Source organism: Neltuma alba, unplaced genomic scaffold (genome assembly GCF_004799145.2).
Source record: "Neltuma alba isolate B1F8T4 unplaced genomic scaffold, ASM479914v2 tig00007303_pilon, whole genome shotgun sequence".
In the NCBI taxonomy this organism is placed as follows: Eukaryota; Viridiplantae; Streptophyta; class Magnoliopsida; order Fabales; family Fabaceae; genus Neltuma; species Neltuma alba.
Genome location: NW_021634743.1, coordinates 1 through 72,089, shown reverse-complemented (window position 1 = coordinate 72,089; position 72,089 = coordinate 1). Strand labels below are relative to the sequence as shown.

Below are 72,089 nucleotides of genomic sequence, written 5' to 3'. Positions count from 1 at the left end.
ATTTTAATCTTTCTACTGAATTGTCAAAATTTCAAATTGATGCCTTATGTCCATTTAGTCATTTCATATATTTGCATGCCTATTTTGTCATTTCAAATTTCAACAGTCATTTTTTTGTCATTTTTCCTTATTATTTCTTAAGAAATATGTGTTAATTTTTTAAAATACATCTTTAATTGATTATGTTAAAAACTACTCTTGATAAAACCCTCGAATAAATATAATTAATATTTAATTGAGATATTTTTAAGAATAAATTAGACATTTGTGAGATAAAATAGATTGCTGTGTTATATTTAGAATTAAAGTACCTCTTTCCTTATCTCCAACGTTTTATGTAGAAGAAAATAATATAATAGAAAGAAAAGAATTTTTTTAATATTAAATTTGTCATAAAATTGAAGCGATTCTCCATATTATCCTTATTAACTATACTAAACTTTAACATATTAATTTTTATTCTCATTTGCCATCATTTTGTATTCTCTCACTACCCTTATTAATTATGGGTATATATGACAAAAAAATATTTAATACTCCTTCAAAATAGGCAAATTTCTTATTAAAAAAATCAAGTATATTTATTAGTTGATGCCTTATAATAAGGATAAGAGGGAGTATTCTATTGGAAGCCTTTGTATCTTTTGTAGTGCTATTGCGTTTCAGGTCAACAACATAAATGCTTTAACACTACAAAAAATAGTAGAATTAGCAGCGGAACATTTCTAGCGGTTAAACAAAACCGCTACAAATTCAGAAATTTTTAGCTGTTTTCAAACAAACCGCAAGAAATTTGTAGCTTTGACCAGAAACAGTGTGGGCCCCATAATTTTCTAGCAGTTAGCAGTAAACCGCTAGAAAGTGATCGCCAGAATTGTTCGTGCGTTTTGGTGCGAAGTTGGCGCCAAACTTCTAGCGTTTATTTTCTAGCGGGTTCGATGATGGAACCGCTAGAGAATGCAAATCGTAGTTCTATTCTCTAGCAGTTACTAAACCGCTAGTAATGCAACCAACTTTCTAGCGGTTGTAAGAGAAACCGCTAGAAAGTTTTTATTTTTCTCAAGGATTTGTGACACGTGGCTGAATACAGAAGCTGGCATAGTGTAACAGCTAAAAATTTCTAGCGGTTTTACTTAAACCACTAAAAAATTCTAGTGGTTATTTTAAAACCGCTAGAAAATCAAGGCCTATATATACCCCCCACCGCGTCATTTTTACTGTTTTGTCAAATTTTGAAGTGGAGCTCTACCAAATTCTCTCCACGAAATATATCCAGATCCAAATCCAGATTCAGTTGCAGATCCATTTTTAGGTAAGAATAGTAATTTATTTATAAATAATTTTTGTTTTCATTTTTTATTTTATTTATTTTATTTTTTGTTTTTATTTTTATTTTATTTATTTTATTATATTTTTTATATTAAGTTTGATAGACTAGCTTAATTTAGTTAGAGTTAATAGAAATTTTTTTTTATAGTAGGCTAGTTTTTATAGAGTTAATAGAAGTAGTTATATTTTTTTTGATGAGTTAACGGTAAATTTAAATATAAGAATATCTGTTTTTCAATTAATATTATTTGATATTATTATTTAGAGTTAATAGAAATAATTATTATTTGATATAATTATTTATTTTTAATAATTGTTAGTTGTAAAATATATTTTTCATTACAATTACTATTTGCTATTATTAGGATGAGTCGTCGAGCAGGGAAGGAGCCGATTGATCCTAAGGGAGCAGGACCAGCGAGGATCGTGGTAGTGGGGTCATGATGCTGGTGAGCCATTCCTAAGCATTCATGACTACGATTCGAACGAGGAGGATATCCTGAGCTTTATGGAGCATGATGATATCCAGCGGACTGAGGAGGCTCATTTTTCGGAAGATGAAAAACCCCATAGTGATGTTGGTGAGGAGGAGGAGTAGGTTCAGTAGAATGAGAACCCCATACTGAGCAGCGTTCTGCTCCCAGACACTAGACCGGTTTTGAAGTAGAATTTGAGCGTAACTATTTATTTAACTTTTTTTAAATTTGACAAATATTTAATTTATATTGAAATTGTTTTAATTCATTAATATATAATTAATTTCTTAATTAGATTTTGCAGATTCTGAGTGGAATAGGTCCTATAGGAGGTTGACAGCTAGAGAGCTGTCTATGACGACAAGCGGACGGGTGGTTGTGCCGCTAAATGAATTGGGCCAACCGACCAAGAAAGGTAGCTAGCTGTATAATAGGTATGTGCGTCTTCTTGGTCAATAGTGGACCCTGTTCCCCATTTATATGAAGGATTGGGAGAAAATCACTCTGGAGAAGAAAGAATAAGGTTGGGAAATGATGAAGGTAATATAAAATTATTATTTATAATTTTTGAATTTAAGTAAATGAATATATTTTTGTTTTTAAATTATTTAATTGTTTGATTGTAATTTTTTATTTATTTAATTAATCTGTTATTTATAATATTTTGAAATTAGTTAAATAAATATATTTTTTATTTAAATTTCTTAATTGTTTGATTATAATTTATTATTGATGTAATTTATTTTTATTAATAATATTTTGAAATTAGTTAAATGAATATATATATTTTTATTTAAAGTACTTAATTGTTTGTATTTAAATTTTATTTATTTAATTAATTTATTGCTTATAATATTTTTAAATTAGTTGGATGAATATATATTTTTATTTAAATTACTTAATTGTTTGATTATAATTTGTTATTTATTTCATTAATTTATTACTTATAATAATTTTAAATTAGTTGAATGAAAATATTTTTATTTAAATTACTTAATTATTTGATTATGATTCGTTATTGCTGTAATTTATTTTTATTGATAATGTTTTGAAATTAGTTAAATGAATATATGTATTTTATTTAAATTACTTTATTGTTTGATAATAATTTGTTATTTATTTCATTAATTTATTACTTATAATAATTTTAAATTAGTTGAATAAAAATATATTTTTATTTAAATTACTTAATTGTTTGATTATGATTTGTTATTGATATAATTTATTTTTATTTTTTATTTATAATATTTTTAAATTAGTTAAATGAATATTTTTTTTTAAAATTGCTTAATTGTTTGTTTATAATTTATTATTTATTTAATTTATTTTTTATTTATATTAGCAAATGAATATAATTCTTTATTTTTTTTAATTACAGAGTAAATTTATACTAAGAGAGGAGTTGAGGGCGGATACGATTAAGAGACTTAGGGTCGCATGGAAGAACAGGATGACTGACCTGTAGCGGGAGAAGAAAGGTGATAGGATGAGACTCTTGCAGGAGATACTAGCAAATACACCTGGTGGAGTCCCGGAGCAAGACTGGTTGAGTTATGTTTATTTTAGGATGTCAGCTGACCAGATGGTATGATAATATTACATTAATTATAATTTTTTTTTTTTGTCCAATTTGACTAATTTAATTTAATTTTTTTACATTTTGTTTCAGGCTCTTTCCTAGAGAAATAATGGGAGCGTCAGGCAGCAGACAATACGTCATAGGGATGGATCCAAGAACTTTGCTATCACCTATGACGAGATTATAAGTATTTGAAAAGAATTTGTTAAATGTGTATATGATTTAATTTGTAATTAATAATTTCTTTCATTTTATTTATAGAGGGAAAAGAGGCGGCAGGAGCGGGGATACACACCCACCTATGGCGAGATGTGGCCGATTCTGTATAGACCTCGAGATGGGCCTACGTCGGATGAGGATGAGGAGATGGTGGTAAGTAATTAATTAAATATCACAGTATAAATATTATTTCATATTAATTAATATCTTTATATTAATTTTGATAGGTGCAGATAACTCAGGTCGATACTGAATTGCGTGAGTCTTAGGGGTTTGCCTTGGATCCCACCATCTTACTTTTAGCGGGTCGTGGCCAAGTGCAGCACCCTGGTCGAGTTAGCCGGCTCAGTCTTGGACCCACACCGACTAAGTTACCCCGCTTGGGTTGTGCTGGCCCTTCATACACTGTAGGGAGCTCTTAGGTGAGCATAGGAGTGAAGCGGCCGGGTTCCTCATCCTCAGACAAGTTGCGACAGGAGATCAGGCGAGAGATGGAGGCCAGGATGGAGAAGCGTGATGATCAGTTCTAGTTACAGCTTGACCACTTGAAGGCAGCTGCTATGGCCATGCGTGATTTGGTGATCACTATTGCTCCAAACATCCCGATTCCCGAGATCCCTGATATACGCTTACCACTTGTCCCACCCCCACATGACCAGTAGCCAGTCCAGCCCCAGCACGATTAGTAGCCTGCCTACACCTAGCAGAACCAGCAAGAGGATCCAGTGCCCGATAATCACGATGATGCTGCTTTTACCCCTCACTCCTAATTTCTCCTATTTTACTTGTGTGGGATTTTATTTGGATTTGAATTTTAATATCTTATGTTTTATGTGGATATTTATTTAAATTTTATGTTTATTTGTTTACTTTAATTATTTATTTCTATAATTTTATTTATATCAAGTATTAATTAATATATTGTTACACTATATAAAACATGCTAAACATATATTCTTTTAACATTAAAATTCATTCTTGGAATATGTATTTTTAATATTTAACATATCATGGAATTTTTTTAAAATTTTATGCATACATATATTATTGATACCTTTTAATACCTATTTATTATTTTAATATTTTTGTAAAATTTAATTTAATAAATATTAATTTATTCTAACAGACATTTTCTAGCAGTTATAAACCGCTACAAAACTGAAAAATGTTAACAATTTCCAGCACTTAATTAACCGCTAGAAAATTCACAAGAAATTCAAATTTCTCTCCTCCCTCGAACTTTCTAGCGGTTAACAACCTCTAGAAAATAAATAACCATTGACGAAAAATTTCTAGTGGTTATAAACCACTAGAAAATGCATAACCATTGTCATATTCAAATTTCCCTCCCGGCTCGAAACTTTTGGCAGTTTAAAATTGTGAGAAAATCCATAATCGCTAGAAAATGCTTCTAAATTCAAATTTCTAACTGTTAAAACTGCTAGAAATTTCTAGCGGTTTAGAACCGCTACAAAAATTTGACCGTTATATATCCGTTGGCAGCCTCCTTTATAAGCTGAAGAACTCTATCTAAAATTCATTTTAACTTCTCTTTGAGCTTCTATGTCATATATTCATGAAATTTGAGTAACATTAGTGATGGATAGGTCGTGGATCAACTTGCATCGATCGACTCCGCAATACTTGGCTGGTCTAAACTATTTTTTGGATTTTGCTTTCGCCCATGTTGCCGTAAATGGTAAGATTCAGTGTCTATGTCCGAAATGTAATTTCAAGAAGTGGCATCCCAGAGATATTGTTAGAGAACATTTGATCTTTAAGCCCCTCCCGCGAGAGTATGTATTTTGGCAATTACATGGGGAACGACTAGATATGGTTGCTGAGTTAGTTCTAGTAGTTTCAGGATGGGAGTTTGAGTGGATGAAGCCGATGCTGTGCGTGATGCTTTTGGCATTCACAAAAGTGAGGATCCCAACGAAGATGAAGTAGAGGGGCCTCAACCGAAGTTTCTTAGAAATGAAACTGCTCGGGAATTTCTTGACCTCATAAGCGAAGCTGACAAGCCTCTTTATTCTAGGTGCACAAAGTATTCTAAGTTGTCATTTGTAACATCTCAAATTTTGGCTCATAGATACAAATAATAGCACAAGGAAAGGATGATTACTAAGTCCAATGCAATGAAAGTCCCAGAGATCCCTCGGAAGAAAAAAGAGATTTTCTAAGGGCAAATGTGTAAAACAATAGTGTTCAGGGACTAAAGAATAATGAACTAGAAATAACTAAGGGCCAAAGGTTATGCCAAAAACTTGCAAGAGATGGTTCCGAAGGTTAGGCCTAAGAAGGGACTAAATTGCAAAGAAAAGATTCCTAGGCCATGAAGGGACCTAATTGTAAATAATAAAAGTTCTGATTGGCCAATGCTCAGAGTTAGCAAAAAGGGCCCAAATGACTTATAAAAATTCCAGAAAAATGGGAATAGGAACCTAGAGCTGATATGAGGCTAGAAATGACGGAAATGCCCTGAAGTCATTCCAGGGTTTTGAGCAATTTGAGATAGTAACTTAAATAGAATTATTTAAGCTATGAGATGGTCTCGAATAATCAGGAAAATCTGGGGAAAAGTAGCAGAGGAATTATCACAGATTGTAAAAGTAATTCCAGCCCCAGAAAGTGACGAGGCTAGCTTTAATTAAATTTAAAGCCTATTATGCCCTATCCGGGAAAAGTCAAATTTCCTGTCTATGGTTTGACTTTGGATCCGAGAAAAATTAGAGGAATACCCTGTGATGAAAGGGGAAGAATGAAACCCAGAGATAGATCAACGGAGTTACGAGCAGATAGAAAAAATTCGGAGAATGTAACCCCGATTGAATATTAATTATTAATATTTTGGGGAAATGAGAAAGAAGTATGATTCCCCTATGAATGTTATTAGAAGAGTATGTGAATGTATTTTGAAGATGAAAAATGTGCTAAACCATGTCCCAGAGGTATCGGGTAGGTCAGGACTCGAGAAAGTACCTATTATGATTTAAATCAGTAAGATAGGTGGAGGAATATTTTTGGATGAATTTATGCACGAATTTTGTATGATTTTCCTCCCTATCATATTGCCATAGGGGCATGAGGATATGTGTGGAATTATGCAAAAAGATTAAGGACATATTAGGATTAAAGAAAGGATTTTAAGTAAGGTGATTAAGAAGTTTAATCAAGGTAATTAAGAAAGTTAACCATGGTTAAGTTAATTAACCATGATGACATAAGCCTAAGATATTTAGCAAGATTCCTTGATGAAGAAGCCAAGATCAAGGACTAGGATTAATTTGAAAATCAAGGGCCAAGATCTAATCTTGCAAAATAAGATCAATGGCTAGGATTTGTCAAGACTTTTTATAAAAATCTTCTCTCCCTCCCTTATGATATTTTCGTCCACCATGAGAGAGAGGAGAGGGAAAACAAAATGGAGAGAGGAAGAAGGAGAAGAGGAAGAACTCATGATCCTAAGGCCATCCAAGCTTCAAATCAAGGTATGTTCATAGATTTTGATCTAGTTTCTACCTCCCTTGGTATTTTTGAGCTTAGATGTTGGTTTGGTTGGGTTTTTCATGGTTGAAACCTAGGGGGGAGGTGCTGCACGAAATTGTTCAGAATGGGAGAAGATGAAATTAAAGTCATAAACATGTTTAAAGGCTTGAAAACAACAAGAATCAATTGGTTTGATATTGATTCTTCAAGAAATCCAACTTCCCCTTTCATTTGTGTATGATTCTGCCATGGTTGGTTCTTTATATTGGGTCTGGAATTTGATGATTTTGATGCTTCCAATGAGTTTAAATGATGATTTTGTGTAGGGATATATGTAGAAAATATGTTTGGAAGCATTAGAATTGAAAATGAAAATTTTAGACCTAAGGCACCTATGTTTCGGCCAAACTAGAACAAGGGGGAAGGAGTTGGATTTTGATTGTTTTGAACTTGGAAATGGATTCTAAATGCAAAATTATGTGGGAATAGCATGTGGAATTAATTTTTGAACGATTGGAAATAAATCTCAAAAGTTAGAAACAAAGTGTGATCAAGTAAGAGCCAAATGTGGAATAGGTTGATAACTTGGTCCTAATTGATGTTTCGTGTAATGTGTTGATGTGTTTAGGACCTTGGAACATCCAAGGGGATGTCTTGTTTATGTCAACCGAAGGCTCAAACACTTGGAAGGTTAGGGGAAGCAAACGGAAAGCAAGAGGGAAGCTATGTTACAAGGTAGTGAACTTACCTATTTTGTGTGCTTGATATGTATGCTTGCATGATGTTATTATATTGCCATGATGTGACTAAGTTATGATGAAATGTTGCAAAGTTATGTTTGCAAGTTTATGTTATGTTTTGCCTTGGCAATATATTATGAAAGCATGAAATGCTTTAGCTTACTTTCCATGGCATTCCTATGATGATGTTATGATAACATGTCGTGCATTTGCACTATGTCTTGCATGCTTATGGGTAGTGTTTGCTACTGAGATTCTCCCGAATCTCACCCTCCCTTAACAACCCCTAATAGGTATAAAGGGCATGGAGGAAAAGTCAAGGATGAGGAATGCAGGATTGATGGAAGAAGTCAAGAACATGTTATGGTCTTATAATTGGCAAGGTTTGAGCCCTGAAAGTTATTTTTTGCTTGTATAAGATTGAAAGAGCTTTAAGTGAAAATTGGAATCGCTCCGTTCTGATTTTTGTAGAATTAGTTATGATTTTTCAAAGTTAAACCTGAAATCTGGAATTTAAACAGTGAATAAAAACCTGAGTAATTATGTTGACATTTTTAATTCACGGGCTTGTGTCGTGATCTACTTGAACCATAACACTTCCAAACGTGTACTCTGAGAGGCTAAAGGTAGGATGTTTCATCATTCTTGGTGAGCTTGTATCATATCAAATGCTTGTGTGGTATGACTGACAAGGCGATGTCCATGCTATTGGAATTACTGGGAGATGCTTTCCCTCAAGCTGAATTCCCTCCATCTTTTTATGAAACAAAGAAGATTATTAACAAGCTTGGCTTGAACTACAAGATAGATGCATGCCCAAACAACTGTATGTTGTACTGGGAAGATGATGCAAACAAGGAGATTTGTACGAGATGTAAGACATCTCGCTATAAGTCGGTACATAAGGGGAAAAAGCAGAAGAAACCAACCAAAATTCTCAGGTACAATTTATTATAATGTGTTACATGTTCAGTTTTTAAATATTTGATATTTGAAATTTTTAATACATTATTTCCTTAGATACTTTCCTTTGAAACCGTGGCTGCAAAGAATGTATATGTCATCAAAAATGGCTCAGCACATGAGGTGACATGTGACTGATAAAAATTGAGATGGCAGGTTAAGGCACCCACAAGATTCGAAGGAGTGGAAAATATTTGATGCAAAATTTCCAGACTTTGCCAGTGATCCTAGAAATGTACATCTTGCATTGGCAATCGATGGTTTCAATCCCTTCGGAAATATGAGCACAAGTTACAGTATCTGGCCGGTGGTGTTAATTCCATACAATCTACCACCTTGGATGTGCATGAAGCATAGCTCCTTTTTGCTTTTCATGATTATTCCTAGTAAGAAAGCACCAAGAAATGATATAGACATATACCTATAACTGTTGATACATGAATTGATCGACATGTGGACGAATGGTGTTGAGGCATTTGACTCATATGACAAGCGACTATTCAATCTTCGTGTAGCCTTGATGTGGACAATAAGTGATTTTCCCAGTTTGGGAACTTTGTCCAGCTGGAACGTACATACTGGGTTGGCCTATCCTAAGCACAATTTTGATTCCATGCCATGTCATCTTCCACACAGTCCTAAGTGGTGCTTCATAGGACATCGACGGTTCCTCGATTCCAAGCATAGATTTAGATTGCAACGGATTCGCTTTGATGGGAAACAGGAGAAGAGAGGTCCTCTTGTTACTTTGTTTGGTATGGATATTTTGTGGCAGCTAGAAGATGTTAATGTCGAGTTTGGTAAGAATGTGGATCCCAAACGACTGGGACGACAATCTCGTGGGACATCTGATGGGCAACCTATGTAATGGCGAAAGAGAAGCATATTTTTCACTCTTCCTTATTGGAGATCTAATTTGCTACGACACAGTTTAGATGTTCTGTACATTGAAAAAAAAAACGCGTGCGATAATGTACTATATACGTTGCTCAATAAAGTTGGAAAGTCCAAAGACCATTTTGCAGCTAAGAAAGATTTACGGGCCTGGGGAATTCATGAAGAGGCTTAGCCTGATGAAAATGACAAGTTTCAACTAGCTAAATTCACCTTGATAAAGCAGAACAAGGATATCTTCCTTTCGACGTTGAAGAACATAAAAGTACCTGATGAATATTCTAGCAACATCTTAAGGTCTATCGATTTGTAGGCTTGAAAGGTTACTGGGTTAAAAAGTCATGACTCCAATTATAGCTGGGAATACGGGCCAGCTCGCCGGTTGCGAGCCAACCCGTCATAACCCAGGGGTTATGCGGTGTGGGTTGGAGCAGCCCATATTTTTTTTAATTCTCAATTTTCAAATCTTATTTGTATTTAATTGTTTAAAATAATAAATGGTGATCTAAAAGTTTAAAAGAAATCACAACTATAAATGATCTTTAACCACATTTAAAATAGTCAATACAAATATAAAACAATACATTATAAATATTTTACATAATTAACATTCAACATCAACTCATCAAGTGATAAATTTTATAATTTTTTTCACACAAATGCCATGTTTGATATAGAACACTATCTCTTAATAAATTAGAAGTGCATTTATCTAATATTTTTTAAAGTTCATTTACCATGTTTTTCTAAAACACTTTTTTCATAATAAATATTGTCTTATATTTGATTGTAGCTATTAAAATTTTGCTATAAATATAGTATGCTTATTTTCAAAAAATATTTTTTGTTTACATATGTATTATGTAACATGAAACTGAAATGTAAATAAGAGAAGAAAATTTTCAAATATAATAACATATTATTTATATGAAAAAAAAATTTAAAAAGAAAAGTGGCTAGTTAGGCGGGCCAACCCGCCAACCTGCAAGCTAGCCCGCGGGTTATGCAGTGCGAGCTAGAGCAACCTGCACCTTGACAGGCTAGCAAAATGGCAACCCTAACCTACTCTTTTATGGCGGGTTGGCGGGCTGGCCCGTGAGCTCCAACCCATATTCTCAGCTCTAACTCTCATGTTCTTATGTAATAGTTACTTTCATTGGCCTTGAAAAACACACTTCTTTCTGATGTATTAGTGGTTTTGGTGGAATTGTGTTCATTTTTCAAGAAGTTGTGTGAAGGTCTTGATAGTGGAAGAGTTTGATCAGCTGCAAAATAAAATAATTCTTATACTTTGTCACTTGGAGATGATATTTCCTCCATCATTCTTCATTGTTATAGTTCACTTGACTGTCCACCTTGTTCAAAAAGCAAAGGTTGCTGGCCCAGTTCACTATCGATGGATTTACCCTATAGAGAGGTACTGGATTATCTTTTATCCCCGCCTTTTTAAATTTCACATTGTTATTTCATTTGCTTGCAATTATTAATGGAATATTAACTTGCAGGTACTTGGGAAAATTAAAATCATATGTTAGGAATAAGGCATGACCTTAGGGGTTAATAGCAGAAGGTTATTCCGGAGATGAGGTCCTAACTTTATGTTCAAGGTACTTTGATGACATGAAGACATCTTTTAACTGCCCGCGTCGCGTAAATGGTTCTCTTCCTGGTCCTTCAACGTCAACTTTATTTCCTCTTGTCAAGAAACCAGTTGGAGGATATGAATTCTTCAGGCTCACTCTCACAGAGAAACTCTAGGCACACAGACATGTTTTGATAAATTGCAGTCAAGGTGAACCCTTCATGCAGTAAGTATTATATAAGCTCACTAACTTTTACACTTTATATTTGTTTCTCACTGACTCTTCTAACAAATTACACTTCACTATAGTGAGTAAGTTACCTCAGGCGACAGCTACGGGGGCGTGTGTGTTCCACTGACATTGATAAAAGAGTCCACAAAGAGTTTCCCAGTTGGTTTACACGTCGAATACGTAATGACAACAGCCCAAACAAAGATGAATTCAAAGCTTTTTCCCTTGGTCCGTGAGACCATGCACGAGGGCTTACTGTGTATAATGTTAATGGCTTCAAATTCTATACAGTTGGACGTGATTAAGGATTGCTCACACAAAACTCTAGAGTTTGCGGGACATTCGAGATGAGATGTTATACTAGCAGTAGTGATGGTGATATGCGCCTTGGAGGCATCACTTACTATGGAAAGCTAATTGACATTATTGAGTTGAGTTACTAGCTTTTCATTGTAACTCTGTTCAAGTGCTCCTAGGCAAATATGACAGTTTCACGTGGACTCGCTACTGACCACTTGGGCATCACCTTCATTAATTTCTCGAGGCTTATTCATACAGGGGAATCTGAAGATGATGAGCCATATATTCTTGCTTCCGAGGCACACCAGGTTTACTATGTCGAGGACAAGAAACATAAAGACTAGAATATGGTCGTTCACCTTAAGCCACAGGATTTTTATGATATGGGTGATGGTGACATTATTTACGATAGCGAACCCTTCCAACCCCCGAATTTTGAAAAGTTCTTTCCTTAAGGAGATGATAATTTGGCAATTACCAGGTATATGTCTTTTCTTAAATTATTTAAATAATTAACTACTAATTACTAATTTTTTCTAAATGTATTATAATTCTAACATAATTTTTTTAAATATCTCCTTTCAGGCAGGATGATGATCAAGAATAGCAGTTTCAAAAAATTTTATCATTCAAAAAATTTGCCTTTCATAAATAAATATGTATAAATTAAAATTGGTTTAGTATTTTAAAAAGTAAAAAATTACAATTTGTAGCAGTTATATAACCGCTACAAATACTAGCGATTATATAACCGCTACAAATACTAGCGGTTATATTATACACTAGAAAATGCAAGGTCGCTACAAAATAAATTAAAACGCTGCAAAAACACTGCTACAAATGTCTCGCTGATCTTTATAAATACTACATCACCTCTTTATTCATTTACCCCATCTCTTTTCCTTCCTCTTCCCTTCTTCTTTATAATTCTCTCTTTTTTTCTTACTCTCTGATATTGTGGTTTTTCTCTCTTCATTATATGGTAAGGTGATTTTTATTTTTACAAGTCTTAATATCTTTTATTTGTCTTTATTTATAATTTACTAACATATTTATTTTTCTTTTTCTTTTAGATTTTTCTTCTTCACATTTGTCATACCCTCCTCAGCTGATTCAAACACTTCTCAACATAACAGTTTAGATTCAATATTACAAACTATCTCATCTTCAATTCAACTATCTTATTAAATTAAATTTACTTCATTTGACACAATCATAACTTAATTACTTATTATTTATTACAAAATTCAAATGTATGACATGTAATACATTAGTAATTATACATGTTAACAAAAATTCTCTAATATAATCTACTTGATGGTTTTTAAATGTATAATATTATATTTTTTAACAATCAAACATCTCAATTTATTTTTTTTCCTGGAATAAAATCACTAGCGGTTCCTAAACCTCTAAAAAATGAAAAAAAGAGGGACAAATTTTGTCAAATTTAAATTTGCCGTCGCATTTCTAGCTAAGAAATTTTTTGGCGCCAATTCTAAAATCTCGATTCCCAGTAAAATTTGATTTCCTCCGAACTTTCTATAGGTTATTAACTGCTAGAAATTTTTGGTGTCAAAATAAAAATTTTTGTTTCCTCGCAAAACGAAATTTCGCTCAGAACTTTCTTGCGGTTAATGAACCGCTAGAACTTTTTCTGAGATTTTTAGTAGTTTATAACCGCTAGAAATTTTGTCTCATTACCGTTCGACTACTTGTTTTTTCTAATGGTTATTATAACCGCTAGAAAGTTTTTGGCATTTTGATCATACTATGTAGTGGTTCCTATAACTGTTAGAAATCTGTTTCTTGCACTTGATTTTCTAGCGGTTTGTCTAACCGCTACAAATATTATTTGTTGCAGTTAAAACTGCTAGAAACGTCATATTTTAACCGCTACAAAATACATATTTTTTTGTAGTGTAAGTTCAACTTTATAAAACGTAGTGACAATTTTTCCCCAGGTGAGCCTTCAAGACCCAACTCACCTGAACTTTTTTGTATTAAAAAAAACTCTAATATCTATGATAAATTTTAAAGGTTTTAATTTGATTCTTTTCTATCATGGATAAGTTTTGAAAGATAAGTTTATCTCTTTTAACTATGATAGCTGTTTTTGAGAATTAATTTAACTATTTTCTATCACAGTTAACCTTTTTTGTGTTTTAAGCTTCTTATATAACCATGGTAGCATTTTCAAAGGTTATACGAAGTTTCTTTTCTACCATGGTTAGCATTATTAAATAGTGATTTAAAAATATTAGTAACCAATTTAGAAGAACCATTATCACACTGCCACAAGGGGTTTATTTCCAAGTATCCTATCGGTTTTAGTATTCTTAGGGTATGCTGTCATATCCTAAAAATTCGTCCTAGTATTGTGAGTTAAAAATCTTGTTATGGGCCAATATAGAAAGTAGATGGAAGGAAAAAACAATTTTGGATGTGAAACTTCTATAGGATCCGAACTGATATTTTTAGAATTATTGGTCTAGAAAAAGCAAATGGAAAATTTTGGAAAAAAAATTCCAGACAATTCCCAAAAAATGGAAAAAAGGTAAATTAGAGGTTCAAAACCTCAATGGAGGCCTTAAAGATGAAAATGATGTGAAAATAGATTATTACGGAATTTCCTGAAAACGGAGGTTTTTCGGGAAAAAATGTGAAAATTGGGTAAAAATAATTATTATAATTATTTGAAGGTCTCAATAATTCTTGTAAAAATATGAAATAATTATCTAAATATTTATTTGAATTTATAAAATTTATTTTAGACCCTGAAAGTACAGGAAATTAGTTTAGAAAATTTATTTCCAAAAGTCTTGCTGATAAGACCCTATTCGGGAAAAATTCAAAATAAATAGTGAGAGATGGAGAAAATTTCTAGAACTTTCCAGATCATATTCTTATATTAAAATAGGATTTTTCATGGAGAAAAGTGTGATGTTGGAGGCCTATAAAAATTATGTAAAGTTACAAGAGAATAGTAATTGATAAGTTTCAATATTGTTTGGAATTAATATTTTATTATTAGAATAAATTCTTGAGACTTTCCAAATCAAAAGTGAGCCCCACATTGGCCCAAGAAAGGCCCAAAATTCATGCTAAAGCCTGGTCCAATAATTAATTTGGATTTAAGCCCAATTTTCACATAAAAATCAAGGGAATATTCTAGGAATTTCACACATAGCATGATTTTAAACACATGATGGTAGCCAAGTGTCCCTCTTAGGTGATAGTTTTACATGCCTAAATGAGAGGGGGAGGGCAGATTTCTTGCTCTATAAATACCCCTTAAATACACTAAAATAGGCAAAAATTTAACAAAAGAGGGGAGGTGCTGTCTAAGTGTTTTCTTGAGCTTTGGAACTGATCTTAGTGAGTGCATTTGAAGGAGAAATCACCAAGCTTTAGTCAAAGATTCGTCAAGGTATATTTAATCTTTATTATGGTTAAGATTAAAGCTTGTTTTGGTTGAAAGTTGAGTTGTTTTCTAACAGGAAATTGTTTCCCATTTTCAGTCTATACGAGTTTGTGTTAGGGAAGGATAGAAGCCTTAAAAATGAGTTGGAATCATTATGTTTAAGTGGTGTTTGAATTGATTTTTGGAAGAAAACCAAGTTAGGGTTATTAAGGAGACATTTCGGCCAACATGTGTTCTTGGGATAGGAGTTTGTTTTGTTATGATTTGATGATTCCAATGAGTTTAAAATGTGTTTTTGTGTAGGGAAATACCAAGGGAACTATATAAAATCATCGAAATCAAAAATAAATTTTTTGGAAAACAATACCCCCTACTCAGCCAAGAGAGAATGAATGGGAAGAAGTGTGATTTTGATATATCTGAATTGATATTTGGATTTTACATGAAAAATTGTATACGGATAAGCCAAGAAATTGGTTGGAACAAAGAAGGATTGATTATGCAAAAAATTAAAGAAAAAGAGGTTTAATTGAGCTTATTGTCAAGCAATTGTGTTTATACTTGAACTGTTGGTAATTTAGAAAGTGTTTTATGCTTGGAATGATAGACATATTGCAAGAGATCAAAGAGGAACATCAATTCCCTAAAGAGGCTGAATTGAATTATCAATCAAGAGGTAGCATTAAACTCATAATTTGATTGCTTTCTTGCTTGTTTAAATGGGTATGTGTTATGTGATTTATGTTGCCATGACATGATTGAGCAATTTATGTGATTATGCATGGGATTATATGTTGAATGTGCCTTGGCAATATGTATGAGGAATGGCTTATGACTTGATTCATTGCTCTCTTTTCATGGCAAATGATATGCACATGAAATGATACATAATGACATTGATTTTATATATACATATCACATTTTTACATAGCATGGATTGCATGATGATTATGGTTCTTTGCTACTGAGATTTCTTTGAAATCTCACTCTTTTATGTTCAAAATTTACCACTTAGGAGTTGGACCAAGCAAGGACAAAGGGAAGGAAGTCATTTTTCGAGAAAACTGATTTATATTTCTCTTTGAACTATGCTTGTAATTATTGCGGATTATTGTGAATTATGTTGAATATTTGTATTAATGACTAAAGACAATATGTATGTGAATATTTGATCAAAGGTTTTGTTTTAGCATTGAATTATGAGTAGATTAATGGTGTGAATTGAAAGGGAAGGGAAAAATCAAGAATGGTGACTTAAGGGATAAAAGTTGACTTTTTAATGGTCAAGTTTGACTAACATGATTTTGAGCAATTAGATGAATCTAGACCTAAAATTTGACATGCTTATAGAACTCATTTTTATCTTTAAAATAAGAGGTAATTCACTAAATTTGGATTTTTGTATAGAAAGTTATGCCCTTCCAAAATTAGGTATAAATTGTGAAAAACTAAAACTTTATCAAATGAACAGTACCACTTTGAATGAAATCTGATACTAATGCATGAGTTCTGGATACCAATGCATATTTTTTCTTTGAAGAGCATGTCAGGGGCTTTCTATAGAACTTGGAACCATCTTATTTCAATTTTTCTAAAATTAATTATGAATTTTCAAAGTTTGACTGCTATAAGATTTATAAGGAATAGTAACCCGAATTTCAGGAAATTTAAAGTTTGAAGTTTTACAACCTAAGGCCATGATAAATGATTCCAAATGGTTTCAATTGACATAAAATTAGGTATAAAAGTAAGATGTGATATATGCTGCCCTATGATACTCCTAGAATGCCACAGATGAAGGTGTACTGCCCTCTCCAAAGGTACTAACCATAAATCATAATTACATTATAACATTTCTTAATCCTTATCTGCTTCCTAGGCACAAAAGGACATATACAAGGCTTACCACAATAATCAAAAGGACATATAATTGGCATGATTACCCATATTAGGCAAATATCACCCAACCAGATTATAGTATTTCCCATGTGTTCGATGTATAATATATCATTCCAAAATCTTATGCTAACATACAGAAATAGCCAATCAAACAACAATTTGGACTGTTCGGCACTGTGAAATAATGCCTTCTCATTGCGGCGAGTAAGGCGTCTTACCATGGTGAAAAAAAAAAAGTTCATCATGCTTTTATCCACTCCTAGGTTCCATACCTCAAATCCTTGTCACAAATCATCCTACTAGACAAGTTCTAAATGTTCAAAAGACATTTTTCTAGATTTCCTACTTAGCTTTTGTATTTTTGATTATTCATAATCTTTCGTAAAGGGTTTGCTTTATTTCAAATTTGCTCATAGAGGAACCTGTAGGAGAAGCAAGCAAGAAGTCATATTACTTAGTGCCTTTAAGCACTTACAAGTCACAAATCAAGGCTCTGAACTATCAAACTAAATTTCAAATCTACAAATAGAAAATATATGTTACTATAGTACCTCATGGGTAAGCTACGTACTAAATTCCAAACCATAACTCCCCCTCTAAGATTTCTGAATTGTTACTCAAAATTCTAGCTCATACATCTTTTTAAAAGTTTGGAGTAAGAACAAATATACCTAGACTTAGATTCAATTCCTAAGTCTATTTAGCTTAGATTATCTTTAAATTACTAGATTACATCATTAGAATAATAAATTATAATTGATTTATGACCTAGGTAAAAAACCCCCAATTTCCCCACTTAAGTCTTCGGGATTTCAAGAGGAAAGTATATTGGAGAGAGCAGAGAGAGATAATTAGGTGTTAATCTTACTTTTACCAAGAGGTTCAGAGGTGTTAGAACTTTATCTTAAGGCCTTAAGATCAAACCTTAGTAAAGCAAAACGAAGCAACCCACAAACTCTACCTTTTTTTAATGTGTTTTTAGGTTAAAATTCGCATTTTCTTTCTTAACTTCCATCTTGGCATTTTCAATCATTATCTTTAGTGTTTCTAAGCCACATTTAAATAGAATTATACTATTAAAGACTGCTCATGATCATTCAATTCGCAGCCATGCAGGTTAGGTCCTAATATTCTAAATCTGGGATATTATCTTAGATGTATGTGGATTGAAACTCGAGTACGAAGTCTGCTTGCAATAGATGTCTAGTTCCTTTTGTGAACATCATTGAAGTTAAAATGTTGCCATTTTAGGGTTAGGTTTTGGGTTTACTAATCTCATGCATTTATATCTTTACGGGGTTAAAATGGAATATGCCAATGTCCCAAAGCTATTGCTTGTGGTGAAAAATGAGAAGAATCTTGTTTAAAGAAACTTAGCATAAGATACTTAATTTTGTATTTGTAATCTACATTTCGTAAGATTGAGTATGATTGGGTATAAGGATTTTGATCATAAAGGAAACCAAAACCGAAGGTTTTGGTTTCCCTTAGTGAGCAAGACCCGCTCTACTTGGTCATATTCAATCATTTGGAATGTAGCTTGCCAAATTAGAATAAAGTTTTCTTTGCAATTGTTTAATCCTAATTAATGATCAAAACGCCTATTTTTATTGAATAATAGCACCCAGCCAAGAGTGGCGAGATTTCTTTACAAAAATTATTTGGCCTTTAGCTCAAAGAAGACATTGGGGTTAAGTTACATCCATAAAATCCAATACTCAAAAATCATTTAACCCCTTTTGAGGTGGTGAAATAGAACAACCAAGCAAAAAAAAAACATTAAAAAGACAAATATCATAAGAACAACTAACTAGTGCAAAAAAAAATTAATTAAAAAAGCTCCACTTCTTAGATCGGCTATAACAAATATAGCTAATCTAAGAACATGACTTTTTTTTTTTTATAAAAATTTTCAATAGTTACACCTCTAACATCCTAAATTTTGGATCTAAGAGTGCAAAAAATAGTTTGAAATGAGTAGAGTACCAAACTCTTTTGAGCAGGAATCCCAAAACTTTCCTAAAAGTATAGAAGGATTCCCAAAGTTCAAAGTAAAAATTTTCTAGAACCAAGGGACGAAGGAAGTTAGAGACTTTAATAAAGTCTCGAAAGGCTAATATGAGAAATGAGGATGATTATGAGCCAAAGGTTATGATAGAGACTTCAATAAGATAATTCTTGAGGTTAAACCAGAGCATGGGCAAAATCGTAATTTTAAAAGGTTTTAAAGTGAGAATGGTAATTATGAAAAATATGCCCAAAAAAACCTAAAAAATGGCAAGTGATGTTTTAAGGCCCATTTCAAGTTTGAAATGAGACGATGCCTCAAAGAGTGAATTTATGATATTTTTAAAAATTTGGTTAATCAAGTGATATTTAGCCTAATCTAATTATGTGAAATATGAGGAAGTCTCAAATAATTGGATAAGAATAAAAATTAATTATTTGAGGAATTATTTGTGTTTATGAAAATGATTTTATCCCCAAAATGTAAAGATATTGGCTTTAAAAGTATTTAAAACCTAATTATGCCAAGAGGAGGCAACTTTTGAGAAATTATAGGATAAATACTTCCAAGCCCATTGTTGGCTTGGGAAAAATTAAAGATTTTCCTATAATAAAAAATAAAACTAAAGCTAGCTTTCAAATCTTGTACTTTCACATGACTATAAGAATCCGCTAACTATATAAATGTACTAAAAAATTGAACTAAAGAATTAACTCAATTATTAAATGGTTTTTACCTCCCATTAGAAATCAAAGGTTAAAGACCAAGACTACTAAGCCTTCATATACGAGTGATTGAGTTATACATACTAAATTCTTCTTCTCTCACCTTGTCTCAAAGCATGATAATGAAGTTGCATAGTTGAAATTGCCCATGATAAATCATCTAAATACCCATATGTCAAAGTTATGCATTTATCTTTTCATGTTATCTCTCCCACCAGACAAACATTTACTTCCGATCCCTTAAACATATATTTGGATATTTATGGTTACATATAAGTAAAGAAAAGAAAGTTAGTATTTTTATATTTATATTTTTATATTTGATCTTTGAAAATGGCTATAATTTTTGAGTTTATCACCTATAATTGAATTTTTTTTCACACATGATATGAGCAAGGTATCACTAACTTGGGCTGGAAAACCTACCCTTGCCCAGTCTAAAATGTTTAAGGCTTCTACTAGCATTACAAAAAAATTAACTTTCAGCGACGACAAAAAGTCGCCGTTGAAAGTTTTCAATGGCAACTTGTTGTTGCTGAAAAGTCATTGCCGTAGTGACCGTGGTTGAAAACTTTCAACAGCAACAAAAAAGATCACCTCTAAAAGACACTTTCAGCAGCGACTTTTAGAAGTTTCAGCAGCAACATTTGTTGCCATTGTAAGTGACTTTCAGCGATGACTTTTTTGTCACTACTAAAAGAACTTTTAGCGGCGATAGTTTGTCGCCGCCAAAAGTGACTTTCAACGGTAACTTTTTTGTTGCCACAGAAAGTAATACCTAAGAAAAATTGGCTTTACTGACGCCATATCATCGCCACCAGTGCCACATCATCACTGACCAGACGCCACATCATCAATAGCCACCTCCACGTCATCGTCGGCCACCTCCACGTCATTGCCATATCACCACTCTCATGCCATGTCACCCTCTTGCCACCACGTCACTGCCTAAATATTTTCATCTTAAATATGTCTTTTATAAGGTTCAAACTCGTAACCACCTCCTTGCATGTCCAATCTTTTTATTATTATTATTGTAAAATAAAATATATATTATTAGATTATACTTTTGGTGGCGACATTAGAAAGTCACGGCTGAAAGTCAAACCTGCAGCGATGACATTAGAAAGTTGCCGCTTGAAGTCAGACCTTCAGCAGTGACACTAATAGTCGCCACTGAAAGTTTTCAGCAGCAACCCTAAAAATTCGCTGCTGAAAGTGAACCCTTTAGTGATAACATCACCACTGAAGGTCATATATTCAACGACGACAAAAAAAGTTGCCGCATTACACTCACACTAATTTAACTATAATCATCTCTCCCTCATAAACTTAACTATGCTATCCCTTTCATTTATAATGCATTCCTCACACACACACCATCTCACTTTCAATTATATTTTAATTACATATTACATCTCTCTCTCACACACTCTATCTCTAACTACCTTTCCATCTTTCCTTATCTCTCAAACATACATCTCTCTCTCTCGTGTATGCTTGCACCGCCTTCCTCACACACATTCTTAATTCTATCTTACGTATATAATTATAACATCTCTATTTCATACACACCCCAACCATTCTACCTCCTCCTTTCTCTCTCACTCACTATATTATCTCTTTCTAGCTCTCCCCCTACCACAATAATACATTAAAAAAAAAAGCTTTGGTTATTTAGAGTTAATTATATCAATAAAAACAATTACGATATAAATATAATAACCTTTAATAAAAATAATAAAAGAAATTTGAAAAACACTTTCAGCGGTGGCTAAAATGTCGCCGAAATTAGTTGCCACTGAAAGTATGTTTCAATGGTGACATTTTGTCACCGCTGAAGGTATTTTCTACGGCGACAAAATGTCACCGATGAAAGTACTTTTAGCAACAACAAAAAATGTCGCTGCTGAAAGTCAACTTTCAATGGCGACATTATTTGTCGCCACCGAATGTTGTATTTTTTAGCAGCGACCACATGTAGTCACTGCGGAAAGTCCTATATTCAGCAGTGACTTTGATGTTGCCACTAAAAAGTCTCACTTTCGGTAGTGACGATAAAAGTCGCCATTGAAAGTCATACTTTCAGTGGCGACTTTTTTGTCACTACGGAAAGTCATCATTGAAAGTAATTTTTTTTGTAGTGTGGGTAGGGCCCAGCAAGGGGTTATAAAACGCAACCTACTAATCTTTTGGGCTAGGCATTAGGAAGGGGGCTTGTCCTCTCCTACCCATGTACGGCCCCTATGTGAAACAATGACGTTAAGGTTGATAGTTTAAATAGAGTGGAAGTCACAATTTCGAGCTAGCACGTTGGAAGTTAGAGATGGGCAATTATGTGTAGTGGTGGGTAAACGAAAATTACTTGCCTACTTGGGTTATCATGCTGAATGACAGTTAAGAGCACGATAGTGGGAAGAGAGAGTTTGAAATAATATACTTGACGGTTGTTACTTTGTACTCGACATGTATCATAATATTTAATTATTTCTAAGTTTCACGATCAATATAAAATCTCATTTAATTGACGCTACACAGAGCCGTAAAGTATTTTTTAAATTTTTTTTGGAATAAAATATGACAACAATATTTAATGGTTGTTTTGTTTAACCATTAATTATTATTTAAACTTACTTGATTGTTTGTATTATAACCATCAAATATTAGTTCGTCCAACCTCCCCCTCGTTATATTTGACAATACTTCTCTTTAAATGTCAAGTGTTGAACGTCATTTGTTGCAAAATCTTATTTCCAGACCTAATTATAAGACTTCATTTGTAATTTATAAACGGGATAAAAACAAGATCTTATAATTAGGACTAGAAGTAGTATGTAGTCATGACCCTTCTACTAGCAGAATGTTTTATTTTCTAATTAAATATCAAAATTAGATTTTTGAATGAAACAAATAATTTCATTTTTCATCATTTATAAACAATATAGAATGTAATGGGTTAGGGTTCTCGAACAGCTTAAAATATTTTTCTAGAAGTGTCTAGTAGCCTAAAATTTTTTGTGGTGTAATTTTATGCTTAAAGTATTTTTTAAAAAATAATTCTAAGCTGATTATTAACTTCCCAAAAAACCCATTAAATGAAAGTTGAGCTTATCTTGAATATATTTAGTACTCATATTCCATGTTTTCAATATTGAATATGATTAAAGATTAGGGTTGAGCACATAGAAGATAAGTTAAAAAAAAATATTTAAGACAACTAAAAAGTTAAAAAACTAATTTTTGAAAATGTTAAAGATGCGTACGGAAAATACAAAAGATGAGCACTGAAAATATTGATAAAACTAACTCAAAATATATTTTAATAGTAAAATTGCACAAAAAAACTATTTAGTATTGAGTGTTATTGAAAAATACTTTAGATTGTTGGGTGCATTTTCACTTAAAAAAATTTTTTGAGTTAGAAACGAGGTTAAAATTATTTTTCAAAAAAAATATTTAAGAGAAAATTTATACCACAAAATACTTTAAAATACTAAAAATGTATGAAACAAATAGGAAAATTTTCATTCAACCCCCACTTTAGACAATTAATATTACTCATTAATATTAGTCAACCTCCCAAAAAAACTCTAATATTTCATTGCACCCTAAAAGACCAAAATTTTATGGGTGAAAAGACAAAAATACCCTTACTTTATTTTTTAAAAACTCCTTATGAATTGCTAAATTTGAGTTGTTAATTGCTGAATTTAAGTTTGCATATAATAGAGCTGTTTATTCTTCTACTTCCTTCTCTCCATTTGAGATTGTTTATGGCTTTAATCTTTTGTCTCCCGTGGATATCTTATCACTGTCTTCTAGTGAACAAGCTGACCTTGATGGAAGGAAAATGCCAAGTTTGTGCAGGAGTTATGTGCTAAAGTAAGGGCCTACATTGAGAGAAAGAATAAGCTATATGTGAGGCAACCTAACCAAGATTGTAAGACGATTGTCTTTGAGCTAGGAGATTGGGTTTGGGTAGACTTGCAAAAGGTAAGATTTCCAAAAACCTTAAAAATCTAAGTTGCAACCAGGAGGAGATGACCCTTTTCAAGTCTTAGAGTAGATCAATGATAATGCTTATAAAATAGATATGCCTACTTTCTATGTTAATGTTAGTGCTACATTTAATGTGGCTGATTTATCTCTCTTTGATGCTATAGATTTGAGGATGAATTAGGGAGGAAATAATGGAGGAGCATAGTGTGATCAAGATCAAGCTTCAGAGGAAGAGCAAGGAGTTCAAGCAAGAAGATAGAAGTCCAACATTCCAAAAAAACTCATTATAAGGCATTGGAGGCCCAATGACAATAATAAAGACCAAAGCTATGAAAGAGGCCCTCAATTGTTTAATAAGAGAGTTTAAAGAGTTGAACCCCATTTATTTGGAGGAAGCATATTTTAGTGAGCCTAACAAGAGTGCAAGAATGGTGATCACATTAGTAAAAGCCTAACAAGATGATATATAAGGATCATGTGGAGTCCATATTAAAGAATTTACTTAAAATATCATGTGACAAGCATCATTACAAAAAAACATGTATTTTGTAGCAGTTAAAATATGACATTTTTAGCGGTTTCAACCGCAACAAATAACATTTGTAGCAGTTAGACAAACCACTAGAAAATCAAGTGTAAGAAACAGATTTCTAGCGGTTATAAGAACTGCTACATAGTATGGTTAAAACACTAGAAACTTTCTAGGGGTTAAAATAACGGCTAGAAAAAACAAGGAGTCCCAGGGGAATGATATGACATTTGTAGTGGTTTAAAACTGCTAGAAATTATCAAAAAATTTGTAGCGGTTTATTAATAGCTAAAAAGTTCTGAACGAAATTTCATTTTACCGGGAAACAAAAATTTTCATTTTGGCACCAAAAATTTCTAGCGGTTTATAACCGCTAGAAAGCTTGGAGGAAATCAAATTTTGCTAGGAAACAAAATTTTGGAATTGGCACCAATATTTTCTAATGGTTAGGAGCCGCTAGAAATGTGGCGGCAAATTTAAATTTTACGAAAAATTTCCTCTTTTTTTCATTTTCTAACGGTTTGAGAACCGCTAGAAAGTTTATTCCAAGCTAAAAGAATAAATTGAGATGTTTGATTATTAAAAAATATAATATTATAAAGTAAAAAACCATTAAGTAGATTATATTAGAGAATTTTTGTTAATATGTATATTTACCAATGTATTACATATTATATATTTGAATTTTGTGATAAATAATAAGTAATTAAATCAGGATTATGTCAAATGAAGTGAATTTAATTTAATAAGATAGCTGAATTGGAGATGGGATTGTTTATAATATTGAACCTAAACTATTATGTTGAGAAGTGCTTGAATCAGTTGAGGAGGGTATGACAAATATGAAGAAGAAAAATCTAAAAGAAAAAGAGAAATAAATATGTTAGTAAATTATAAATAAAGATAAATAAAAGATATTAAGACTTATAAAATGAAAATCACCTTGCCATATAATGAAGAGAAAAAAACCACCATATTAGAGAGTAAGGAAAAAAGAGAGAATTATAAAGAAGAAGGGGAGAGAAAGAAAAAGAGATGGGGTATATAAATGAGGAGGTGATGTGGTATTTATAGTGATCAGCGAGATATTTGTAGTAGTTTTTTTGCAGTGTTTTAATTCATTTTGTAGCGGCCTTGCATTTTCTAACGTATAATATAACCACTAGTTTATATAGCAGTTTTATATTTTGTAGCCGTTATATAACCGCTACAAATTGTAATTTTTACTTTTTAAAAAACTAAACTAATTTTAATTTATACATATTTATTTATGAAAACAAATTTTTTGAATGATTAAAATTTTTGAAACTGCTATTCTTGATCATCATCCTGCCTGAAAGGAGATATTAAAAACAATTATGTTAGAATTATAGTATATTTAGAAAAAATTAGTAATTAGTAGTTAATTATTTAAATAATTTAAGAAAATATATATACCTGATAATTGCCAAATTATTGTCTCCTTGAGGAAAGAAGTTTTCAAAATTAGTGGGTTGGAAGGATTCACTGTCGTTAGGGGTGGAAACAGGCCAGACGGCCTGTCAGGGGCCTATGGCCTGGCCTGCATTTGGCCTGGCCTGTTTCCCAAAAAAGATAGGCTCAGGCCTGTTTGAAGGCCTGTTTAGTTAAACAGGCCAGGCTTAGGCTTTTTAAAAAGCCTGTTAAGCCTGTTAGGCCGGCCTGGGCCTGTCAGGAATTTATAATCATAATATATGAAAAAATTAATTAATGCTATTATTGTTAATGTATTCTTTTAATTTATTTTTTAATTTTAATATATAGTTAATAGTTTAATCTTTTCTTAGATTTTGAAGTTTAGATGACAAGTGAAGATAAAAATATAATTTAAAATAATAATATCAATAAATAATGTGATTTTTAAATCTTAAAAATATAAAGAAAATAGGAAAGAAAAATTTTGTTCCAAGAATGATAAATTAACTAACTTACGTATTATGTTAATTTAAGTATGATACCCTCTTTATTCATTATAAAATTAGTATTTTTTTCCTCTTTATTTATTTGTCTTAATTTTAATTTTTTGTGTGTACTTAAACGTAGTCTTATTCCAAATTTTAACATATAATTACAATTAGTTTTCAATAATATTCTTATAAATTATAATTAAGATTTAAAATAGTACTTATGATACTAAAATTTAAATAAAAGACAAGACTAAAAATTAAATTATTATGTACGTTTTTTTTATCTTAGCTTTTTTTAAAAAATTAATTATTATAATTTGAATTTTTTAAAAATACAGGCCTTTTAACAGGCTTCAGGCCTTTATACAGGCCAGGCTCAGGCTGAAAAGTAAGCCTGTAACAGGCCACAGGCCAGGCTCAGGCCAATAGGCTCCAAAACAGGCCTGGCCTGTTAAGAGCAAAGCCTGGCCTGGCCTGTTAAGAGCAAAGCCTGGCCTGGCCTGTTAAGAGCAAAGCCTGGCCTGGCCTGGCCTGTTTCCACCCCTAACTGTCGTAAGTAATGTCACCATCACCCATATCATAAAGATCCCGTGGCTTGAGGTGAACGATCATATTCCAGTCTTTATGTTTCTCGTCCTCAACATAGTAAACATGGTGTGCCTCAAAGGGAAGAATATATGGTTCATCATCTTCAGATTCTCCCATATGAATAAGTCTAGAGAAATTAATTGAGGTGATGCCCAAGTGGCCAGTAGGGAGTTCTCGTAAAGTTGTCGTATTTGCCCAAGAGCATTTGAATAGAGTTACGGTAAAAAGCTGGTAACTTAACTCAATGATATCAATTAGCTTTCCATAGTAAGTGACGCCTCCAAAGCACATATCGCCATCACTACTACTAGCATAACATCTTGTCCGGAATGTCCTGCAAACTCTTGAGTTTTGTGTGAGTAATCCCTGATCACGTCCAACTATACAGAACTTGAAGCCGTTGATATTATACGAGATAAACCTCCGTGCATGGTCTAACGGACTAAGGGAAAGAGCTTTGAATTCATATGTGTATGGGCTGTTGTCATTACATATTCGATGTGTAAACCAACCGGGAAACTCTTAGTGGACTTTTTTATCAATGTCAGCAAAACGTGCACGCCTCGTAGTTGCCGCCTGAGGTAACTTCTAAACTCACTCCAGTGAAGTGTAATTTGTTATAAGAGTTAGTGAGAAACAAATATAAAGTATAAAATTTAGTGAGCTTATATAATACTTACTGCATGAAGGGTTCAACTTAGTTGCAATTTATCAAAACATGTCTATGCACCTGGAGTTTCTCTATAGGAGTGAGTATGAAGAATTCATATCCTCTAATTGGTTTCCCGATAGGAGGAAATAAAGTTGACGTTGAAGGACCAGGAGGAGAATCATCTACATGACGCGGGCAGTTAAAAGATGTCTACATGTCATTAAAGTACCTTGAACAAAAAGTTAGGACCTCATCTCTGGAATAACCTTCAACTATTGACCCCTCAGGCCATGCCTTATTCCTAACATGATTTTAATTTTTTCAAGTACCTGTAGGTTAGTATTCCATTAATAATTATGAGGAAATGAAATAACAATGTGGAATTTAAAGGGGCAGGGATAAAAGATAATCTAGTACCTCTCTATAGGGTACATCCATCGATAGTGAACTGGGCCAACAACCTTTGCTTCTCAAACAAGGTGGACAGTCAAGTAAACCATAACAGTGAAGAATGATAGAGGAAATATCATCTCCAAGTGACAAAGTGTAAGAATTATTTTATTTTGCAGCTGATCAAGCTCTTCTACTATCAAGACCTTCACACACAACTTCTTAAAAAATGAACACAATTCCACCAAAACAACTGATACATCAGAAGGAAGTGTGTTTGTCAAAGCCAATAGAAGTAACTGTCGCATTAGAGCATGGGAGTCATGATTTTTTAACCCAGTAAGCTTTTGAGCCTACAAATCGATACACTTTGAGATGTTGCTAGAATATCCATCAAGTACTTTTATGTTCTTCAGTGTCGAAAGGAAGATATCCTTGTTATGCTTCATCAAGGTGAATTTAGCTAGTTGAAACTTGTCATTTTCATCAGGCCAAACCTCTTCACGAATTCACCAGGCCCGTAAATCTTTTCTAGTTGTGAGATGGTCTTTGGACTTTCCAGCTTCGTTGAGCAATGTATAACACATTATCGCACATATTTTTTCAATGTGTATAACATCCAAATTGTGTCGTAGCAAATTAGATTCCCAATAAGGAAGAGTGAAAAATATGCTTATGTTTTGCCATTACATAGGTTGCACATGAGATGTCCCACGAGACCATCGTCCCAGTTGTTTGGGATCCACATTCTTGCCAAACTTGACATCAACATCTTCTAACTGCCGCAAAATATCCACACCAGACAAAGTAACAGGAGGATCTCTCTTCTCCTGCTTTTTATCAAAGCGAATCTATTGCAATCTAAATCTGTGCTTGGAATCGAGGAGCCGTCAATGTCCTATGAAGCACTACTTGTGACTGTGTGGAAGGTGACACGATACGGCATCAAAATTTCACTCAGGACAGGCCAACCCAGTATACACATTCCAGCCGGACAAAGTTCCCAAACTGGAAAAATCACTTATTGTCCACATCAAGGCAGTACGAAGATTGAATAGCCACTTGTCATATGAGTCATATGTCTCAACACCATTCATCCACAGGTCAATCAATTCATGTATCGACGGTTGCAGGTGTACGTCTACATCATTTCCTAGTGCTTTCTTGCCAAGAATGACCATGGAAAGCAAAAAGGAGCTCTGCTTTATGCACATCCAAGGTGGTAGATTGTATAGAATTAACACCACCAGCTAGATACTATAACTTGTGCTCATATTTCCAAAGGAATTAAAACTATCGGTTGCCAACACAAGACGTACATTTCTAGGATCACTAGCAAAGTCTGGAAATTTCACATCAAATGTTTTCCACGCCTCCGAATCTCGTGGGTGCCTTAACCTGCCATCTGGATTTTTCTAAGTCACATGCCACCTCATGTGTTGAGCCATTTTCGATGAGTGATGACATATACCTTCTTTGCAACCGCGGTTTCAAAGAAAAGTATCTAAGGAAATAATGTATTAAAAATTTTAAATATCGAATATTTAAAGACTGAACAAGTAACATATTATAATCAATTGTATTGAGAATTTCAAATATCGAATATTTAGAGACGGAACAAGTAACACATTATAAGAAATTGTACCTGAGAATTTGGCTGGTTTCTTCTTCTTCTTTTTCTCCTTTCGTACCGACTTATAGTGAGATGTTTTACATCTCATACAAATCTCCTTGTTTGCATCATCTCCCTAGTACAACATATAGTTGTTTGGGCATGCATCTATCTTCTTGTAGTTTAAGCCAAGCTTGTTAATAATATTCTTTGCTTCATAAAAAGATGGAGGGAATTCAGCTTGAGGAAAAGCATCTCCCAATAATTCCAATAGCATGGATATCGCCTTGTCGGTCATACCACACAAGCATTTGATATGATACAATGTCACCAAGAATGACAACTTAGAATACTTTGTGCACCCAGAATAAAGAGGCTTATTAGCTTCCCTCATGAGGTCAAAAAATTCCTGAGCAGTTTCATTTCTAAGAAACTCCGGTTGAGGCCCCTCTACATCATCTTTGTTGGGATCCTTACTTTCACTAACGCCATAAGCATTGCACATAGCATCGTTCACGACATCAGCTTCTTCTACTCGAACTCCCATCCATGAAACTATTAGAACTGACTTAGCAACCATATCTGGTCATTCCCCATGTATTTACCAAACTATATATTCTCACGGGAAGGGCTTAAAGATCAAATGTTCTCTAACAATATCTCTAGGATGCCACTTCTTGCAATTATATTTAGGACATGGACACTGAATCTTACCGTTTACGGCGGCATCAACAAAAGCAAAATCCAAGAAATAGTTTAGACTAGCCAAGTATTACAGAGTTGACCGGTGCAAGTTGATCCATGAAAATCCAAGAAATAGTTTAGACTAGCCAAGTATTACAGAGTTGACCGGTGCAAGTTGATCCATGACCTATCCATCACTAATGTTGCTTAAATTTCATGAACATATGACATGGGAAGCTCAAAGAGAAATTAAAATGAATTTCAGGTAGAGTTCTGAAGCTTAGAAAGAAGGCTGCCAACGGATAGATAACGGTCAAATTTTTTACCGGTTTTAAACCGCTAGAAATTTCTAGCATTTAAAAACATTTTCCAGCAGTTTTAATCGATAGAAATTTCAATTCATAAGCATTTTCTAGAAGTTATTGCTTTTAAACCGCTAGAAATTTGAATTTGCCAACTGTTATTCATTTTCTAGGGTTTTTAACCGCTAGAAATGTTTTTGCCAACTGTTATTAATGTTCCAGTGGTTTATAACCACTAGAAATTTCGAGGGGAGGGAAATTTGAATTTCTCTGTAACAGTGTGACTTTTCTAGCGGTTATTAACCACTAGAAAGTGCCAATTACAATATAAAATTTCTTCCAATGAATGTCATTTACCTTTAAAAAAAAACTTACCAAAAATATTATTTTTAACTATAATTTATGTTAAAATAAAATTTAGTTACTATTATACTTCTCATTCTAAGAAATTCCTAAATTGTATTTTTACAGTTACATCAATTTTATTCATTTCAGCCTAATTATTTTGGCCCAAAAGACTTTAACCCAATTCAATTTTTAGTTTCATGCAATAAATTGATATTCATTAAATTAAATTTTACAAAAATAATAAAATAATAAATAGGTATTAAAAGGTATAAATAATATATGTATGCAAAAAATTAAAAAAACTCCATGATATGTTAAATATTAAAATACATATTACAAGACAGAATTTTAATGTTAAAAGGATATATGTTTAACATGTTTTATATAGTGCAACAATATATTAATTAATACTTGGTATAAATAAAATTATAGAAATAAATAATAAAAGTAAACAAATAAACATAAACTTTAAATAAATATATACATAAAACATAACATAATAAAATCCAAATCCAAATAAAATCCTATACAAGGAAAACAGGGGAAATCGGGGGTGAGGAGCACAAGCAGCATCATCATGATCGTCGGGCGCTGGATCCTCCTGCTGGTTCTGCTGGAGGTGAGCAGATTGCTGATCGTGTTGGGACTGGATTGGCCGCTGGTCGTGTAGGGGCTAGACTGGTGGCAGGCGCATATCAGGGACCTCAGGAATCGGGATGTTTGGAACGAAATTGATCACCACATCGCGCAGGGCCATAACAGCTGCCTTCAACTGGTCAAGCTATAAACGGAACTAACAATGACGCTCCTCCATCTTGGCCTTTATCTCTAGCTTGATCTCCTGTCACAGTTTGTTTACAGATGAGGAACCCAGCCGCTTCACTCCTGCGCTCGCCTAAGAGCTCCCCGCAGTGTATGAAGGGCCAGCGTTGAAGGGAATTGAAAGACGTGCAACGGAAATAAATTTAAAAATTTCAATCCCTTGCCCGGATCTACCGATCGTGTTTAAGTCAAGTAGTAAGAAGCATTACCTTCGATGTTCGGTTTCTTGGTGGCTCGGTGATTCCGCCGTTCAGGATGCCTCTGCTCGCCTCCTTTGTCGTTCGAAGTCGACGACTCCGGTCGGCTTCCTCTACCGATATCCACACGAATAGCTCTCCAGTCACGAACAACGTGCTAGCGCCTCTTTGTCCGTCTAGGGTTTTTCAAAGAGTCCATCCTCCTTCTCTATTTTTTTTGGCCGTCTCTTATCTGCAAGTGTTTGCACTCTCTCTCCTAAAACCCTAGCTCCTAATATCAAATATATAGGATGCTATAGGTATTATGAATGATATTTAATTTCGAAATTAATCCTAAATTAATTCTGAAATTAATACAATATCAAATATTGCCTAATCAGATAAGAGAACAATTAAATAAATACGGTTTATATTAAATTCATCTCACAGATTTAATTCACCTATTTATTTAATTCAAAATAAAGATATGACGGAATTAATTTACATAGATCTAATATATCCTTATAAATTAAATCTAACAATTAATATCTCTTATATTTATATAATATGTGTATATATATACGAATTTATATATATATATACACGTCCACCCTACATTATTCATTGAATCTGGACATATCTTAGATTCAATGAATTTGGACATCATAACTCGTGTTGGGCTATTTTGTGTGCGACCTTGTAGGCCCATATGAAGTTGGCAGTGGACCATTAACTATAATGACTCACAAGTCGTAAGCGGTCTCTAGCAAGACATCACGACTACCCAAATCATATGAGGATCGTTGAACGATGTAACCTTTCATACAACCATATCACGTCCCTTTTTGTCACACGACATTTTGGTCATGGATGAGGCATGGAGAACGTCATCCTCCTATTCATGACCGTTACTTTCTCGATCTCTGAGTAGTCTGAGTATAGAAATGGAACTACCTTTCCATTATAGTATGGCCATACTTTTCTCAGACTCACTCATCGAGGGGCCCAGTAATATCTCTCTACGAATGTGAGGGACAAATTCCATCTTGACCATTCACATTCCTCTGCATGAAAAACCACTAAGCCTGAACATAGTCTTTATGATCACTCGGTCAAAAGTGACTTTTGACTAGGTCAAAGCTAAGCGTTTGTCATGTAGGAATCCATGATGATCTCAGGTCAAAGGGCACAGTGACATGGTTTGTATATGAGAGAAGCTTATGACTTAACCCATGCAGCTCTCTCATAGCGAGTCGGTCCAACACCTTGTACTCTTACATATGCCTATGACTTTAATTTATATCTCTATATATCTTTAAAGTCATACTGGTCTTATTTCATCTCTGCTCCCACATAGATGACCGACCAGGGACATTTAGGATAAATCATGAGTTATCCAAGGATAGTCATCACAGTAAACATGCAAATAATATGATAACATAATTAATAAATTCATAAATCAACAATGTTCATAACATAATGATTGGCCCCTAGGGCACAATTTCCAACAAGCGCAACCTATGCGGGGCAACCTAGTTAGTGTGGGTCAAAGACCGAGCCCACTAACTAGACCAAGGTGTTATGCTCAGCCATGTCCCACTAAAAGTGAGGCGGTGGGATCCAAGGTAGATCCCTAAGACTCCCGCAGCTTGGTATTGACCTGAGTCATCCGCGCCTATCAAAATTAATATTAAAACATTAATTAGTATGAAATAATATTTATACTACGATATGATATTAACATTTAATTGATTACTTACAGCTATCTCCTTAACCTCATCAAAAGCAGGAGACCCGTCTCGAGGCTTGTACAGAGTCAGCCACATCTCGCCATAGGTGGGTGTGTATCCCCGCTCCTGCCGCGTCTTTTCCCTTTGTAAATGAAATGGAAGAAATTATTGATTACAAATTAAATACATATACACATTTAACAAATTCTTTTCAAGTACTTACAATCTCTTCATAGGTGATAGCAAAACTCTTGGATCTAGCCCTATGACGTATTGTTTGCCACCTGACGCTCCCATTATTTCTTTGGGAAAGAGCTTAAAACAAAATGTAAAAGAATTTAATTGGTCAAATTGGAAAAAAAAATAAAAATAATAATAATTAATGCAATAATATCATACCATCTGGTCAGTCGATATCCTAAAATAAACATAACTCGACCAGTCTTGCTCCAAGGCTTCACCAGGTATATCTGCCAGTATCTTCTACAAGGACCTCGTCCTGTCACTTTTCTTCTCCCGCCACAAGTCAGCCCTCCAACTCTTCTATGCCACCCCAAGTCTCTTGATCATATCCGCCCTCAACTCCTCTCCCAGTATAAATTTACTCTGTAATTAAAAAAAATAAAGAATTATATTCACTTCGCTAATATAAATAAAAAATAAATTAAATAAATAAAAAATTATAATCAAACAATTAAGCAATTCAAACAAAAATATATATTTATTTAACTAATTTAAAAATATTACAAATAAAAAATAAATTACATCAATAACAAATCATAATCACACAATTAAGTAATTTAAATACAAATATATTTTGGGAAAATGACATTAAAATACCACTTGAATTTTAAAAAGACAAATAAGGTACCTGAATAAGTAAAATGACAAATAGGTTACTGGGTACCAATTTGGAATTCATATTTTCGGCCAAAAGACCGAAATGCCCTTATCAGTGAGGTAAAATGAAGTGAAACTGAAATGAAAATAAAGATGGAGCACCAGTTGAGCACATGAAGAAGGAAAGAGGAACGCTGGAGGAACACATTAGAGCTGAAAAGAGGTAAGTTTAAGTCGGTAGTCTTTGGAAATGGTATAATCTTACTCCTCCGCATCATCATTTTGTTGGGATTGCTGATTTAATAGATTTTGGTTGTGGGCAAGAGGGTTTGTAGCAAGAGAGAGAGTGAACATGTCGCATTAAGTGATGGTGGGGTTTGGGTAGTTTCTTTTTGTGTCTACTTTATGGCGCGATGGTGGGGACGGGTGTGCTGGAGATGAGGTTTTATACTTTATATTGACTATTTCGAATGACGTAGCGGAAATCAAAAAAGGTGGCAAGCAATTACGTAGGCGTGAAGTTTGCGTTCAAGTAGTGAACGTTGTTAAAATCAATAATGGAGTTGTGAAACCCTATAATAAAGTTGCGAATAGAAGAAAAGTTTCTCTCTTTGTGTGTGTTTTGGGTGTCATGTACGTTGATGGAAACTAATTGGCGGAGAAGTTAATTTTTTTTATTTAATGTTGTTTGCTGCAGGTTAGCAAGTGGTGATGTCTTGTAACATTGTATCAACATCTTCAAAAAGACTTGCTTGTTATTTTCACGTAGATGGGAAGTTTGTGGAAAATGACGATGGCGAAGTTAAATACTGTGGTGGGACTGTTAGAGTAAGAGTAATAAAGGAGGGTACAAAACTTGAAGATTTGAGGGCAATGATAGGAGAATGGTTCAGCATGGATTGTCATGGCTGTGACATTAAATACGCTTTGAGTTTTGATGAGAGGGTATTGGTAGATCTTATAGATGATGGTGAAGTTGATAATCTATTTGAATATAATGACCGTAATGCACATATTTATATAGCACATAAAGGTAATGACAATGTGGAGGAAGGAATGGGTTATCCAGAAACGTAAGTGAGAAATTTTTTTTTGGTGGTTATGAAAGTTGATAATTGTTGTAATATTGTAGTAAATCTCTTAATAACAGTGGTAATTATAAATGCAGGATCTCAAGAATGGTAGGACTGTCAGAACAGAGTGATGAGCCTACGTTGGAGGGAAATGCTTTGGAAAGTACAAGTTCTGGAGGCAGTGAAAGACCTAATGTAAGCCTACCATACGGAGTAGTGAGTGCACCTACACCTTTGCCAGAGGTGAATTCTTTGAAATGGAAGGAATTGTTGTTAGGACAGAACTAGACTTTTACAAATGCAGAAGATTTCAAGAAGAAACTACATAAGTTCAGTATTGCAAACAAGTTTGAGTACAAGTATGTGAAAAATTGTAGGGAAAAAATGTATGTGAAATGTAGTGTTAAAGGTTGTCTGTGGAGGATAAGTGCAAGAGTGGGTAGAAAGAGTACTCCCTTTTTACGTGTGGCAACATTCATAAATGAGCATGTTCATAATGCACAAGACAATCTTCGTGTGGAACATTGTAGTTCAGCTAGCTTGATAGCATCAATCATCATAGATGAGGTAAATGATCACATAGACAGGCGTCCAAATGATATAAGGAAGACTTTGGAAAGAGATTATGGTGTGAAGTTGACATATAAACAAGCATACAGGGCGAAGCAAAAAGCTTTAGAGGACATACATGGCAGGCCTGACCAGTCTTATATGCTTATTCCGTGGATATGTGAACGGTTGAAGGAAACAGATAACAAAACCGTGGCCAAATGGGTAGGTAATACTAATAACACATTTGAGCGTGCATTCATAGCATATGGGTGTTGTATAGAAGGCTTTATAGCTGGTGCTAGACATGTACTGTACATTGATGGATGTCATTTAAGTGGACCGTATAAGGAGACGTTACTGTTGGCGTCTGCTTATGATGCTGACAATGAATTGTTACCTTTTGCGATTGCTATTGTAAAGGGAGAGACACTTGAGGATTGGACATGGTTCTCATATATGATTAAGGAGATAGTTGGCTCAATGGAATTGACAATTGTGTCAGATCGACACAATGCAATAATAGGTGTCGTGCAAGCAATATTTGGTGGTGAGAGGCATGCATACTGTTACAGACATGTTAAGGAAAACTTCAGTGCACAAATGATTAAATTAAATAGAGGAAAGAGGAAGACAAGTGGGAAAGCAAGGGAGGAGAGACTGCAATACCTGGATGCCATTGCATATGCAAGGCTTGACACCGAGTTTGATGGTGCAATGGATAACATGAGAAAGTTCAATCCACAATTATTTGAGTGGCTTCTTAATCATGGTGATGTTGAAAGGTGGGCTTTAAGTAAATTCCCATTTAAACGGTGGGATAACATCACAACAAACCTTGCTGAGTCATTCAATGCTTGGATGTTGAAAGAGAGACGATATAATGTTGCCCAACTTATACATGAGCATCGTGAGAAAGTGGCATGCAGCAAGCATAGCAATGAGTAATTGGAAAAATGGTGTAGGCCCAAACATAGATGCAAAATTGGTGGACAATATTGCTAGATCAGCATGCATGTTGAGTGTACCTTATGGAGGAGGTAGGGTGTGTGTCCATACAGCAAAAGGAGCTGTACATGTTGATCTTGGTGTAGGCGAATGCACCTGTGCAGCTTGGCAAATGTCAGGCATTCCATGTCCCCATGCCTGTGTAGCTATTAAGGCTATGAATTGCAATGTGTATGATTTTGTTGATGAATGCTACAAGATTACATCACAGCAAAAGATTTATGGCAGGACTATGATTCCAGTGGCGACAGTAGACATGCCAAATCCTAACAATTATTGGGTGGAAAATATAGGAAGTCAAGTGTTCTTGGCACCGCCTTTGACTAATCGACTGCCAGGAAGGCCTAAAATAAAAAGATGAGAGTCACAGTTCCAGAATAGGAAGATCTACCATTATAGCACATGCCAACAAGTTGGGCACATAAGAAGAACATGCAAGAATCCAAACCCAAGTTGAAGTTAGATGTCAATAGATATGGTGATTTTTTGGTGTAAATAGTGTTGCGTGAATGGTAAATTCCATTGCACGTGTAGTGTAGTTAGTATGAAAGTTATGGTTTAATGTTTACCGTGCTGTACTTGAGGTGCAGTCATTTGAATATATGTAATGCATATGCTGTCATATTACTGCTGGTTTTTGGTAAATACTGTTGCATGAATGGTAAATCCCATTGCACGTGTAGTTAGTATGAAAGTTAACGGTTCATGTTTACCGTGATGTACTTGAGGTGCAGTCATTTGAATATATGCAATGTATCTGCTGTCATATTGCTGCATCAAATTGTATTGTTCATGGCAGAAAATCTACCCAGCCTGGCAAGAGGGTGCAAAACCCAGTATAAACGTAGTAAATACCACTGACAAAGTTGTAAATCCCACCCTGTGTTTTGCAAAATTCACCGCCGAGTTGTATGGTTTTGAAAACAAAGTTGGCCAGCCCAATAAACACAGGGATGCAAAACCCACTGTAGAAATAGTAAATGTCACTGTGAGAGTTGTAAATCCCTCCATGTGTTTTGCAAAATTCACCCCCGAGTTGTATGGTTTTGAACCTAAAGTTGGCCAGCCCATAAACGCAGGGATGCAAAACCCACTGTACAAGTAGTAAATCCCACTGTGAGAGTTGTAAATCCCACTATATGTTTAGTCAAACTCGGCGTGGAATTGTATGGTTTTGAACCCAAAGTTGCGCAGCCCAATAAACGCAGGGATGCAAAACCCACTGTACAAGTAGTAAATGTCACTGTGAGAGTTGTAAATCTGTCCATGTGTTTTGTAAAATTCACATCCGAGTTGTATGGTTTTGAAACCAAAGTTGCGCAGCCCAATAAACGCAGGAATGCAAAACCCACTGTACAAGTGGTAAATCTCACTGTGAGAGTTGTAAATCCCACTATGTGTTTAGTCAAACTCGGCGTGGAATTGTATGGTTTTCAACCCAAAGTTGCACAGCCTAATAAACGCAGGGATGCAAAACCCACTGTACAAGTAGTAAATCTCACTGTGAAAGTTGTAAATCCCACTATGTGTTTAATCAAACTTAGCGTGGAATTGTATGGTTTTGAACCCAAAGTTGCGCAGCCCAATAAACGCAGGGATGCAAAACCCACTGTACAAGTAGTAAATGTCACTGTGAGAGTTGTAAATCCCTCCATGTGTTTTGCAAAATTCACATCCGAGTTGTATGGTTTTGAAACCAAAGTTGCGCAGCCCAATAAACGCAGGGATGCAAAACCCACTGTACAAGTAGTAAATCTAACTGTGAGAATTGTAAATCCCACTATGTGTTTAGTCAAACTCGGCGTGGAATTGTATAGTTTTCAACCCAAAGTTGCGCAGCCCAATAAACGCAGGGATGCAAAACCCACTGTAAAAGTAGTAAATCTCACTGTGAGAGTTGTAAATCCCACTATGTGTTTAGTCAAACTCAGCGTGGAATTGTATGGTTTCTGAAAGGAAGGTTGCCTAGAGAAAAACAGAAGGTTGCAATACCCATTACACAAGTTGTAAAAATCACTGTGAAAATTGTAAATCCCTCCATGTGTTTTGCAAAATTCACTGTCGAGTTTTACCGTTCTAGGACGAAGTAGCACAGCCCAATCAGGATAACGGTTAGAAAAGCCACTAAACAAGTAGTAACACTCACTGTAAAAGTTGTTATTTCCACTATGCGTTTTGTCAAACTCAGTGTGGTATTTGTGTTTTTGTTGAGGAAAGTTGCCCTGCTTCTCAAAACAGTTGTCAAACCCCTTGAAGAAGTGGTAAAATTCACTTCTACAGTTGTAAATCTCGTCACATTTGTTGTAACAATTTAGGAAAATGGTTTAACATTACTTGAAAATGAGGCACCTTTACAATCCCTGAAAATATTTTGCAAATTCTCTTCCATACATAACTTTAACTAACACATCATTAAACTTAGACAACGTAATTTAGTGCCGTGATGCGCGCTGCTTTTTCCTCGGTGTGGGTTCTGCGGATGACAGCAAGTTCAATGCTTCTTCACGTCTTGAATTGAGCTCATGATTAACAAGCCACCATTAGGTTTCGTCGAAATCAGCAACATGTTCTTCACTGTACTCAAGCGTCACATCGGGCTCCTATTTGCTCAACCAAATTAAAACATGAACGCCACAGTCTCGCCTACACATGGAAACAATGTCCATGAGTGAAACACGAACTAGCATTCATACATTATTACATCAACAACTAATACCACTCACAGATTGTTCTGTTGAGGAACAGGGGCCCAAATAATGTCACTCATCTGCTTCTTCCTAATGGTATTGGGCTTTACAATCTCAATCATGTCATAAAATCGATCCCTTTGCACAACACATACTTGCATTTGTAAATAATTTGGTAAATAAAGAGCATGTTACACAAGAAAAGTAACAATATTCTTACACATCCGGTCACCACAATCATGATATCATCATCAGCTACACCTTTCTTCTTACTCTTCTTAGCAGGAAAACTTGGCTTCATTGAGTCCAGCACATAGAAATTCATTATCTTAGGCTCAAGCACAAGACAAAACCAGTGGGCACCAACAAGTGTAGGTCCAAATATCAAGTCACAGTCTCCTATGTTGTAACCGACATATTCAGGCAGCAACTGCTTTTCTCGTTTTCTAGCATCCCACCGAGATGGGTTCGCAGCTAGTATTGCCTGTAGCATCGAATGATTAGTCATATAGCAGTAATTATTTTGTATTCATCTTAGTAACCTTACCATAAAGTCAGCATCAAATATGTGTCGCTTGACTTCTCCTTCGCTCTTTATATCAGCCAGTAAAGTCTTGCACACAACTGACATAAGCTGTTTGCAAGTAAATTTTAGTTTTTCGCACAGGTATACATGAGCATCAAATATAAATTTATAGTACTCAGCCCAAGATCACAATACTAACTTACCCGGTTACCTATTCTCTCAATTCCTCCAAGTGTCCTCAGCTGATCTCGAGTGATATCCTCATCAGATATTTTAACTAAAGGCCTAAAAATGTGTTCCCAGTATCATTATGTGTGTAGTTAATCAGTAAACAACCGATGAGTACTATCATTCACAGTCATGAGAATAGTAACTTACACGTCACCCTCCTGCCTTGAACACATGCGGGATATCATGTTAAAAAACTTGTCCTTTTCCTCCATATTCCTCTTCTTCCTCTTAACAGGCATCGTCAAAATCCATGGAGAATTTATGGCCGACTTCACCTCCCTCTGTGATCTCCTGGGCTGTGTATTCTTGTCCATGGGGGAAACATCAGGGGAATCCATATTTCCTACTTGTATTCCTTCTTCCTCAACATCAACCATGTCAGCCTCGTTCGAGTCATCTCCATGATGAGGTACGTGTCCTGAGTCCTGTCTATCATCATCATCTCCCTCGTTTTCATCATCACCATCATCAGCTTCATCTTCTCCCTTATATTCAGCTCCAACTTCACTAGGGCTCTCATCTCCCACAGTACGATTTTCCTCCATCGTTATGTGCACCTTATGTAGCTCATCCTCTACTGCACTAACAAGTCTCTTGTAGCTTAAATCAATTACAGCCATCAACTTTTGATGTAAGCTCTGCAACTCCTGCATCACATTATTAAAAAAGGTCAAACACTTTATCTTGTTAATGCACATTGAGATTACCAAGCAAAGCACACACCGGGTGTAAGTCAGCAACACTTCTCCTTCTTCTCTCCTCATCTCCAACCCTAACTTTCGAGCCCTTCTCCTTATATAATAGGCCTCTGTTGCTCTGCCTTTCCTTCTTTGTCATCTCCTTTATCCTCTCATCAGTCCAGAATTGAATAGCACTTATTGACCCATCTCTAACAGATTTAGACAATGGGAAACGCTCAGCAAGATATAACTGCAACATCAAATTATTAACTTTATCATCACTCCATTCAAACATAGAACAAAAAAACAATGGTAATAAATACATACCAATAAGAGGTAGATGCATCCTCCGACGTTGCAACTCCCTTCATCATTGTCTTCCCCTATGTTTCTATACACTTCAACATAATCTTCCATCTCTTTCCACAAGTTGTTCACAATGTATGTGGCCCAATCAAATCAGTGAAATTCATTCATAGTACAACACATCACCCTTACTAGCTTGTCACTCACTGTTGTTTGTGAGGTAGGAGCTAGAAAACTCCCAAGTGTGTACAACATGAACAAGAACTTGAAATTCTCTTTATTCTCCCCAGATTTAATGTCTTTGAGTATCTTGGTAAAAGAGACTTTACCATATTCATTCTTCAACCTCTTATATGTTTCATCATCATCATCCACATCCGTTCTTACCTTTTCCCCTGTGTGGGGTACCTCCAACAACTCCGCAACATCTTGTGCATCAATTTCCTTAATCTTCCCCCTTATTGTAAATTGATGAGTAGGCGGATCATATGCTCGAAGAATGCATACTATGAGGTCACGAGGGAGTCTCTCACATCCCATGTCAAGCAAACTTGCAAATCCCAAACTTTGTACCTTGGCTTTCAATCTGTCATTACTATTTATAAATTCCACCAATGACTTGTATTGCCGGACTGAGCAACGGGTGCTAAAAGCAAATTTTTTCCATTCGCTTCTTCTTCGTCCCTTGCTTCTTTGGTCTGTTCACTTTAGCATTATACTTCTTCCTCTCCTCCAGTGGCAGCTCCCTCCATGCCTTTGCTCCCTCCCTAACTTCTTCTCTCCTATTCCTAAACTCTTTGCCAACCTTAAATTCATGCAGAAACAGCATGTACCCATTCTTCACTTGCCCACTTCCCTCTCCTTCTCCTTCTACTTGTACTTGTAATTCCATTTTCCCTGCTGCAATGACACCACTTGTTAGTCATTTATAGTAATATATTTCTTTCACAACAATGTCGTCAATTCCATCAACAAATATGGTCAATTACACTAACAAATATAGTAAATTTTATTAACATATCATCGAAATACAATTGTCCACTCAATTAACAAGTGTAGTCAAGTCCACTAACAAATGTAGTAAATTTCATTAACATATCACCTACAAAACCATTGCACAGTCAAATCAATTTGCATCACGACGATGTTGTTATTCCCGTAACAAATCTGGTCACTTTCATTGACTAATGTAGTAAATTCCACTAATAATGTAGTAAATCTCATTAACATCACCTACAAAACCATTGCACAGTCAAATGAATTCGCATCACGGCAATGTTGTTATTCCCATAACAAATCTGGTCACTTTCATTGAATAATGTAGTAAATTCCACTAATAAATGTAGTAAATCTCATTAACATCACCTACAAAACCATTGCACAGTCAAATGAATTCGCATCACGGCGATGTTGTTATTCCCATAACAAATCTGGTCACTTTCATTGACTAATGTAGTAAATTCCACTAATAAATGTAGTAAATCTCATTAACATCACCTACAAAACCATTGCACAGTCAAATAAATTCGCATCACGCCAATGTTGTTATTCCCGTAACAAATCTGGTTACTTTCATTGACTAATGTAGTAAATTTCAATATTATATCACCTCAATATCATTGTCTATTCAATTGAATTTGCATCACAACATGTTGTCATTCCCATACCAAATCTATTATTTTCCATTGTTGAATGTAGTCAATTACTCTAATTAATGTTGTAAATTTCATTAACATATAAGTTAGCAAATGTAATCGTTGCCAACACAAATTTAGTTCTTCTCAGACCAATAGTTGTTATTTCAATACCAAACCCGCTAGTACTATTTACTACTTACCTCATCAAATTTACTACTCGGCTAATAGAATTACTGCTTGCTAAATTACTACAACAGGATAACCTTTACAAATTTTACCCACGCAAGGACAAACTTTTCACCCTAAACTATTCAATGAAAATGAAAGCAACTTTATCACTGCTGCGCATGCAGACCAAATTAGTGGAATTCTACTTCCTTAAAATCCCACCCTCTCCACATAGAAAGCTATACTCTTTTCAGAAAAGTCAAATAACACCGACAAAACTATCCTTTCCATTTTGTTCTTTTCCTTCAAATCAAAATAAACCAATCCCCACAACAAAAGCAATCCTCTGTTCCAATTAAAGGCCACCCAAAATGGATTAAACATTATCAATCACAATCATTTCCAAATATGTACACAACCAAACACATTAGCAATAACATGGAAACAACTTTTTTCGTCCTACAGCAACTTCTATGGGAACAACAGAGACGGAACCACAAAGAGCATCACTGCATAATTACATTTTAAGCTTCAGGGACCCATCGAAAATGCTTTATGAACAACAATATTCAAGTTCCCTACCTGTTTAGATTCGAAAGCGATGGTGGCAATGTGATTTCGGCGACCGCTTTTTGGTTACTAGGGGACCTTCGATTGGGTTTCATCGAATGGGGGCACTTTCTGTTTCGGCGGGTTGCTCTCGTCGGGTTGGCGGGTTACTTTCGCCGACTGGGGGAGGTAGTTCCAGTTCTTGTTTCACTTAGTGGGGGGTTGCTTTCGCCGAGTGTGGGGGAGGGGGGTTGCTTTCGCTGAGTGGAAGCAGTTCCTCTTTCATCGACTGGGGTGTTGTTTTCGCCGAGGAGTCGGTTTCCGCCTTTTCTCCATCTCCTCAAGTTTCAAACATCTTAAGGGTATTTCGGTCTTTTGGTCGAAAATATGAATTCCAGATTGGTATCCAGTGCCCTCTTTGTCATTTTGCTTATTCAGGTGCCTTATTTGTCTTTTTGAAATTCAAGTGGTATTTTAGTGTCATTTTCCCAATATATTTTCATTCAACTAATTTAAAAATATTATAAGTAATAAATTAATGAATTAAATAACAAATTCTAATCAAACAATTAAGTAATTTAAATAAAAATATATATTCATTCAACTAATTTAAAAATATTATAAGTAATAAATTAAATAAATAAATAAAAATTTATAATCAAACAATTAAGTACTTTAAATAAAAAATATATATTCATTTAAATAATTTCAAAATATTATAAATAAAAATAAATTACATCAATAATAAATTATATTCAAACAATTAAGTAATTTAAATAAAAAATATATATTCATTTAACTAATTTAAAAATATTATAAATAACAAATTAATTAAATAAATGAAAAATTACGATCAAACAATTAAATAATTTTAAAACAAAATATATATTCATTTACTTAAATTAAAAAATTATAAATAATAATTTTATATTACTTTCATCATTTCCTAACTTTGTTGCTTCTTCTCCAGAGTGATTTTTTTCCAATCCTTCATATAAATGGGGAACATGGTCCACTATTGACCAAGAAGGCGCACATATTTATTATACAGCTGGCCACCTTTCTTGGTCGGTGGGCCCAATTCATTCAACGGCACAACCACCCATCCGCTCGTCGTCATGGACAGCTCTCTAGCTGTCAGCCTCTTATAGGACCTGTTCCCTTTAGAGTCTACAAAATTTAATTAAGAAATTAATTATATATTAATTAATTAAAACAATTTCTATATAAATTAAATAGTTGTCAAATTTAAAAATATTAAATAAATATTTACCTTCAAATTCTACTTCCAAACCGGTGTGGCGTCTAGGAGTAGGATGCTGCTCATTATGGGATTCTCATTCCCTTGAACCTGCTCCTCCTCCTCCTCCTCCTCCTCACTAGCATCACCATAGGGTTGTTCATCCATTGAGAAATGAGGCTCCTTAGTCTGCTAGATATCATCATGCTCCATGAAGCTTAGGATATCCTCATCGTTCAGATCGTAGTCATGAATACTCGGGAATGGCTTACCAGCATCATGACCCCCACCACTACGATCCTCGTTGGGTCCTCCTCTCTCAGGATCAACCGGCTCCTTCCCTGGTCGATGACTCATCTTAATAATAGCAAATAGCAATTGTAATGAAAAATATATTTACAACTAACAATTATTAAAAATAAACAATTATATCAAATAATAATTATTTCTGTTAACTCTAAATAATAATATCAAATAATATTAATTAAAAAACAGATATTCCTATATTTAAGTTTGCCGTTATCTCATTAAAAAAATAACTATTTCTATTAACTCTATAAAAACTAGTCCACTATAAAAAAATTTTTGATTAACTCTAACTAAATTAAGCTAGTCTATCAAACTCAATATAAAAAATATAATAAAATAAATAAAATAAAAAATAAAAACAAAAATATTTATAAATAAACTTCTATTCTTACATGAAAATATGGATCTGGATCTGGATCTAGATATACTTCGTGGAGAGAGTTTGGCAGAGCTTCGCTTCAAAATTTGCCAAAATAGTGAAAATGACGCGATGGGGGGTATATGTAGGCTGCGATTTTCTAGGGGCTCCATGAAAATCGCTAGAAACCTCTAGCAGTTTAAATAAAACCGCTAGAATTTTATAGTAGTTACCCTCTACCACCACCTTCATTCAGCCATGTGTCACAACTCCTCGGAAAAAATAAAATAATTTCTAGTGGTTTCAACATAAACCGCTAGAAAGTTAGTTGCATTAGAACCGCTAGAAAATGCAACGACAATTTGTGTTCTCTAGTAGTTCCAGTAGCAAAACCGCTAGAAATGAAATGTTGGAAATATGGCGCCAATTTTGTGCCAAAATGCGCGAATAGTTGTGGCGGTCACCTTCTAGCAGTTGACTCTTAACCGCTAGAAATGTGTGGGGCCCACTCGCTTTTTGGTTAAAGTGCTACGGATTTCTTACGATTTGTGTGAAAACTGCTAGAAATTTCTGAATTTGTAGCGATTTTATTTAACTGCTAGAAATGTACAACTGGTAAATCGCCTTTTTTTTCGAAGTGCATGTGCATTGGAGGAGGATCATATTGATGTCCAAGAATCTTCCAAAAGCATCAAGAAGGGTTCCTTACTCATTGATTATGATTTAATTTTGCTTTAAGGAAGTTTTCCTTTTCATTTGCTTTGAATAAATAGAAGATAATGTTCTGATTTAGTTTCCTATTTTGGGTATCATACTTGTTCATGAAATTTAAGTTATTTTCTTTTTTACTTTATGCAATAAATAGTGTCTCGTATAGTCAAATAATCATTAATAGGCACCATCTCTAGCATTTATATCTTAGAATTCTGATTCTAGTGTCTTATGGTTGCTTATGTATAGGCTACGTTTTTTTATACTTGAATTTTAGATTTAGATGAATAAAAATTGAGTTAATGTCTCTTGTATGAGGCTATGAGCTTTTCTTGTATCATTGTATTCTCATGAGAATACTCAATAGTATCGAGGGATTGATTAAACTTGCATCTTTATGGTTACGGTTGTAAAAGACAACTTTTCTTAATGTCCTGCGTCAATTATCTGTTTGGCTCTCTTCTTGTTTCTAGTTGATCGATACCAAACCTAATATCAAGTTGTTAGCCCTTGTAAATTTTACGGATAAATGAAAAATTCAAATCCAATACTTAACAACCCAAAATTGAAAATTCACAATCTAAATTTAGTGATTTACAAGAAATATAAGAGAATTTATAGCCTCCCAAATGAAATTGATTTGGTATGAATGAACAACTTATAAATTCAACATTTCATAATCAAAATTCCTCAATTTGCAACCAGATTCAGCAATTTACAGGAAATATAAGAAAATTCACAACTCTCAAATACAATTGTTTTGTTGTGAATAAACAGCTCAAATTCAACGATTCACAACCGAAATTTGATATTTTACAACTCAAATTGAGTAATTTGCAAGAAATATAATGAAATTTACAACCTCAAAATACAATAAGGGTATTTTATCATTTCACCCATAAACTTTGGTCCTTAGATGCAGTGAAATTTCAAGAATGTTTTATAAGTTAGTTGATATTAATTGTCTAGTAGGGTTTACTGTAGTTCTCCCAAAGTTTAATTCCATTCAATCATTCATGATGAAAATGGCGGGAGGGCAAAAGGACTGAAGGGGAATTTAAAATTCCCCAGAGAGTAAGACTAATAAACCCCTAGGAATGTGCATCTTGACCAATTTTCACTGTGAACCCGAAAATGGCGATTTCTTCTCTGAAACTGAAATCTCTTGCTCGTGCGGTCTCATCATCAACCTCTGCTTCTTCTGCTTCGTTTTCCAAGTCGAAATCGGTCCTTCCGCAAGACTTTTGGCGATCCTATGCCAAATCTTCTTTTACTTCTGCTGCTGCAGCAAATAGTGACGACGACGTCGCCGACGTGGTTCCTACTTCTGGAATCAGTAGGGCCCTCTCTGAAATACTTAAGGAGCTAAACAAGAAAGTCCCTGATTCATTAATCAAAACTCGCGTTGAGAAAGATGGGTTCCCTGTTAAATACATCCCCTGGTATTCCCATTGTTTTTCGACTCTACTTACTGTCCTTGTTTGGTTCCCGAGAAACTAATAGAAAAATATATTGGTTTAAATTTTAGTATTCTGTGCTTTGGTATGTGGGTATTGTTGTTCATGACCTTTGTTTTCAGCTCTATTAATGGTGTTGAGATGTTGGCCTGTTGGGTTTTTCTTTAGTAAATCAAACCCCGCCGTCGTTTGTTTTCAATGCTGATAATAACTTATTTTCCTATTGCTGTATAATTTCTTGTTCAGGCATGTGGTGAACCGTATTATGAACTTACATGCTACTGGTGAGCAGTTAGTCTTATTGTACTTTTAGTGATGATATTCTTTTGGATAGCTGATTTGTTAAAATGTCTATCGACCTGATGTCTGTTTCAATATTGTGATTGCTGATAGAGTGGTCTGGTGAGGTTCGAAACATCAGCTACAGTGCTGATGGCAAGACTGTCTCTGTTGTTTATCGCGTGACTCTCTATGGGACTGATGCTGAGGTATCAATTTTTTTTTTCCTTATGAAATTACGCAACGAGATATCCTGTTTTGTTTTTAATGCTTGAGGAAGATTAGAAAGAACTCTTCATGATGGCAAGAATGTAGGTGGCCATGAAATTTTAGGTTTTAAAGGAATAAATCACTACACTAAGACTAGTGGAACTGTGAAATAGTTACATCTATTCTCTGATATATTTAGCATATTAATTGATGGAAGTTTACTGAACCTGGACATGAAGTACTCAATATTCTTGTATTTTGAGCTAAAATGAGCCGGATCTAATTCCTTGATAGGCTAGTTCAGCGTATCAAATAATTTTTACATTTATTAAATGTTCCATTAATGCGTGCATAATAACAACTTTCTACACTGAAAATTTTATGAAAAAGTAGTATATGAGATCCTATGCCTGCAACGTTGGCTAAACTTGAGTACTATGCACATACTGAGCTAGGTATTTGTAAACATATTGACTTAGTTGTCCTGCTTAAACACTTAGCCAATGTCAAGCAAGGACAGCATGATTCGTTGTTTATACTTTGTATGGGTAAACATCAAAACCCTGAGTCGAGTACGCATTATTTTTTGCATCTTTGCTCTTGAACTTCATGTATTTTAATATCCTTATTTAAAACTCACTCTTTGGTCTTATTTACTCTTTTTGTTTACTCACTGAAGATATGATATGCTCCATTTATAGAGGAACAAGGCTACATAATTAAGCATTGAAAGCAAGATAATAGTAAAAATAAGACTAAACACGTTAGACCCTAACTAATTTATCAAGATTTGGTGATAGTCAAAATAAAGATGCTAGTGGTTATTCAGTGAAATGGCTGTAGACTCTTCTATCCAGTCCAATGCACACATAACGAGTGGAGAGTTTAAAATTCTAACCTGTTAAGGTGATCATATTATAGAAACTGGAATGAGTGACACAGAAGTGCATTATATATCAATACTTTATTTAGCCAGGGAAATATAGTTTGCTAGTTCAAGTTTTGGTACATTTTGGCCAGAGTATGCAGAGTTTAGTCTTATTTAGTCTTCTTTACGATATTGTTTTGTCATCTGTCATGCCACCTTTTCCTGTAGATTTATAGAGAGTCAACTGGCACTGCTGCTATAGATGACACAAACTTTGGAGATCCTGTACAGAAAGCAGAAGCCATGGCTTTTCGTCGAGCTTGCGCACGCTTTGGGCTAGGGCTTTACCTTTATCATGAAGATGCATCATAGACGATTGGTTCTGCTATTCAAGTTCAAATGGCTTGTGACTGCCATTGTTTCTTCTTTTGTTTGCAGAGCTGGTCTATTAATAGGAAGATCATATACATAGGGATAATACCAATAGGAAGCCATTTTGTTTATTGTCACTTTCAAATTTCACTGGGCCTCCACAGGCTTCTGTTGTAGCACTCTAGCGTGTAAGATTTTCCAGGTCATATATCTTTTGGACTCTTTCCATTAATCTGCCTTGCTTACTTGCAGATTGAGGGAAATTGTATTGTTGTTCCTCGTTAATGAAGGTATATTACTAAAATCATCATTTATTTCTGTTTTAGTACATTAACTACTGTTAGTATTTTTTTCTTTGAAAGAGAAATCCATATTTATCCTCTCGGTTGCTGCATTTTTATTTAAATTAAGAATACTCCCACAATCAGCATCTTTTGTATTTGATTCTTGCTGATGTGTTTGGGTAATGTAGAATATTAATATACATAATCAAGTGCATAGGAACTCGCATTATTCATTAACTATGAATAATGTGAATAATGTGATTTATCTCAGATTCTGTATAAAGCACTCGGCTAATAGTCTAGTTAATTTTCAGACAAGTCTATCGGGTTGAAGTTTTATCGTTTCGTAAGAAACATATCAGAGCGTAACTAGTTTATCTAGATATGGTGGCCGTGAAAATAAAGATGCTACTGATATTTTGTGAAATGATTGTAGAGTCTTGCATTCTGTCCAACGCGCATATCACATGCAGATTCCCAAAAAACTAGCTTTCTTATTGAGATGATTGTGTGTGTGTGGGGGGGGGGGGGGGACTGAAATGAGTGATAGAGAAGTAAATTATATATCACTGCTTTATTCAGCCAGGGAAATAGAGCCGGCTAGTACAGATAGTTTGGTACATTATGGCTAGATTATGCTGAGTTAGGAGATAGCTAAAGAAGAGCCATCTGCTGAATATTAATGGGATAAGAATCAGAAGGGGGGCCATTAACAGCTCTCCAAGAGAGGACATATGCTGCAGATTGTGTTGGATGGAAAGCATCCCAAAACACATATTGGCCCCTGTTCAGGCATGGAACTTGAAGTGGAAGACATGTTATCTGCCCCTGGTTCCTTCCAATTCCACAGCAGCCTCTATCAATCACACTGAATGCTGCACAACATCGCCATAGTACCATTTCGGTCAAGTTAGTTTATCACATCCTTTTATGTGAGAAGAGGAGTCCTGAAGCTTGAATTTTGCAGTGTCTCCTAAGAGTGTGTGTGGGTGTTCGTCTGAGAGAGAGGGTGAAAATTTAAGTGCGCACATACAATTCTGGATCCTGAATCTTGGAGTTTGCGGGGTGTAGCGAGGTTTTTTTTTTTTTTTTTGGGGGGGGGGTGGTTTTGTAAAATTAAGCGAGTCTCGGATATTCCCACATATTTTATCACTCTCTTAGAGACATGAGAGATTTCACACTTAAGATCTAAACACACAAATTGTTTAAAAAAGGATTATATACACACCGGGGAGGACATATACAATATGAAGCATGTGGTGTGCATCTAAAATGAAGGAGCAGTAGAGAGAAAAGGAGTGGGTTTTAAATTTCACTTACTGTGTGTCTCTTTCATAGGCTCTTCACAGAGTTCATACTTCAGAAAATCAAGATTAATACACAGACAGTTTGTTTAAGGGATTATATGCGCACACGCACATAGATATACAAGATTGAGAAAAAGAATAGAAAGGAAACCAAATGAAACACTATGACGCAGTGAGCCTTGACCAAACTGTGTGTGTGTGTGAGAGAGAGAGAGAGAGAGTTCATATATGTTAGATGTAAGAGGATCTAAATGAATATAGAAACAAGTTGCTTAAGTTGGGACTAGAAAGCTTACAGTAGGCAGCAGGGTTATTGAGGATATCACCAAATACAGCGTAAGTATTGCCGTAAGCAAACATGGCATCAGGGTGGTTCTTATTGAACTGCTCAACCATGGCTCTGAGGCCTTCATTGAAGGTCCCAAGCATCTGGTTCACCTCATCTGCACACCTTCCAGGTAGGGCCCTTGCTCTCTGGTTGGGGATGCATCCCAGCGGCTTTACCCCTGCTATGAAGAACTTCCTTAGCCCTAAACTGTATAGTGCCTGCAAATCCCAGCACTTCAAATCATATTGCTCCCCATAAATCCTTATTTTACTCTATTTCTATAAATATCTCTGCACAGAATCAATTGTTGAGGTGCGTGTGTGTCTGTGTGTGTCTATAAATTGCCGCGTAGCATCTGTGTGATCACTCGAGTTTAGATCTAGTTTTGAGTGGAAGGCCAGATCATGGATTGTATTAATTTAACTGTATCTTTCGTATTTATTCTGAAAATGAGTAGATGAAGTCCAAACTCCCTTGTGATCGCTCAATAATTTAGGCGTTTTTTCAATTGTATTTGATATCAAGTTCCTCAACTGAAACATGATAAAACCATGCTAACAGTGCAATTATTCTTCATTTCGGGGTTTAATGAAAGGTTAAGGTACAAATTTATTTTAAAAGTTTAAAATTATAGTAATTTTCGCTCCTCACTGTTAAAATTTTAACAGTTTAAAGCTATGGACAAATATTCTACAATTTTAAATTTTCAAGACAGATTTGTACCAAAAAATTTTTTGGGTATCAAGTGCTCTTGAATGAAAATTTATGAGATAAATTTGCACCGTAACCCTTTAATAAACTTTGAATTAGTTTGGAGTATTAAATATTAAAGAGTTAAGATTCAAATTTAACCCGACAGTTTTTATTTATAAATACAGGGCACATAGAAAGTTCTTTAGGTACAAATTTGTTTTGAAAGTTTAAAATTGTAATAATTTTGTCCATTCCCATTAAAAAATTAATACTGACCATTAAAATAATGACATTGACTATTAACATTTTACATGGTAAGAGGTAAAATTATCACAATTTTAAACTTTTAAAGCAAATTTGTATATGAAAAAACTTTCGGGTGCCCAATACTCTTGAGTAAAAAAAAAAAAAATTTTCAGGGCAAGTTTGCACCTTAAACCAATATTCAATAATTACTCCCTTAGACATTTAATATAAGAGTTAGTTGAGAAGTTGAATATAATTCTAAACATACGACCTTACTTCACTTTGTGTCCCAAATTTATAATATGTTTTTCAAACTATCCCTAGTGATTGTACTCCTCCGGTCCTTATTATAAGACCCTATTTGACTTTTTATTTGGTCCTAATTATAAGACCCCAATCCATTTTGTTTCTTATATTTATGCATTTTTTTCCAAGATAATCCTTCTAATAATGATAGTTTTAGCCAATATACTTAATTAGCAAGGATATTTTAGGAATGACAACACTTATTTATTATAAATAACTAACTTAACTTACTTCCTTAATCTCCTCAAATAAGTCAATTGGGTCTTATAATTAGGACCGGAGGAGTACTACCTCTAGTTTTTAATATAAGAGTTAGTTAACTAATTTGAGTAGAATAAAAAATTAGTTAAATTAGTTATTTATAACAAATAATTGATCTTTTTCTAAAATATCTTTATTAATCAAGTAAATTAATTAAAACTATGAAAAGAATAGATAAATATGAGAGATAAAGTGAATTTGAATATTATACTTAGAACCAAAATAAAAATTAAATGAGTTTTTATATTAAAAATTAGGGGTCGTATGTATCAAGGGGTTTCTACCAAATGGTAGTTCCAATGCATATAATTTAAGAGAATAGTTTAGGCAAACCAACACACATTTATTATCAATAGCCAATTTAACTAATTTTCTTAATATTTTCAAGTTAGTTATCTTGTTCTTATATTAATAATCACAAGAAGCATCTAATATTGAGATGCAAAATGTTACTTGAATATATATATATATATATATTAAAAAAAAGGCATTAAGAAAAATATTACCAGAATTTGACGAGCATAGCTATTAAGAAGAAGGTTGCCAAACTGTTGGGGATTATAAAGGTAACTGGAATTGTATAATGTAGGCAATAGATAGTTGTTGATATAATCGTCGCTTCCAAACGCCAAAATTGCTATTGATTTGGCTAAGTATTGGCTCAATTGTGTTCCATTAATCATTGTTCTCACTTGATTCAATGTGTTCTCAAAGTTCAACACTTGCTGGTTCAAGCTAAACCTCTCACCCTGCACATAATATATACACTAATTAATGCATTGGAAAATAAAAAAAAGATAAATGTGTAATTTTATTCCTGATCTTATTTCTCAGGTAAACCTAGTATCTCGGTATTTTTAAGGTGTAATTTTACTCATGATTTTTTTGGGTGCAATTTTACCCATAATATTTTCTGTTGTTATAGTTCTATCATTGATCTTATTTCTCAGGTGCATAAACATAAAAAGATCACAGGTAAAATTGCACAACAGAAGGTCACGGGTAAAATTGCATCACTAAAAAGATTGGGATACTAAGTTCACCTAATATCAGGGTAAAATTTCACCTTTAAAGTATAAAATAATAAGGTTTCTTTGGATCTTTAAAAAGGTACTACCTTTGGTTCTTAAAATAAGAGTTAGTTGATTAATTTGAGCAGATTAAGAAACTAGTTCAGTTAGTCATTTGCAATAAATAGGCATTGTTTTTTTTTTTCTAAATATCCTTACTAATCAAATGAATTGATTAGAATTACTATTATTACAAGGACTATCTTAAAACAATAGATAAAAATGAGAAACAAAATGGATTGGGATTTTATATTTAAGACCAAAATAAAAATTAAATAAACTCTTATATGAAGTACCAGAGGTAGTACTTTATAATTAATTGGCTGGGTTGATACTTCTGAATTTAGTAACTTAAAGGGATGTATAATTGATTATTAGGGTTTCTTCACATTGTTGAACATTTAATTTAAGTGAATTCATTATTAAGTTTTAAAGGTTGGGACGATTATTTGTGTGTAACTCAAAATTGAGGAGAGGTTGTAATTTGTTTAATTTAGTATACACTAAATAATAAAATGAAAATAAAAAGTATTTACTGAAAGTTGAAAGCATATTATGAGTATAGGGAGAGTAATGTACGTAGTGACGGCCAGTTTCGTCAAGGATGCCACAAGAAGCAGAAGCATAATTGACTCCATTAAGGATTCTGGTTCCTCTTGTTGTGGGATCTGCATATGCTGGTGCTGGAGGAACCCCTAGCATGTTTCCTGCGAGCATATATTCCCAATTTTTACTTTTAGTCAAAACTGGATAATAATTTAAAATGTTTTTTTTGATGTTGTGTTTATTTTCTTAACGTTTAAACTCTGTTGAAATGGATTACACACAAAGAAAAGAGTAGTTAAAATGCGTAAAAAATACAAAACAAAAGGCCACGGAAGCCTAATGAAATAATATAATGTACTTCTATGCTTCACAATATAAGTCTGATTTAAACGGGGGGAAAAAAAAAGTAGTTAAAAGTAAGAACGGGAGTAGACTAGATCCTTATCAGGACGCTTATAGTCTAAATCTACATAAAGCCCAGCTTAGTCTATTTATTTCAGCATCATATTCAGGCCTATTTAGGCAACAAGATATGCTTATTTTCATAAGGCCTAGCTTATAGGCCTACATACTCGACCTATTTAATCTTTTTTTAAATTGCGCTATTATATATAACATAATATGCATCAATTTTATAAATAATTTATAAAAGTGCAAATTTTGGTTTGGCCATAAGTTCTACATCACAACATTCCTATATAAGATCAGCCTCCTTTCATTCATTAATTATTCACCTCCACTTCTCTTCTTTATGATAATTCAAGATGGCAATGCCAACTCACTTCTTCTCTCACGATTAAAAAAAAAAACAGACATTTCAGAAAATAAAGTAGACATGTCCAACCAAAAAAAAAAAAGACAAAAAAGAAAGAAAAAACATAGTACTATATGACTTCTTAACATGGACTTAACATTAAACAGATGGACTAGCATTAGAAATTATGAAGAAAAATTTCAGTTACCAAAAATAAAACAAAACAACTATTAATGCATGCAAATATATATATATATAACAATCGTAAAGTTTAGTAAATAATTTCTACGTACCAATGAAGTCAATAATATTGAAGCCATTAGAGAATCTACCAGTAGGACCACCTCTTAAATCAATTCCATAAGGATAGTAATTGGACTTAGCCAAAGTGTTTAAGAAGTTATTGTTTCCAACGTCCACCAGTGAATCGCCAAACACAAACAAAGCTGGAATCCTCTGTGGTGACTGTGATTCCACTTCCATGCCCATCATCATCAGAACCACACCAATAATAATCAAACCAGTCACAACTTTATGATGATTATTCCACCAACCCATCATCATTATTTCTCTACCTCTCTCTGTTTAGATTTTCAGAGAAACCATGAATATATAATTAATGATGAGCCAAACGAGGTATGTGTGCACATATATATAGATATATAAATCTGTGTAGTAGTGATGCTTAATTTTATTTGTGGTTTCTGAAACTGTTAAGAGTTGTTAATTTGTTGCAGAAAATAATGAAGTAAAGCCCATAGAATCAGTGTGTGTGGTTTTTTCTCGTGTTTTTGGCTTTGCCTTTTCAACGTCTTTATTATCTTTTTATTACTTTAGTTGACGGTATCTTCAGTTTCGTAACCATTTCATCAAGTTCTGAAACGACCATGTGTAGTACTCTTTCTGATCTTATTTATAAGATAGGGAGAAAAAATCATTTTTAGTTTTATTTATAAGTCATCTCATTTAAATTTTAGCATGAATATGTTATTTTATCCTTAATTTATTATATTACAGGCAGTTATTTATATATATAAAATAAATAGAGGTAAAGTTGAAAAACTGACCTATTTTAAGAAAAAAGTAATGCAGGTCAAGATTTTTCTTATTTTGTGTGAAATATATTGAAAATACCTTATTACAGGATATCAGTAGTAACATTGGAGCTACGTCTATGACATGCATGTGGTTTGTGCTTCTCTTTGAAGCAAAATACTAAAAGTGATGCCCGCCGCTAGAATTGAGCCACTTTGAGGACAATGAAACATTAATTGGTACCAGAAAGCATTTCTACTTCCTGCCTTTTGCATTAGTTGCCGGATGAATGGTATAGAAAGTGTGATCCATGGTGATTTTTGTAAACCAAATGTGAGACTGTTGTTGATTTTCTATATTAGTTTCATTAGTAACCGGTGTTTTAAAAAAAAAAATTAAATTATTTAATATTTTTGAATCAAATATGTTTTTGAAAAAATGAATGAATTTATTTTTTTAAATAAATCATTAGTGTAGAAAGGTAAAGTTAAGATTTTTTTTCTTTTCAAAAAATTATCTTTTCTACAGGTGGTATCTACATCAGTTACAGAACTGATATGGAAATATTTTTATCGTAGTTAAAAAATCTTTTTGTACTAATAAAAGTCAAAGGACTATAAAGAAGCAAACATGATTGATTAAATTAGAACTAGAGTAGTTAGCAAGACAAACTGGGGTGTTTGGCAAGATGGAAAAATGCTTTTCAGAAAACACTTTTTTTTAAAACGAGGCAAACTTCTCTACATATTTATTTCGTATACAGTAAAAATATTTTTACAACTATAGTTTGGCTTCCATCCAAACACCTCTAAAGTTAGTCTTGTAGTATGTATAAGGCCCTCCTAAATCCCTGCCGGCTTCAAGTTCGAATCTTAAAAGAAACATTAGTACTAGAAGAGGTAGTCACAGATCCCAAATAGGATTAGCCAGATGTCTGAATATTTGGTAATATGATTAAAAAAAGCACTGGATACCATATAATAGTATCAAAAGAATTAGAATTAGAGTGAATTCTAACCCCAAGGCAGGCGCCACAAATATTGATCAATTCTTTAATACGACCAATGTATTCACTCAAAGACAAAAATAAGAAACAAGTTAAACTTGCTCAAAAAGAAAATTCTCATTAATTTGAAAAACAGGCATACATAATATGAGAATATTTATAGTGGAAAAAAAAAACATCTTGTCACTGCTAAATCCTCATTATAAGTCCAAGCGGTTGGAGCTCGTAAGCATGTAAAGCTCAACCTCTCAATTTGAGATTAACTGCAATAATGACTAACACATTAGCTGGAGAAAGGATTGAGGCTAACACATTAATGACACTAAAGCAAATATGTGGAATTTTCACAAAGAACTCGTTAACTAACTAGTCAAGTGAAATAATCCACACATTCAGAAAATTTTTGAGGCAGTGTAAGGTTATGAGTTATGATTAATATATGTGATAAATAGTCTAGTCAATGCGTTAACTAAGAGATAGAGGAGAAGCAATCTCTATGAAAATTCTACACAACATATATGTTAAGCACAATGGTTAACTAGTTAATCCAGAGACATGTGAATGGGCATTGTTGTGATTTCTCTGAGACTTAAAAAAAATAGCTGATTAGTGATGGAATTTGTGACGGAAACAAATTCCGTCGCTAATTTCTAATGGAATTGCGACGGAAATTCCGTCACTAATTTCTAACGGAATTGTGACGGAAATTCTGTCACTAATTTTTTCGACGGATTAGCGACAGAATTTCTGTCCGTCGCTAAATTCCGTCGCTAATTCGTTAGAAAATCCGTCAATAAATATTTAGCGACAGAATTAGTGATGAAATCTTTTCGTCAATAATCCGTCAAAAAAATTAGCGATGGAATTTCTGTCGCAATTCCGTCAGAAATTAGCGACGGAATTTGTTTCCGTCGCAAATTCAGTCGCAAATTTTAAGAAAATAAATTATATAGGATATATATATAAGTAGGAGAATACTGTTGATCATAATCTATTTAAATCATTTAATTTTTTATATAAAATAATTTATTAGATTTTATTATAGTAGTTATTTTTTGAATAGCAAGATTTTTTAACTAATTGTAAATGATTTATTCAAAATTAGTGTTGTTAGAAATTAAAATTATATTAAAAATATTTTAAAAAATAAAACATTATAAAAAATAGTAAAACAAATATTTAAAAATTATTTTTTCATTAAAATAGTTATGATTAAAATTATCATATAGTATATTTTTAGTTTTTAATAATATATATGTATATATAATTGTTTGTGTAAAATAATATAATATATATTTAATTTTATATAATAAGTCAACAGGTTCATTGCAACTTAACTGGTAAAGCCGCATGTGCGCATGGAGGAGGTCCTGGGTTCAAGCCATGGAGAAGTCACTTTGAGGAGGGAACTATGTGGTGGTAACATGTGGCGCACACGTGGCAGGTAGAGGTGTGACACGTGGCGCACACGTGATAGACTAAGGTGAGCTGGCAGCGACATGTGAAGGTGGTCCCCAGTGATGACGTGGCAATTGGTAGAAGTGCCACATGGCATTTTATTTTATTTTTTTAAAAATCGAGTTAGTGACGGATTAGCGACGGAAATTTCTGTCAAGAATTAGCGACGGATTAGCGATAGAAAAATTCCGTCGGTAATTAGCGACGGAAAAATTCGTCACTAATTCTGTCGCTAATCAATTAGCGACGCTAAATTCCGTCGCTAAAAGAATGTTTTTTCGTAGTGTGATAAGGTATCATCTGATATGTCATCATTTTTAATGTCGTCCTCTAAGGCATCATCCTGTAAGGATTTCTGCAAAGGATGGACCCACCGTACTTAAATGAGTCTCCTTGGATCTGAGCTTTGGCCAGTGGTGGTTCTGCAACAAGTTCATACAAGTTCATCTCTGAGTCTGTTGTAGCATTCTTAATTCTTTGAGTTTGTCTCGTAGATGGAGGAGTCAACGTGTTATTTCTTTGACTCTAAGTACTTTGATAACTTTTCATTCATAAGGCCAATTGGGCTACGTAAAATGCGCCAAAAGTATACAAATTATCCAACATGTAAGCTAATGACTAAGCTTCTTAATTGATATTTCGCTGGCAAAAAAAAAAAAAAACTTGATATCTCACAATTTCAAAGTCCTGAAGTGTCATTATTTTTTCATTAGTATGGTATGTGATTTCAAGGAGGAGGGAGAGGGGATGGAAAAATTTTCTAATAAATTCAGAGAAAAATACATAAATGCGATTGAATATTTTTGTTTAATTTTTCTTACCTTCTTATATTTTATTTCTATTAAAATTTTATAACTCCACTTTTTTTTTTTTTAAAAAAAAATTGAACTCATTAAAATTTCACCCCACCCCACATTCCTTTGTGGCCAAATACATGAAAGTGTCATCCTCCAAATCACAAAACTTTTAAAAAAAAGACCAAAAGATTAAATTAATTCAATATTAGGATAAAAAGGTTTGATAGTTTATTCTTTAATTTACAACTTCATAACCATTAAGTTGTAAGTGAGATTTATTTATTTTTAAAAGTAAACGAAAAATTTGATATGTTAAAAATATCATAATTTCTCATGGTTTGATAATTATATTCCATAATTTGCAATTTTGACTACTAATTTGGAAGTGGTTCATTTATTTACGAAAGAAAAATAACTAATTTTCATAATTTCTAGTAGTTTAATACTCATCATGTTTCTAAATTTACAACTTTATAAATATTAGCTTGCAAGTGAGGTCATCTGGGCGTAAAGCGTACTAATTAATTCAATAATTCCGTCAAATCACTAAATGACCTTTGATCTTATTTGGGTTTTCATAATTTTGATTCCTAGATATGGTTAACTGAATTTTGAGAGAATTGTACTCCTCCGGTCCTTAATATAAGACCCATTTAACTAATTTGATTAGATTAAGGAAATTAGGTAAGTTAGTTAATTATAAGAAAAATGACACATTTTTCCTAGAACATCATAATTATCTTTCTTAATACCCATTTTCCCTCTTCTATTTGATTATGGTTGAGGGAGTATCCATAGGGGTAATTTAGAGAAAATTGATAAATATAAGAAATGGGTCTTATATTTAGGACCAAAACCAACTCAAGAATTGGATCCTATATTAAGGACCAGATGAGTATTAAAGTTTTGACGGAAAAAAATAATTACTAAAAAATTTCAATAACACGTTAGTATGTTGTAATTTGAAGGTGAAAAATAACTTTTCACTTGTTATTAAAATTTTTTGGTAATTACATTTTTTTGTGATTTTATCACAATTCTCTTTTTTTGTCTTTAAACGTCATTCCTTCTTCAAAATCTCTAGATAGGGAAAATCAAGTGTTTTTTAGGGATGACGCTAATGTTATCCATCAAGTTCCATATATTCAAAGAGAGAGGGGAAGAAGTCAATTAAGTCGTCTTGTGGAAAAAGTTCTAAATTATCTATTCCTAAACTTCCATGGAAGATAAAAACAATCACAACCTTAATATAAGCAAGGATAAATAATCCTACACAACATTGCAAATTAAATTTTAATACAAGCAGGTTTTGGCTCCTCATAGCTCCAATTATAATCTTGGTCTCGATCCATGTACTTTCCCTACAAAAAGACATGTATTTTGTAGTGGTTAAAATATGACATTTCTAGCAGGTTTAACTGCAACAAATAACATTTGTGGCTGTTAGACAAACCGTTAGAAAATCAAGTTTAAGAAACAGATTTCTAGCGGTTATGGGAACCGTTACACAATATGGTCAAAACGCCAGAAACTTTCTAGCAGTTACAATAACCACTAGAAAAAACAAGTAGTCGAATGGCAATGAGACGAAATTTCTAGCAATTATCATAGAAAATTTTTTAGCAGTTCATTAACGGCTAGAAAGTTCTGAGCACAATTTCATTTTGCTGGGAAATAAAAATTTTCATTTTGATGCCAAAAATTTCTAGCGGTTAATAACCGCTAGAAAGTTAAGAGGAAATCAAATTTTGCTGGAAATCAAAATTTTGGAATTGGCTCCAAAAAATTTCTAGCAGTTAGGAATTGCTAGAAATGCGGCAGCAAATTTAAATTTTATGAAATTTGTCCCTCTTTTCTCATTTTCTAGCGGTTTAGGAACCGATAGAAAGTTTATTCTAGGCAAAAAAAATAAATTGAGATGTTTGATTATTAAAAATATAATATTATAAGTTTAAAAACTATTAAGTAGATTATATTAGAGAATTTTTGTTAATATGTATAATTACTAAGGTATTACATGTTATACATTTGAATTTTGTAATAAATAATAAGTAATTAAGTTATGATTGTGTCAAATAAAGTGAATTTAATTTAATAAGATAGTTGAATTGAAGATGAGATAGTTTATAATATTGAACCTAAACTGCTATGTTGAGAAGTGCTTGAATCAGTTGAGGAGGGTATGACAAATGTGAAGAAGAAAAATCTGAAAGAAAAAGAGAAATAGATATGTTAGTAAATTATAAATAAAAAAAATAAAAGATATTAAGACTTATAAAATAAAAATCACCTTACCATATAATGAAGAGAAAAAAACCACCACATCAGATAGTAAGAAAAAAAGAGAGAATTATAAAGAAGAAGGGGAGAAGAAGGAAAAGAGATGGGGTAAATGAATGTAGAGGTGATGTGGTATTTATAAAGATCAGTGAGACATTTGTAGCGGTTTTTTGCAGCGTTTTAATTCATTTTGTAGCGGCCTTGCATTTTCTAGCGTGCAATATAACTGCTAGTATTTGTAGCGGTTTTACAATTTGTAACGGTTATATAACTGCTACAAATTATAATTTTTTTTACTTTTTAAAAAACTAAACCAATTTTAATTTATACATATTTATTTATGAAAGGAAAATTTTTTGAATGATAAAATTTTTTGAAACTGCTATTCTTGATCATCATCTTACCTGAAAGGAGATATTAAAAAAATTATGTTAGAATTATAATATATTTAGAAAAAATTAGTAATTAGTAGTTAATTATTTAAGTAATTTAAGAAAAGACATGTACCTGATAATTGCCAAATTATCGTCTCCTTGAGAAAAGAAGTTTTCAAAATTCAGGGGTTGGAAGGGTTCGCCGTTGTAAACAATGTCACCATCACCCATATCATAAAGATCTCGTGGCTTGAGGTGAGCGACCATATTCCAATCTTTATGTTTCTCGTCCTCGACATAGTAAACCTGGTGTGCCTCGGAAGCAAGAATAAATGGCTCATCATCTTGAGATTCCCCCGTATGAATAAGTTTAGAGAAATTAACAGAGGTTATGCCCAAGTGGTCAGTAGCGAGTCCCTGTGAAGTTGTTGTATTTGCCTAGGAGCACTTGAACAGAGTTACGGTGAAAAGCTGGTAACTCAACTCAATGATTTCAATTAGCTTTCCATAGTAAGTGAGGCCTCTAAAGAACATATCGTCGTCACTGTTGCTAGCATAACATCTCATCCCGAATGTCCGGCAAACTCTAGAGTTTTGTGTGAGCAATCCCTGATCACATCCAACCGTACATAACTTGAAGCCATTGACATTATACGTAGTAAACCTTCGTGCATGGTCTAACAGACCGAGGGAAAGAGCTTTGAATTCATTTGTGTATGTGCTGTTGTCATCACGTATTCGACATGTAAACCAACTAGGAAACTCTTTTATCAATGTCAACAGAACACACATGCCCCCGTAGCTGCCGCCTGAGGTAACTTCTAAACTCACTACATTGAAGTGTAATTTGTTAGAAGATTCAGTGAGAAACAAATATAAAGTGTAAAAGTTAGTAAGCTTATATAATACTTACTGCATGAAGGGTTCAACTTGGCTGCAATTTATCAAAACATGTTTGTGTGCCTGGAGTTTCTCTGTGGAAGTGAGTTTGAAGAATTCATATCCTCCAACTGGTTTCCCGACAGGAGGAAATAAAGTTGACGTGGAAGGACCAGGAGGAGAATCATTTACACAACGCAGGCGGTTAAAAGATGTCTTCCTGTCATCAAAGTACCTTGAACAGAAAGTTAGGACCTATTCTCCGGAATAACCTTCAACTATTAATCCCTAAGGGCACACCTTATTCCTAACATATGATTTTAATTTTCCCAAGTACCTGCAGGTTAATATTTCATTAATAATTGTGAGCAAATGAAATAACAATGTGAAATTTAAAAAGGCAGGGATAAAAGATAATCTAGTACCTGTCTATAGGGTATATCCATCGATAGTGAACTGGGCCAGCAACCTTTACTTCTCGAACAAGGTGGACAGTCAAGTGAACCATAACAATGAAGAATGATGGACAAAATATCATCTCCAAGTGACAAAGTGTAAGAATTATTTTATTTTGCAGCTGATCAAGCTCTTCCGCTATCAAGACCTTCGCACACAACTTCTTGAAAAATGAACACAATTCCACCAAAACCACTGATACATCAGAAGGAAGTGTGTTTTTCAAGGCCAATAGAAGTAACTGTTGCATAAGAACATGGGAGTCATGACTTTTTAAGCCAGTAACCTTTCAAGCCTGCAGATCAATACACCTTGAGATGTTGCTAGAATATCCATCTGGTACTTTTATGTTCATCAATGTCGAAAGAAAGATATCCTTGTTCTGCTTCGTCAAGGTGAATTTAGCTGGTTAAAACTTGTCGTTTTCATCAAGCCAAGCCTCTTCACAAATTCCCCAGGCCTATAAATCTTTTCTAGCTGCGAGATGGTCTTTGGACTTTCCAGCTTCGTTGAGCAACGTATATAGCACATTATCGCACACATTTTTTTTAATGTGCATAACATCCAAACTGTGTCGTAGCAAATCAGATTCCCAATAAGGAAGAGTGAAAAATATGCTTCTCTTTTACCGTTGCACAGGTTGCGCATCAGATATCCTACGAGATTATCGTCCCAGTTGTTCAGTATCCACGTTCTTACCAAACTAGACATTAACATCTTCTAATTACTGCAAAATATCCACACCAGACAAAGTAATAGGAGGATCTCTCTTCTCCTGTTTCCCATCACAGCGAATCCATTGCAATCTAAATCTATGCTTGGAATCGACGAACCGTCGATGACCTATGAAGCACCACTTGCGACTATGTGGAAGGCCACATGGCACAGAATCAAAATTGCACTCAAGATAGGCCAACCCAATATGCACGTTCCAGCCGGACAAAGCTCCCAAACTGGGAAAATCACTTATTGTTCACATCAAGGCTGCACAAAGATTGAATAGTCGCTTGTCATATGAGTCATATGCCTCAACACCATTCGTCCACAAGTCGATCAATTCGTGTATCAACGGTTGTAGGTATACGTCTATATCATTTCCCGATGCTTTCTTGCCAAGAATGATCATGGAAAGCAAAAAGGAGCTCTGCTTCATGCACATCCAATGTGGTAGATTGTATGGAATTGACACCACCGGCCAAATACTATAACTTGTGCTCATATTTCTAAAGGGATTGAAACCATCGGTTGCCAACACAAGACGTACATTTCTAGGATCAATGGCAAAGTTTGGAAATTTCGCATCAAATTTTTTTCATGCCTCCGAATCTCGTGGGTGCCTTAACTTGCCACTGGATTTTCCTCAATCACATGCCACCTCATGTGCTGAGCCATTTTTGATGACATATACATTCTTTGCAACCGCGGTTTCAAAGAAAAGTATCTAAGGAAATAATGTATTAAAAATTTCAAATATCAAATATTTAAAGACTGAACAAGTAACACATTATAATCAATTATATTGAGAATTTCAAATATCGAATATTTAGAGACGGAACAAGTAACACATTATAATAAATTATACTTAAGAATTTTGGCTGGTTTCTTCTTCTGCTTTTTTCCCTTCCATATCGACTTATAGTGAGACGTCTTACATCTTGTACAAATCTCCTTGTTTGCATCATCTCCCCAGTACAACATACAGTCGTTTGGGTATGCATCTATCTTCTTGTAGTTCAACCCAAGCTTGTTAATAATCTTCTTTGCTTCATAAAAAGATGGAGGGAATTCAGTTTGAGGGAAAGCATCTCCCAGTAATTCCAATAGCATGGACATCGCCTTATCAGTCATACCACACAAGCATTTGATATGATATAACCTCACCAAGAATAACAACTTAGAATACTTTGTGCACCCAGAATAAAGAGGCTTGTCAACTTCGCTCATGAGGTCAAAAAATTCTCGAGCAGTTTTGTTTCTAAGAAACTCTGGTTGAAGTCCCTCTACTTCATCTTCGTTGGGATCCTCACTTTCATGAACGCCAAAAGCATCACGCACAGTATCCTTCATAGCATCGGCTTCATCCACTCGACCTCCTATCCGTGAAACTATTGGAACTAACTCAGTAACAATATCTAGTCATTCCCCATGTAGTTGCCAAAATACATACTCTCGCGGGAAGGGCTTAAAGATCAAATGTTCTCTAACAATATCTTGGGGATGCCACTTCTTGAAATTACATTTAGGACATGGACACTGAATCTCACCATTTACGGTGGCATTAGCGAAAGCAAAATCCAAGAAATAGTTTAGTCCAGCCAAGTATTATGGAGTCGACTGGTACAAGTTAATTCATGACCTATCCATCACTAATGTTGCTCAAATTTCGTGAATATATGACTTAGGAAGCTCAAAGAGAAGTTAAAATGAATTTTAGATGGAGTTCTTTAGCTTCTAAAGGAGGCTGCCAACAGATACATAACAATCAAATTTTTGTAGCGGTTTTAACGGCTAGAAATTTCAATTCAGAAGCATTTTCTAGCAGTTATAGATTTTCTAGCGGTTTAAAACCGCTAGAAGTTTCGAGCCGAGAGGGAAATTTGAATATGACAACGGTTATCTATTTTTTAGCAATTTATAACCACTAGAAATTTTTCGCCAATGGTTATTTATTTTCTAGCTGTTAACAACCGCTAGAAAGTTCAAGGGAGGAGGAAAATTTGAATTTCCCGTGAATTTTCTAGCGGTTAATTAACTGCTAGAAATTGTTAACATTTTTTCAGTTTTGTAGTGGTTTATAACTGTTAGAAAATATCTGTTAGAGTAAATTAATATTTATTAAATTAAATTTTACAAAAAATATTAAAATAATATATAGGTATTAAAAGGTATCAATAATATATGTATGCATAAAATTTAAAAATTTCATGATATGTTAAATATTAAAATACATATTCCAAGAATGAATTTTAATGTTAAAAGAATATATGTTTAGCATGTTTTATATAGTGTAACAATATATTAATTAATACTTGATATAAATAAAATTATAGAAATAAATAATAAAAGTAAACAAATAAACATCAAATTTAATAAATATCCACATAAAACATAAGATAATAAAAATCCAAATCTAAATAAAATCCTACACAAGGAAAACAGGGGAAATCAGGGTAAGGGGCAGAAGTAGCATCATCGTGATTGTCGGGCACTGGATCCTCCTGCTGGTTCTGTTGGGGTGGGTAGGCTCCTGATCCTGTTGGGGCTGGACTGGCTACTGGTCGTGTAGGGACGGGACTGGTGGCAGGCATATGTCAGGGATCTCAGGAATCAGGATGTTTGGAGCAATAGTGATCACTATGTCACGCATGGCCATAGCAACTGCCTTTAACTGGTCAAGCTGCAATTGGAGCTGACGATCACGCTCCTCCATCCTAACCTCCATCTCTCACCTGATCTCCTGTCACAGCTCGTCTGAGGATGAGGAACCTGACCGCTTCGCTCCTGCGCTTGCTTGAGAGCTCCCTGTAGTGTATGAAGGGCTAGCACAACTCGAGTGGGGCAACCTAGTCAGTGTGGGTCCAAGACTGAGCTCGCTAACTTGACCAAGGTGCTGTGCTCAGCCATGACCCGCTAAAAGTGAGGTGGTGGGATCCAAGACAGACTCCTGAGACTCATGCAGCTCGGTATCGACCTAAGTCATCCGCGCTTATCAAAATTAATATAAAGATATTAATTAGTATGAAATAATATTTATACTGCGATATGATATTAATATTTAATTAATTACTTACTGCCATCTCCTCAACCTCATCTGACGCAGGCCCGTCTCTAGGTCTGTACAGAATCAGCCACATCTCGCCATAGGTGGGCGTGTATCCCCGCTCCTGCCGCGTCTTTTTCATTAGTAAATGAAATGAAAGAAATTATTAATACAAATTAAATACATATACACATTTAACAAATTCTTTTCAAGTACTTACAATCTCATCATAGATGATAGCAAAGCTCCTGGATCCAGCCCTGTGACGTCGCTGTTTGCTGCTGCCTAACGTCCCAGTATTCTTTGGTAAAAAGCCTAAAACAATGTAAAAAAATTAAATTAAATTAGTCAACAACAACAACACCAAAAACAAGCCTTATCCCACTAGGTGGGGTCGGCTATATGAATCACACGACGCCATCGTGCTTTGTCAAATGGACAAAAAATTAAAAAAATTATAATTAATGCAATATTATCATACCATCGGGTCAACCGACATCCTAAAATAAACATAACTCGACCAGTCTTGCTCCAGGACTCCACTAGGTATATCTGCCAGTATTTCCTGCAGGAGCCTCGTCCCGTCACCTTTCTTCTCCGGCCACAGGTCAGCCCTCCTGTTCTTCCATGCCACCCCAAGTCTCTTGATCATATCCGCCCTTAACTCCTCTCCCAATATAAATTTACTCTGTAATTAACAAAATAAAGAATTATATTCATTTCGCTAATATAAATAAAAAAAATTATAAACAAAAATTAAGCAATTTAAATAAAAAATATATATTCATTTAACTAACTTAAATATTATAAAAAAAAATAAATTACATCAATAACAAATCATAATCAAAAAATTAAGTAATTTAAATAAAATATATTTTCATCAAAAATTTAAAGATTATAAGTAATAAATTAATAAATAAATAACAAATTATAATCAAACAATTAAGTAATTTAAATAAAAATATATATTCATTTAACTAATTTCAAAATATTATAAATAAAAATAAATTACGTCAATAACAAATCATAAATTTAAATAAAAATATATATTTCATTCAACTAATTTAAAAATATTACAAGCATAAATTAATTAATTAAATAAAAATTTAAATACAAACAATTAAGTACTTTAAATAAAATAAATATATATATTCATTTACTAATTTCAAAATATTATGAATAAAAATAAATTACACCAATAAAATTATAATCAGTAATTTAAGTAAAAAAACATGTATTCGTTTAACTAATTTAAAAATATTATAAATAACAAATTAATTAAATGAATAAAAAATTACAATCAAACAATTAAATAATTTAAAAACAAAATATATATTCATTTACTTAAATTAAAAAATTATAAATAATAATTTTATATTACTTTCATCATTTCCCAACCTTGTTACTTCTTCTCTAGAGTGATTTTTTTTCCAATCCTTCACATAAATGGGGAACAGAGTTCACTTTTGACTAAGAAGGCATACATACTTGTTATACAGCTGGCTACCTTTCTTAGTCAGTTGGCCCAATTCATTTAGCGGCACAACCACTCCTCCACTCGTCGTCATAGACAGCTCTCTGGCTGTCAGCCTCCTATAGGACCTGTTCCCCTCAGAGTCTATAAATTTAATTGAGAAATTAATTATATATTAATGAATTAAAACAATTTCTATATAAATTAAATAGTTGCCAAATTTAAAAAAGTTAAATAAACACTTACCCTCAAATTTTACTTCAAAATCGGTCTGACGTCTGGGAGGAGGACGTTGCTTAGTATGAGAATTCTCATTCCTCTGAACCTGCGTCTCCTCCCCGTCTTCCTCACTAGCATCACCATGGGTTGTTCATCCCCCGAAAAATGAGCCTCCTCAATCTGCTAGATATCATCATGCTCTATAACATTCAGGATATCCTCCTCGTTCAAATTGTAGTCATAAATGCTCGAGAATAGCTCACCAGCATCATGACTCCCACCACGACGATCCTCGCTAGGTCCTGCTCTCTCAGGATCAATCGGCTCCTTCCTTGTTCAATGACTCATCTTAATAATAGCAAATAGCAATTGTAATGAAAAATATATTTTAAAACTAACAGTTATTAAAAATAAATGATTATATCAAATAATAATTATTTCTCTTAACTCTAAATAATAATATCAAATAATATTAATTGAAAATAGATATTCCTACATTTAAATTATCGTTAACTCAAAAAAATATAACTATTTCTATTAACTCTATAAAAACTAGCCTACTGTAAAAAAATTTCTATTAACTCTAACTAAATTAAGCTAGTTTATCAAACTAATATAAAAAAATATAATAAAATAAATCAAATAAAAAATAAAAATAAAAATTATTATAAATAAAATACTATTCTTACCTGAAAATATAGATTTGCAACTGGATCTGGATATACTTCGTGGAGAGAATTCAGTAGAGCTCCGCTTCAAAATTTGCCAAAACAGTGAAAATGACGTGGTGGGGGGTATATATAGGCCGCAATTTTCTAACGGTTTTAAAAGAATTGCTAGAACTTTCTAGTGGTTTAACTAAAATCGCTAGAAATTTCTAGCTGTTACACTGTGCCACCTCCTGTATTCAGCTACGTGTCACAACTCCTCGGGAAAAAATAAAAACTTTCCATCAGTTTCTCTTAAAACCGCTAGAAAGTTCGTTGCATTACTAGTAGTTTTGTAACTGCTAGAGAATGGAACGACGATTTGCATCTCTAGCAGTTCCATCATCCGAAGCGGCTAGAAAATAAACGTTAGAAGTTTGGCACCAACTTCGTGCCAAAACACGTGAACAATTCTGGTGGTTACTTTCTAACAGTTTACTGCTAACCGCTAGAAAATTATGGGGCCCACATTGTTTCTGGTCAAAGCGCTACAAAATTTCTTGGGGCTTGTTTGAAACCGCTAGAAATGGTTGAATTTGTAGCGGTTTTGTTTAAACCACTAGAAATGTTTCGCTGCTAATTCTACTTTTTTTTTTTTGTAGTGTTTGTTTCTTCATAGAAAGTATGGGGTTATAGACTATTTTAAAACTGTTTTTTTAATTGATTGAAATTAAAAATTAAACCCTCACTTTCTCAATTAAGTTAAACAATGGGGACTATTTTTTTTTTTGGGTGACAACAATGGAGACTAATATGGGTATTAATAATATCTAAAGAAATAAACTATATCAAGAAGATTAAAATGGACCAAAACTATGAGGATAAAATGTTAGATTGCCTTTTGTAATAAGAAAGTTTTTATTACTTACCAAACATATCATATATTTTTTTCCCTTGTATTCTCTCAATTCCATCCCAATCCACACAGGAGGGAGAAAAAAATAAGCAACTTGTGTCTTTCATCACCACCAGTTTTCTTTTTTTTGGCCCTGATACATAAGCACTACAAAAAAGCAGAGCGTTAGTGATGGAATTTAGCGGTAGAATTACTTCGTCACTAATTGTGACACATCCCATTGCTAAATTAGCAATAAATTTAGTGAAGAAAAATTTTCGTCATCAAATTAGCAACATACAAGTGATGAAATTTTATTCCATTGCTAATTTAGTGACAGAATTTATTCTGTGACTAAAATCTATCACTAATCCATCTCTGATTTTGTTGTATGAGGATTAGTAATGAAATTTTTTTGTCACCAATTTTCATATTAATACGTCACTAACTCTCCTCAGAAAACAGTGTGATTGAATTAGGGATGAAAAAATTCCGTCACTAACTTCTATCGATATTTTGTCACTAATCCGTTACAAAAAATACAATATAAATATATAATAATATTTTTTAATATTATTATTAAAATAAAAATATAATATATGATACTTTCAATAATATGTTATGTAAATTAAAAAAATACATGTATTATAAATAAAAATAAAAAAAATTAAATATAATATACTTATCATTTATTTAATATTCGAATAAAAATATTAGTGACTAGTTATTTTTAATAAATACAAAAATTAAATTGAAGTAAATAGTAATATATTAAATTTTATAATATCTATTACATTATATAATATCTATTATATACATATATTTGCATTTGTAATTGGAAAATATATATATATATATATATATATATCTATTTTTGCATAAAACTCTGTAGGGTTTTCAGCTCAACTGACAAAGGTTTCAGTATGCTAGTTAAAAAACCATCACTCCTTCATAAATTGAGCCAATTTGTGACATGGTGATGATATGGACAAAGCAATGATGTGGCAACTTATAACGATAGACAGGTGGCTACGACATGGACGAGGGATGACATGAAACATGGGAAAGAGATGGTGATGGCATAGCAATGACGTGGTGACATGATGATGATATGGACAAGGAGATAACGTGGTAACATGGGGGAGAGGAACAAGTGGTGAGGTGGAGGCTAATGATAATGCAGCGGTTGCTATGTGACATTTTAAATTTACAAAATAAAAAAACTTAGGAAATGAAATTAGTGATGAAAAATTTCCATCACTAATTTGAAGCGGAATTCATTACAAATCTGTCACCATTTTTTGATAGAATTTTTGTCAAATACCCATCTCTAATTTGTG

The 72,089-nt window shown here is 33.7% G+C and overlaps 4 protein-coding genes across 4 annotated transcripts; 3 read left to right on the top strand and 1 right to left on the bottom strand.

The window, feature by feature from the left end:
- Positions 1–34,622: 34,622 nt before the first annotated feature.
- On the top strand, positions 34,623–35,817 carry LOC114752268 (uncharacterized). The gene is made up of 3 exons (XM_028940994.1): positions 34,623–34,679; positions 35,154–35,529; positions 35,625–35,817. The coding sequence occupies exons 2-3, from the start codon at positions 35,168–35,170 to the stop codon at positions 35,815–35,817; spliced, it is 555 nt and encodes a 184-aa protein (XP_028796827.1). The 5' UTR covers positions 34,623–34,679; positions 35,154–35,167.
- Positions 35,818–35,913: 96 nt separating this feature from the next.
- LOC114752267 (uncharacterized) lies at positions 35,914–37,026 on the top strand. The gene has a single exon (XM_028940993.1). The coding sequence runs from the start codon at positions 35,914–35,916 to the stop codon at positions 37,024–37,026; it is 1,113 nt and encodes a 370-aa protein (XP_028796826.1).
- Positions 37,027–47,622: 10,596 nt separating this feature from the next.
- LOC114752266 (DNA repair RAD52-like protein 1, mitochondrial) lies at positions 47,623–50,002 on the top strand. Its single transcript, XM_028940992.1, has 4 exons — positions 47,623–47,930; positions 48,192–48,229; positions 48,339–48,433; positions 49,531–50,002. The coding sequence occupies exons 1-4, from the start codon at positions 47,623–47,625 to the stop codon at positions 49,672–49,674; spliced, it is 585 nt and encodes a 194-aa protein (XP_028796825.1). The 3' UTR covers positions 49,675–50,002.
- A 610-nt stretch (positions 50,003–50,612) lies between these two features.
- Positions 50,613–56,027, bottom strand: LOC114752265 (GDSL esterase/lipase At1g71250-like). Its single transcript, XM_028940990.1, has 5 exons — positions 55,763–56,027; positions 54,749–54,876; positions 53,606–53,848; positions 51,562–51,811; positions 50,613–50,833 (listed from the first exon to the last, which is right to left on the bottom strand). Exons 1-5 carry the CDS (start codon positions 56,025–56,027, stop codon positions 50,613–50,615), a joined length of 1,107 nt encoding a protein of 368 aa, XP_028796823.1.
- Positions 56,028–72,089: the final 16,062 nt, after the last annotated feature.

Coding starts and splice junctions, on each gene's coding strand:
- LOC114752268 (XM_028940994.1), top strand. CDS start 35,168: ATGTCTTGTAACATTGTATCAACATCTTCAAAAAGACTTGCTTGTTAT. Junction 35,530..35,624: donor GGAATGGGTTATCCAGAAAC/GTAAGTGAGAAA, acceptor TTATAAATGCAG/GATCTCAAGAATGGTAGGAC.
- LOC114752267 (XM_028940993.1), top strand. CDS start 35,914: ATGTATGTGAAATGTAGTGTTAAAGGTTGTCTGTGGAGGATAAGTGCA.
- LOC114752266 (XM_028940992.1), top strand. CDS start 47,623: ATGGCGATTTCTTCTCTGAAACTGAAATCTCTTGCTCGTGCGGTCTCA. Junction 47,931..48,191: donor CCTGTTAAATACATCCCCTG/GTATTCCCATTG, acceptor TTTCTTGTTCAG/GCATGTGGTGAACCGTATTA. Junction 48,230..48,338: donor TATGAACTTACATGCTACTG/GTGAGCAGTTAG, acceptor GATTGCTGATAG/AGTGGTCTGGTGAGGTTCGA.
- LOC114752265 (XM_028940990.1), bottom strand. CDS start 56,027: ATGGGTTGGTGGAATAATCATCATAAAGTTGTGACTGGTTTGATTATT. Junction 54,877..55,762: donor CAATATTATTGACTTCATTG/GTACGTAGAAAT, acceptor ATATGCTCGCAG/GAAACATGCTAGGGGTTCCT. Junction 51,812..53,605: donor GCTATGCTCGTCAAATTCTG/GTAATATTTTTC, acceptor TGGGATTTGCAG/GCACTATACAGTTTAGGGCT.